A 72089-nucleotide genomic window follows, 5' to 3' on the forward strand; every position below is an offset into this window, starting at 1 on the left:
TTTATTCTGGAGTATTTTTCTAAACTATAGAGTGTCTTTCTGCTCCAACTAGGGCCCTCAGGATGAAATGGTGTATCTTGGTTGGCTGTATTATGTTTTGGCTTGGGAAAGAGCTCCTCCAGGTGGCTGAATTTGGTAGTGGTCACTCCAGCTCCAGAGTGTTTGAACATTTCTGAACAGAGCCTATCGTCTAATAAGGTTATTTTCAACGTATTTTCTTTGTTGTAACGGCATAGCTGATTCTCATATGGATTCACACCATTTTCGTCATGAAAGGCTCACAGTTGTATCCACCACAAGCATCCTCATCAAATGAGAAGACATTCAGACTGACTGGTATTATCATTCTTTGCTTATGGATCAAACTACAAAACAATGATGCAAAATGTAAATCTTGCTTCTGAGAGTCTGGATAGAGGGATCCAGAGTATCCAGGACAGTGCTTGAGAAAAAGGGATGCTGCACATTTTAGTCAATGGTAAAGAAGAAAAGCACTTTTGTAAAGCAACAGTAGATAAACTGTTTAAAGCTTTAGACACAGCATTTCAATAAAAAAAAGAAATCTTTAGAAACATTCATTAGCAGCATCTACACACGATTTGCACAATCTGTTTTTTGGATCTAATAGGTCAATCCAACACATCTGAAATATTTCTGCTAAGACCACACTAACAGGACCCTATTTATTTATGTTTGGTTGTTTCTACTGTTAGCATTGTCTATCACCTTTCCATAACAAATATAGAATATTTGAGAAAGGCTTCCAATGACAAATTATTTTCATCTGGAAACCACTCTTGGGGGATGTAAAGATTATCCCTACATGATTGATACACTGGAATACACTAATGAGAGGTCATGTTTTTCTCAATAAAGTGAAACCATCATCCTCTCTTTGCATTTGTAATTTTTGCTAAAAGCCTGTTTGGTAGAGAATCTTGCCTGTCACTATTTGCACAAACTGCCCTTACCCAGCAAATGTATTAGTGAGTTATTTTGAGGCTCTTCAGAGAGTTGTGAAAAAGTACACCTTTTGATGATTATGACTTAAGAATTCTGTACAGTTATTACTTCTATAAATAAAATCAAAGTGTATTAAACGTGTCAATTCTTTGCACTTGTTCTTCACAGATGTTCCACAAATGGCCTTCTAGTTGCTATTGTTTTACCACATGAACCCTAGCGTCCTATTCTGGGAGCGAACATTAACATTACGGTCGGCATCGGCACCGTTGGAGGTGCGACAGGCCAAGGCCTAGCAGGTACACCATCATCCTGTATGAAATAATAACATTGTGAGCTTGTATGACGCTTTATTAGCAAGACAGTCTTTTATTATATTATTCCTCATTTTGCTGGATTCCCCTGAAACCCCTTTACTGTTACACAGTAGCTGCCTTAGAATCTCTGCTGATGATGTCACAGGTAGTTAATCATATCGATCATATCTTAGATTTATTTTTTAATATTTTTTTTACACACACACACACACACACACACACACACACACGTTTGACCTTATTAACACTCATACTTGGTTTTCAGGGACACTTTCTTCAGCAAAGACTATGGACTTTGACTGTAGAAGGTAGAAGCAACATTATCAAGTGATGTAACCTGGTTGTGTCAATTGAAGTATTTTTCATAAGAATATGATAATATACAGGAAAACTGTCGAACAATGAAACGTGGAATTAAACATAATCCTCTGTTGCAGTGAAATGAAATGTTTTTGTTTTTTTTCCAAATTGATTTTTAGAAAACATGTTTTCTCTGCATTATGTCCCGCTCAATGTGACAAAATCTGCCCAAAAAATACATCTAGAGATAATGCTAATAAAATCTATTTTGATTTTATATTTTAAAATAAAGTAATATTTTTAGGCACACTTTCATTCCCTATCTAAATTCTACTAGGTTAAGTATTTCATGCTCACTTACATTTTCTGTGCCAGTGTGGCACAAGACATAATGTCAGGGGTTTATAAACCGAAGGTTCTAGGTTCAAAGCTCAAACTCAACAAACAACTGAAATCTAACTGGTGTGATTAAAAAAGCTGGATCAAATGCCTCAATAAGAAACTAAAACTGCCATGAAATCAAACCATGAAAAAAACACATTAACAGCTGTCAAATTAATAAACAATGGGGAAAAAGGAACTAAAGGGGAAAAAACACTAAATGCTTAACATAAATATGAAGTCGCAAAAAAAGACAAGCATTGTACAGCGTTATGTTTGACAAATCGCGACGCATTGTGAGCTTGTAGATCTGCTATTTTCAAAAGATTTTGATGCATTTTGAAAACTTGAAATGGGACTTCTGCACTTTACACACATACAGTACATTTTGATGCCAATACCTTTGAATTCCTGACTTTTACTTTAGGGTAGTGATACTTTTACTTAAGTAAAAAATGTGAGTACTTTTTCCACCACTGTTTCTTAGTTGTCTACTGTCTTGCATGCTCTTCAGCAGTGGTGGAAGAAGTAAACCCCAGCATCCCTATTCTGGGGGCGAACATTCGTCAAAAATAACAGAGTTACAAGCTCACAACGTGTCGACGTGTTGTGAGCTTGTAGATTAACTATTTTTAGTGAAGAGATTTGGTGTAGATGGGAAAAAGGCAAGCGGTCCAAGTAAAGTTGCAACTTTACAAAGAATAGAGGGTCTAAGTGGTGAAGTTAAAATATCAATACCACAATGTAGAGATATGCTTTGCATCTAAATTCTAAAAGGATAAGTATTTCCTTCCCATCTGAATGTTTCATGTCTCTGTGGCTCAAGAGATGTGTCACTGTTTATGAACCAAAGATTTTAAGGTTCAAAGCTCCTAAAGAACATTTTCACTGTCCATCCTAATTCTAAAAGGTGGGTTAAGTATTACGTCCTCCAATGCATTTTCCATGCCAGCGTAGCTCAAGAGATTAATCCAGGGTTCATAAACGTAAGATTTAGGATTCAAAGCTCCCATAGAACATCTTCATTGTCCATCTAAATCCTGAAAAGGTGGGTTAAGTATTATGTTCTCAGTGGCATCTTTCATGCCACCACGGCTTAAGAGAAAACTCTGGGGTTTATAAACCGAAGTTTTTTTTTCGTTTCGGTGGTGACACCATTGTGTCACCACCGAAACGAAGTTAAATCCGAAAAAATCACTAAGTGTGCAGGCCAAAATTGTTCCCCCAAAAACCTGTTAGGAGTACGTTTCAGGCAATTTAAAGTTGATTGGTAGTACTTTGTAGTGACTTTTTTTTTGGTCCCTAACATTCATCGAGCTCTGGACTTAGTACATTTTTTTTCGTTTCGGTAGTGACACCATTGTGCCACTACCGAAACGAAGTTAAATCCGAAAAAATCATTAAGTGTGGAGGCCAAAATTGTTCCCCCAAAAACCTGTTAGGAGTACGTTTCAGGCAATTTAAAGTTGATTGGTAGTACTTTGTAGTGACTTTTTTTTTGGTCCCTAACATTCATCGAGCTCTGGACTTAGTATTTTTTTTTTTCGTTTCGGTAAAAATGGTGTCACTACCGAAACGAAGTTAAATCCGAAAAAATCACTAAGTGTGGAGGCCAAAATTGTTCCCCCAAAAACCTGTTAGGAGTACGTTTCAGGCAATTTAAAGTTGATTGGTAGTACTTTGTAGTGACTTTTTTTTGGTCCCTAACATTCATCGAGCTCTGGACTTAGTAATTTTTTTTCGTTTCGGTAGTGACACCATTGTGTCACTACCGAAACGAAGTTAAATCCGAAAAAATCACTAAGTGTGGAGGCCAAAATTGTTCCCCCAAAAACCTGTTAGGAGTACGTTTCAGGCAATTTAAAGTTGATTGGTAGTACTTTGTAGTGACTTTTTTTTTGGTCCCTAACATTCATCGAGCTCTGGACTTAGTAAAAAAAAAATCGTTTCGGTAGTGACACCATTGTGTCACTACCGAAACGAAGTTAAATCCGAAAAAATCACTAAGTGTGGAGGCCAAAATTGTTCCCCCAAAAACCTGTTAGGAGTACGTTTCAGGCAATTTAAAGTTGATTGGTAGTACTTTGTAGTGACTTTTTTTTTGGTCCCTAACATTCATCGAGCTCTGGACTTTTGAATTTTTTTTTCGTTTTGGTAGTGACACCATTGTGCCACTACCGAAACGAAGTTAAATCCGAAAAAATCACTAAGTTTGGAGGCCAAAATTGTTGGAGCACATTTTCACTGTCCATCTAAATTCTATAAGGTGGTTTAACTATTACGTTTCCATTTAGATTGTCCAAACCTGTGTGGCTCAAGAGATAAATACAGGGTCTGAAAGCAGAAGATATGGGATTCAAGGCTCCTGAAGAACATTTTCTCTGTCCATCTAAATTCTAAAAGGTGGCTTAACTATTACGTTCTCTTTGTATCATATATACCTGTGTGGCTCAAGAGATAAATACAGGGTCTGAGAGCAGAAGGTTAGGGGTTCAAACCTCCTGAAGAACATTTTCACTGTCCATCTAAATTCTATGTGGTGGGTTAAGTATTACGTTCTCTTTGTGTCATATACTTGTGTGGCTCAAGAGATAAATTCAGGGTCTGAGAGTAGAAGGTTTGGGGTTCAAACCTCCTGAAGAACATTTTCACTGTCCATCTAAATTCTATATGGTGGGTTAAGTATGACGTTCCCAATTGTAGCTTACATGCCAGCGTGGCTTAAAAGATAAATATGTGGTTCACAATCCCAGGGTTCCTGGTTCAAAGCTCACTCAAAACAACTAAATAAAAACTGAAAGGGTAAAACAACTAAAATGAAACTGCAATCAATACAAAAACTGGTGATGGAAAAAAAAACACTAAACAATAAAAAAAACACTAAACAACAAAGAAAACTCAAACAACTTAATGTGAAAAAACAGAGCCCATAAAATCACAAAATAAAATAAAAAACACTTTGCATAATATGTACATTTCTTAAGATCCTCCCCCTGGGGGTGGGCTCCCTCCATGCTCCTCCCTCTCCTACCGGATTCTTAAGCTCCTCCCCCTGGAGGTGGGCTCCCTCCATGCTCCTCCCTCTCCTACCGGAGCTAAAAGAGGGCGTGAGGAGGGAGGCAGGCTACATCCATGCTTCTCGCCTTAAAAAGACCGAAAATTGAGATCTTCCCTGACCAAGATTCAAACCCACAACCTTCCGTGTGTGAAGCCTTTGCTTTTCACTTGCACCACCAGGCCTTTCACACTAATCAAGATTTAGAGGTCATATTTAAAGTTAAAACGAGAGGTGACGGGTCAAAAGATGAAAATCCACAGCAAACACCTCTACCCCTGACAGAATGACTGAATCTACTAGATACACCCTCTGATGATCAGGGAAAGGGTTCATTATGACACAACTGAGATTTAGGTTGTTTAAAACCATCTGTTAGAAAACGTGACTGAGTCTGAACCCAGATTTACACTTTCATTGAAAGCAAACAGAGAGATGTTTCTTAATGTCATAAAAAATGCATACCCTTTTTGTCATTTATAAATTCCTTAGTTTCAGATGATCAAAACTATAGCAGTTTTGGTGTTAAATCAAGTAGGCTGCATTGTTCTCACTTTGGACTGGACAAAAATATGTCTGTAAAGTGTTCAACTACCTCAAAACCTCAAACAACCTCAAACAGTGCTGTATTATGACCACAGATCCTCTTTGATTAGCTGAATTAAGTTTAAGAAAATACCACTTTGCACTTAAGACATGCTGCATATCAATCAAATCAATGATCAATTATAGGCCGAGCTCCATACTTCGTTTTGAGGTATTCTAGTGACCCAGGGATAACGAATTACGTAAATTGAATCCAACCACTTAAATGTAATATATTCATTGCAACAACCAACCAAGAGTGTTGCAAACGGCTGAGTTTGTAACAACATGAGGAAACTCACACAAACAAAGGTTTAAATGATTTTATTAAAACAAACTTAACCCCATGTGGGTAACCGGTGAGCCTCAGGGCTCAATACTAGTGTATTTTCTGTTTTGTGTTATTATGAGGAAAGCTCACAATGTGTCGCAGTGAGCTTGTCGCTCGGCTAAAGCTATACCCACAATACGGATACTGGGGTAGTTAACAGTGCTTAAAGGGCAAGACCACTTGGTAGACGTTTGGGTTGTGTGGTTACCTTGCCATGATGCATCTCCAAAGGTGGGCAAGAAATCTAAAATAATTGCTCCATTGATTATTAAAAATATGCTCCTCATTGAATTACATTGTATGCTGAAACAGTCTCAAAGTCACTTTTAGCACAATCGAACGCAAATAAAGTTGATTCACACACAATCTAGATCATCACCAAACCCAGTACCGTTTGTTTTTGAAATAAGGCTAACATCCTGTTGATTTTGCCATTTTTATTTTTTTTTAAACCCGGACTGGATCCGCGGATCTGGCTCTTCAAATAGTAAAATCAGCAGGAAGTTGACATTTTTATAAAAAAAAAAAAACGGTATTGGGTTTGGTGATGTTCTACATTGACTGAATCAGCTTTGTTTGTGTTCGTTTATGTGCTAAAAGAGTGACTTTGAGAGCTGTTTTACCGTACAATGTCAATGAGGAGCATATTTTGAATGATCAATTTCTATTCATTGGAGCAATTATTTTAGATTTCTTGTTCACCTTTGGAGTTACATCATGTCAAGGTAACTACACAACCCAAACCTCTACCAAAGTGGTCTTGTCCTTTAACAGCCAAAATCCAAAAGGCTGGTGTGCTCCCAGTGAGCTTCATGGTGAGAGAGAGGACACGAGTGAAGTCCAGCCACCTATTTTATAGAGGACAATCCAGGTGGGCCAGATCTCCACTGATGACACACTCTGCCCTCCAATCATTCTGAAACACATGGTTAGTAACCATGACAACCACAACAGTTACCCTGACAACCCCCAGGGTTGTCACAAGAATTAAATATAAAAATAGATAGCTGTGCTGTGAACAATTTAGGCTGACAACAAGAACAAAGTATTTTTAACGACAGGACTGTATGGCATTTTGTTTATACTAAAGTATTGTATGGCTTCATTTTTTATGACACAGTACCAGTTTAGTATGACTTTTCTCATATACTATTGTGTCAATGTAGGAACTGAATTAATAACAAGCTAAACTCCTTTTTGCATCAACTCCTCCAAGGAACAGGCCATATAATGTAGTTGGCAGGGCTTTATTGAAGAAAAGGTGACATTAAAAACAAACAATTAGACAAATAATCATACATTGATGATGATAATGAAGTGCACATTAGCATTCACACTGATTTACATTTCAACCTTAAAGTCACATCAGACAATGAGCATGAAGCTGTCACTTTCACAAACTGTAATAAAAGTTATCCTTGCCTGGGCTTACCTCTGTGCTGGAGGCTGACGACAGGGGAACAGGTTCTCCTGAGAGCAAGAAGCTGCGATGGAGAGATGAGTGAATGACATGGTCCAAGGAGTCTCATCTCCCATTTACTTCCGGTATCTGCATAGGAACCTTGGCATCTGAGCAATCTGGCTCCCACGGGTCTACTATCTTTTTTCGCCTTTATCATAAAGGCTGCTGGACAATATATAGAGGATGAAATGCATAATTTATTAAATAATATAAAGGTAATATCAAATACATTGTAAAACATGAGACATGACGCTTTATTAGCAAGTCTTTTATTATATTATTCCTCATTTTGCTGGTTTCCCCTGAAACCCCTTTACTGTTACAGAGTAGAAATGCCTTAGAATCTCTGTAGCTGATGATGTGGCCATAGCTGAATGGTTAGAGAGCCTGCCTGGCAAGCCCCATACTGTACATCCCAGGTTCGAATCCCAGGCCTCAGCAATGTGTGAAAGTGTCCCTGAACAAGACACTTGAAAGAACAGTTCACCCAAAAATGCTTATTTTCTATCAATTACACACTCCATGAAGCCTTGAATTCATGGGAGATTTTTTTTGTTTTTGACACATTCCTGAGCACAGACTCAAGACATATTGGTTGGATGCATGGCGCATATAATACGCATCGCATTGTAGATCAGTATTCGATAATTCCAATATTCACTATACACTCCTCATGTTTAAGCCTAACTGAATTATATATTTTTGGACGACTTGTGCATTTAATTTGTCGCCAATACTTTGCCACGCTTTCTCCCTGGATCCATTTATTGCGACCGTGTTTCCTTTCTTGCTTATTATACATTTTACTTATGATTCCGGGGAGACATCAAATTTCTCTTTTGGGTCTTGAGTCAAGACCCCGGCCGGCAAAAGAGAAATTTTCGGGAGCCGGGACCCAAGCCTCAAGACTCTTGAGCTAAAAAGTTTGTGAACCACTGCCATTTAGAACAGTGGTTTTCAACCTTTTTCATGCCAAGGACCCCTAAATTGATATACATTTGGCCGCGGACCCCCATCTGAAAATGTTTTGTGCCAGGGACCCCCAGAAGCAAAGATTTGAGTTAAAAATGTTCGCTTTAAAAATGCATATATATTTCAAAGATATGCACACATTTTCAAGATTTTTCAAAAATAGATCTACAAGCTCATAGCGCAGCACTCGGTGCCGCACTATGAGCTTGTAGATCTGCTATTTTTGAATAGCCAAAGCTAAGTGGTTAAAAATGATTGTGACGCTATCAGTGGCGTACCCACCGTAGAGTCTCGCCTCCCCTAGAAAATGAAGTAAAAGACTGACTGAAAAACAGGCAGTGAAAAAAATCCCAACAGAATAGTGGCCGTTGGACCATTAGCCCGCCTCCTCGTCCATAAGGCAGCTAATCATCACCGTATCCATTCAGCAGAGCGACCCTCACCTATATAGTGATGCAAATATCTTTGTCTTCATGGGGTACCAGGAGTGGGGGTCTGGGCCATCACCTGTACTCACCTGGCATAAAAGGGGCTCTGAGAGCAGCTTGAGCCATTCATTACTAAACTACAACATGAAGAGACCACCGCTGAAGAATTGATTGATTGATTATACATGCATATTGTTTTTATTAACGTTTTTCTCACTTGTTCACTCGTCTCAGTGGCTTAGCCCGTCACCTAATTCTTGACAGAATGATGGAGTACATGATCGGAGATCTGAACCATTGTTTATTTAATATTACAGATGATGCAATGTTGAACCCTGATGAACCATTTCTATGGTGGCCTGGAAGTGCCAAACATTTCACAATGCAAAAAATTACAATATATGGTCATTACAATATAATACAAGAAATATTGTTTTTTTTTATATACATTTAATGTCTAAAACTCACCAATGAAACCATTGTCTGAGTACCACAGACAGTATTGTTAGATTGATTCAAAGTCCAATTATTTTAGCAATCTGGTTCTCAAAGCAAGAAGGGATTATGGTTGGGAGTTTTTTTGTTTTGTTTACCATAGAGACATGGCAATGAGCAGCGTTATGAGTGTAAGCAGTGTGCAATCTAACTGATGTTGCCTCCTTTCAATGTTTTACATGTGATCTGTCCAAGTTTGGTCATTAAATTATATTCCTTCCACTGGGCAACACACTCCTCTGATACCTTTAGGTCCACCTAGGGAGAGAAGGAAAACAAACATCTAATTATCTATTCTATATACAGTATAATACTATATAAGGTAATAAAATAATATATTGTTAAGTATAAACCTACTATCCATCATATTACTACAGTACGCCAAATATATATATATATAAAATGTATACAACCACACTAGCAGTATAGTTAACTAACCTAACAGAACCAACTGCAAGCTAGAATAAAAATGGATCAGACAGCTCAACATCCACTACCTTTAAGCAAAAGTGTATTAACTACTGTTGTGGTAGATTTTGAAAATAATGTTTTGGATGCTTTCACTGGTTCTCACCTGTAGTTTCTCCCAAACCTTCTTCTTTGGGTTGAGCTTCTCATCTGGTTTCCCTGCCTCGTATCCTTCTATAAAGACCTGTTCTCCTGGCGATGAACCCTCTGGTGGGTCAAGCGGTTCCACTCTCCTGGGCTCCCCTTCACTACAGGCCAGCCAACCGGAAAGGAGAGAAGAAAAAAATATTGTTCAAGGATGAGCATATGTGTGTGTGTTTATGTTTATGTTTAACCCATTAAAACCGGGAGCGCATCTGTGTCATTTTAGATTTGAGCTACTGTATATACGGTAGCCTATATAGCACATTGATTCTCAAAGTTGGGGGGTACCAGGGGGTCCCCGGCAAAATTTGTTAATATAGTGTCACAATCATTTTAACCCATGTAACCATATTTTATACTTTGGCTATTCAAAAATAGCAGATATACAAGCTCATAGCACGGCACAAGCTATTTTTGTAAAAATCTTGAAAAGAATTTAAAGCGAACAGTTTAACTCAAATCTTTGCTTCTGGCGGTCCCTGGAACACAATATTTTAGGATGGGGGGGTCCACGGCCAAATACATATAATTTTGGGGGTCTTTGACATGAAAAAGTTGGAGCACCACAACATACGTTTTTTCAGGAAACTGTTAGGATTTAAACAACATTTATAGAATCGGCCTCAGGTCTTAATAATGGGTTAATAGGAAATCCACTTACACTGTGGAACATAGCAGCATGGCTTGAGACTCAATGCCTCGCATTTTCTGAGGTTTCAGATTGCAAAGCAGAAGCACCATTCTGTCCTGCAGTTCCTCCTGGGAAATGAAGGCCACCAGCCCGCTGACTACAGTCCTCGGCTCTGCCTCTCCCACGTCAATTTTCTCCAGGTACAGTGAATCAGCATCGGGATGCTGCAACATGGTGAGCAGAGAAAATCCATGAGAAAATGGGACGAGGGACATTATGTAGATCAATAAAGGTTGGGACCACTTAGCAATTCATCGATACAACTGTGAAATCGATAAGTAAAACTAGAAAAAGCGCTCCTCGGAGCACAGGTCTCCGCCAGGTCAGGTAGGTTTTGTGGCCTCCTGGTGGCGCTATAATAGACCAATGTGAAAAGGGTGGCATTTCTTCCTCGGCCTACGGGGAATGTGCGTGCACTCATGATTTGAGGCATTTTGTTGCAAAAATGTGTTTTGCTAAATTAAACCTGCTGGTGGCGCTATAACAGGGTAAGGTGAAAAGGGTGGCATTTCTTCCTCGGCCTATTGGGAATGTGCGTGCACATTTTCACAGAAAGCGCAAGCTGCATTCATGATTTGAGACATTTTGTTCAAAATGGACCAATCCTGCAAACTTTGGAAGCCAACCTTAGCCAATCAGGATGGAATATGACATATCAGATAGATCCGTCTTGATCACATGACTATAGAGATAATGTGTACCGATTTGCGTGATGTATGGATAAAATCTATAAGAGTAATATCCAAAAATGGGTTTTGCACAAATCGGCCTCCTGGTGGCGCTATAACCGGCCCATGTGAAAAATTTGGATCAGAGGTTCTGAATTGGCACCCAGGGAGTGTGTGTGCACAGTTTCGCAGCGACCGGGCCGACGGTGCCTGAGATTAGCCGCTCGCAGACAGATGGACACACGGACACACGGACGGACGGAGGGTAAAACATACTCTCTCACCATGCCTTTCGGCCTGGCGGAGACAATAACTTAGTGAATACATAACTATTAACAAACGAGTTCTCCAAACACTCTAATCCTGGTTTTCACTCGTAAATGTTAACATACATGCCTTACATGGCACAGTTTTTGACATTATTAATGATTTATCGATTCTTCAATATTGATAAATAATCACCCCAGTCCTAGTGGCACTGCCATTCAGGTGAGAGAATAAACTATTGAGCTAACACATATTTTAAACTAGAGGTGAAACCAGAAACAGTGCAAATTGTTAGAAAACTACTTTTTTGTGTGCGTTTTTGCCAACTGACTTAAATATTGCCCAATGGTGGTGGCAAAAGACCCACCATTATGCTATGTACTATGTTGAAGTCCTTACCTTCTCCACACTGATGATCTTGCCCACTCTGATGTCCAGCCGAGAGGGCAGAAGCTCATCATCTCCTCCTCCTCCTCCTCCTCCTCCTGCTTTAGCACCTTTCCCTGCTGCTGTCTCTGAACATCAAACAAAAGCAACATTTGGTGGTGAATCTGTATGTGTTAGCCGGCATGCTACAGTAGCAAGACATCCTTTTCAGGATAGTCAGTCAGGCTGCATGAAGGGAATATCAGACATCACGTTCAGCCAGGAAGGACATACTGTAGACTACAGTGTAGAGCATTTGGGTTTGAATGAATGAAGAGAGAAGTTAGCTGTTGGAGTGATATACTGACTTTTCTTTGAGGGGTCAGGGTAGGCTGTGTTGGTCAGTTGGCGGAGCTCAGGTGACTCAAACTTCTTCCTGATTGGGTCCATAAGTTTGTTGAGTGCAACCTCCACTGAGGCCTTCAAGTCGCCCGGGTGGATTGACTAAAATGTCAGTGGTAAAAGCATAATGCGACATGTGAAGGAGAATTTTGCAAAAAACATTAAAGTACAGTCTGATTTAACAGTCTATTGTTGCTAGAAGATGTGTGAGAACTCTTGTCAACATCCTGGCAATTGTTTACACCACTGGGATGGTGTAGACCAAAAGCATATTTAAAATAATAATAATGAACAAAAAAGTGTTAATGAACATTTTTATAGGCTAGCTAGTTAGATAGTTAACAGCTTGTTCAGATAGTTTATGCTGTTAACCAGGGGAACGGTTACAAACAGGAAGTTGACAATGGTTGGAACAATGAGGTGGCATTCAACAACTCAAATCCATGAGGGCTATAGTGTACCTCTGCTGCAAAGTCCTGCTCCACCTCCTCAAACACAGTGTAGACTTTGTCTCCGCCCCACTTGGGGTCTCTTTTGACACAAAAATCTGAAACGGAGCAGAAGGTCAATGATATATTTGTTTCACACTCTATGAAAGAATAGAAAACAGACAAACAGGAGAGGGAGAATACTGAAGAGAACAGAGAATGGCTGGTCCTCTACCTCCGCAGAGTGGGAAGAGGACGTGTTTGACGAAGGACAGCACTCCATTGTTCTCGATGTTGCCAGGCTCACAGAAAGCCTTCTTAAGCTTCTTCTTCACATCCTCCTTCTTGTCCAGAAGGTCAATCTTTGACTCCTGCAGCCATCAGTAGCAGACGGATAGTGAAGGAGATGATTAGCCAAGAGATAAGAAACATATATTTTCATCTTCATTCATTGTTTGAGAACTTCCAGCAAATATGAATTGTCCTTACTTCTTCTGATGAGCTCATTTTGGCTCCTGTCAGCCCTGGCACCATCGGATTCATCAGATGAGCGCGCTTGGCATAGCCCAGGGAGGGCAAGTACTGCACATAAATGACAAATAACACCACATGTTAGCACCTCACACCTGCATATCGTCGCTGTCAGGTGGAAACCTTGTAAGTCCAAAACCTTTACATCCATTTCAGGAAATGGAAAAAATAAGCTGTGTTTCAATGGATCCAATGTAGTTATTAATAAGTCACTTAATACTTAATACATATTGTCCGGTCAATATTTATAACACATTGTGCGATGCAGGTTTGCATTGCACACATTGTGTGCTTGTTGGTCGGCTATTTTCGCTACTTTAGCGCAAAGCTGTTGTGCGATGAAATAGGGAATTATATGGAGGAGATACAAGGTTTCTGCCTGCTGACTTAACATGAGATCAATTAGTAATTCTGCTGCAAAAGGCAGGCCAAACATGTCAAAGAGAGTAAGAAAGTAGAGTGTGTAGTAGGGTTGAAGATAATTTGAGAGGATATGAGAAACCTTCTCTGCCAGGGTGAAAATCTTCCTCTGGTCAACTCCTCCAAACTGAGCATCCACCTTCAGGTACTCCTCATCAAGAGCCTGAGGAGAAAGACAACGCACACATCCACTGAATGACCTGAATAACCCCAACAGGTGGAATGCAATTACGTGGTACAGTCGGAGGGAAAATAACTGCAGTTATGTCCCGAACCCACCAGATACACATCCGCACACGTGCTGTTTGGCGTGTGCAGGTTTGGCGCAGGTCTGTTCTCTTCAGCCTTTCAGAGCTCATTTGTCGCTCGCAGAAAGTAACCAATGTGAAAAGTTGACATTATCAGCCTTCACATAACTGACACCTTAGAGCAGCGTCTGTACACTTACTCTTGCCGTCTGGTGGGTTCTGTGCATTACAGAGGTCCTCAGCGGACCAGGGTTTGGGAATCACTGCATTTGCACGTATCAGTGACAGTGTAATTTGACTCGATGAGCTAAACCCATTTAGACCTGAGGCCGATTTTAAAAACGGCTTTTAAATCCTGACCTATGTTTTCTGAAAATGTTCAAATATTGATTCAAACATTTTTTTAAAATGATGTTGCTATGCATTGCATATAGCAACAAGAACCCCAAAAGGGGTTCCCGGCTTGAAAGGCATAGTTACGTAATGGGGTTCCAGGTCTAAATGGGTTAACGGCAGTGTATGAAGAACAACCATTGCTTTTAAATCTATCATTTATTTAGTGTGTGTTGTGACTTGCTAGTTACATCGTTTGAAACTGACATTTATTTTCATATGTAAAAAGGGCCTTTACCTGAAGTCCAGGGTACAGCAGACCACTCAGCAAAGGATGGTCCACCTGTTTGACAACCTCAGCTCCAGCCTTCTTCGCATCATGCTCAGTGACCATAGAGGACAAACGGTACACGTCCAGCGTGTACTCTCTGATAGAGAAGAGATAGACAACACCGTTTTTATTTTCATGTTTTCCTCCAGAATGTCTCTTAGAGGTGCTAGGGACGATGAATGACTTGAATTAAAACCATATGTATTCTTCTCTAGACCATTAAAGACACACAGCCTGTCGGCAATGTGAGCTAGCTTAGACATGGAGGAGCTTACCGGCTGAGCTGGAAGTCTGTTCCCTTGATAAACTTCAGTTTATCAAGCGGCACCCCGATGCTCTCCAGCATGGCTTTAATAATTTGTTCATAGTACTGCACCCGGAGCTCCAGCAGCTCCCAGGGAGCCTTCATGTTGTCCAGGAAGGCATGCAGGTCTGCAAACAAGATAGTCACCTGCAAAAAAAGAAGACATTGATGAAAACACAGTGAGTTGCTTCAAAACATCCAAACCACAATAAGGACAGATCAAGATCAAGCAATGCTTAATTCATACACCATTGTGCGACTGTGTCATATACCAAAATATAAATCAGGCTTAAAAAGGTCTACCCACCTCACACCCTGCCTTGAGGAAATCTGCGATCTTGGACATTGGCACAAAATAAGCGACATGGGGTTTGCCTGTAGTGGCTGTTCCCCAGTAGACCTTGAGTTCTCGTTCCTGGAGAACCTGCTTAATTTTGTCCTCACCAAGGAACTCCTGTAAAACAAACACACAACCAAATCCATCACTTAAGTGTTATAGAACAGTGGTTCTCAACCTGTGGGTCTGGACCCCCAGGGGGGGGTCACCAGATGACAGTGAAGTGATAATTTAAGGACTTTTAAGACATTTTTAATACCTCAAAAATTGCCAAATTGTCAAATAATATAAGAAATAGGCAAAGATTGTGAAAATAGCCGATCTACAAGTTATCTGCTCTTTTGAGTCTTTTCACAATATTTATCTGTGGAACCGAGCCAAACTAAATGTAACGCCTTATCTAATACAATTCCATGTGCTTGTCAGGGTGGGGGGGTCCCCAGTTCAAATATGATTATTTTGGGGGGTCCCCAGTTCACGCGGCCTGAAAAGGTTGAGAATAACCACTGTTATAGAACATGCCAGTGTCTTGCCATCCAAGTGATCCACTTACTCCCAAAGAGTTTGTCATCCAGAATGTTTGTATATTTTCATGTGTATTTGTACGTGTCTCACCTGTAGGTTCCTTGTTATGAGGTCGAACTTCTCCTCTGGACTTAGCTCTGCCATGACTCTCGATTATCCTAAATAGCTAAACACAGATGAAATCATCAAGCATTATCATCAGTGCCTGCATACTATTTGTATCTGGATCTGTGTGTTCAATAGATTTCTGACCTTTAATTGATTGACTGGATACTTTATTAGTCAGAAATGTAAACAGCAGACATTTAGGCTAAAAAGATAACACAAAAACGTCCTTGTCCCACGACTTGTTTCTACTGTGATCCTATGTATTCAATTCATCAACATAGCATAATAATAACCCAATAATAAATATCAACAACAACAAATACAAAAACTCTATATGTACACAATTTCGGCAGTGAATGACACCTCCTTTCTATGGGGAAAATGCGTTTACCTTGTGGTACCTAAATGAAATGATACTGCTTTGTGATAAATGGCATTTAGTCTCATGGTAAACAAAAACTGAAACAAAAAAAATCATCATCCCCTGGCTGCGGTTATTGCAGTATTATTGCAATATCGCGGTTATTGCAATAGCCCTTCCCATGAAACATATGGTAAATGATCCTTAGCTCTGGTCTATAGCGTTGGTCCAATGTTTTAGTTCCTCCACTGCGCCCTCTACAGATCTTGTCAATAGAAAGAATCCATTGATCAGATCTGTAGAGGGCGCAGTGGAGTAACTAAAACGTTTTTACCATCCAGAGAAATGTTTTCTTTTCTGGCCAAAAAGTGCATTTTAGACGTGAGGTGGGGGGCTCCGAGTGTTCCCACTAAGTAAAGTAGGCTTTCAACATCTTAAAACCGTCTTTGTTTTGGTGAGTAGCGAAAGTGTATGTTTTATTTTGACTGGAGACGAGAGGCTGCGCTACCGCCGGTGTGCAGGCAACGGCTCGAAAATAACATTGCGTTAACTACTTCTAACGCTATGGACCTCATCAGTTGTTTACGCTTATTTTACACTTTGTCGTACGACGGTGTCGCTTGCCGACACGAACTACAACAAGCTAAAAGACAACATGTTAACGTGTCAGCAAGCGACTCCCGTCGTACCAGGGAGTATAAATGATGATAGGCTTCACCAACAGTCCACATGCATGCTAACATGGATTAGCCGACACGTTGAAACTACTGAATGAACAAGCTAGCACACTTAGCCATGTGTATTGTGTAGCATTAGTACAGCTGTTAAGCCTAGCGTCGATATCTGTCATTCAGTAAGCTAGGTCATATGTTGGTCTGATGAAGAGCCATGAAACACCATTCACCTGCCAACTTACCGTAAAGATGGATTTCTCATACAACCTGTCATCAGTGTTGCATCAGCGCTGTGGCTCTGTGATCGACTGAGACAGGCGCTGCTGCACCCAGGCCAAATCAGTCGAGTTCAGAGGCTGAGGCTGCTACTCCGCGCCTGCGCCACTAGATGGCAGACGCACACTATTGTTGTTGTTGATTGATTGATGTACTTTATTTAGTAAGACATGAGAACAACAGTACATGGAAGTACAAATTCACAATACAAGGTCTACTAAACTGGAAGACTCATAAAAGCACAGAGCTTGTTTCAAATGAGTTCCCCATGCACACAAATCATGATGACATATAAGAGACAGACAGATATACACAACTACTATAGAATGTCATACAATCAGTTTACAGGTTACTGGTATGAAGAGTGAAAAATATGTACAAGAGGAGAAGGGGGGTAGGTTAGGTTAGGACTTAGACAGGGGCCATTTTCCAATTGCAGCCTCCTGAAGGTGTATCTTTAGGGCTGTTTTGAAAGAGAGTAGGGTTTTACACTCCTTTACTCCTTTTGGTAGGGCGTTCCACATTTTTGATGAATAGCATGAGAACGAGTTACTTCCCTTTGTTGAGCCAAAAAAGGGTTGGACAAGGTTTGTGGAGCTGCCTCTGGTATTGTGATCGTGGACATCATTAACATTTTGGAAGTATTTTGACAAATACAGGGGGATCCCAATGTTGTGATATATCTTGAAGACCAGGCCCATAGCAAGTTGCTGTACTCTGTCCGCAACCCTAAGCCATCCAATCCTATCAAAATGATCAGGGGTTAGATGGGTTTTGAAGTTGAGGCCAAGAAGTAGCCTTACAAGTTTGTTTTGGGATGTTTGGAGCCTTGTTTTTAAGGCCTTGGTGGTGTTGTGATACCATGAAGTACATGCATAATCGTAATGACCTTGTATGAGGGCCACTGCAAGAGTCTTCAGAGTCTTCTTACTGACTTTACGATCAATACTCCGCAAATAGCGTGTTTTTTTGTGGACCGTTTTGATCGTTTTTTCAGCATTTTTGTCACCAGAGAGGTCAGCCTCCAAGATAGAGCCCAGGTAGGTAATTTCGTTTTTTCTTTTGATGATATCATCACCCGCCTTTGTGCCTTTGGCTTTACCACAGGTTTGGTGGGCACTAGTAGGGACATCCACGCGCCTCCATGTAAAAGTGGCTAATTTGTCCAAAATGTTACAAATGGAACTAAACAACTCATACTGTAATATTAGTGCACAGGGAGGTGAAGCAAGCTGCTAAAACCCCAAAAACAAGAGTATTATCTCCAAAAAGGTGAGTTTTCTACAGGTGTTGTTAGTTTGGCTAATAAGTGCTTATACATTAAAGGAATTGATGACGCAGCATGTCATTTTCACGTTTATGTTACTTGGTAAAAAGCAACAACTATTCAGTATGAAGCATTGTTTGATGTGGAGTGAATATATGTGTGTTTTATTGAGGCCTATAGTCAGTACTGTAAAGTAACCGAGTACATGTACTCAAGTACTGTACTTTGAGTACAATTTTGAGGTTATTGTTGGGGTATTTTTTACTTTACTGGAGTGTTTCCAATTTTCAGTACTTTTACTTCTATTCCACTACATCTCAGAGACAAATATTGTACTTTTACTCCACTACAAGTATTTGAAAACTTGAGTTACTATAGTTACTTTGTAGATTTGGATTATTATTACAAAACATACATTAACCACTTTCAACCCTATGTACATTGCGGCCAATTGAAAATAGCAGACCTACAAGCTCACAATGCGTCGCGGTGCAACGCATTGTGAGCTTGTAGGTCGGCTATTTCATGCCTGCTCTTTATGACGTCACCGCGCCACCTGCTTTGCGGCGACTTCAAAGGGCCAGAGCGCGGCAATGGAGCAGCAGCCCCACACACACAACACACACAACACACACACACACACACACAACACACACACGCGCACGCACGCACACACACGCACACACACAGCAGCAAACACAAGACACGACCGAGTGTTTGTTGTTAAAACTAAGTTAAAAAGGTGAGTTTGGCTAATTAAGTGCTTAGAATACATTTCACTTTTATGTTACTTGTAAAAAGCAACAATGTAGCATATCGTCGGTGTCCAGCCGGGACCAGCTAACTCCATTTTCAGTTTTTTTTTTTTTTTTCATAAATCAATGCTATTGAACCCCCTTTACATCTGTGTAAAGTTTTTTTTTATAATAACCTATGAAAAGTATTAAAAAGCGCCTCTGACGAAAACTCCCAACTCCATTGGATCCTCAAACTGTCCGTCAAAAACAAACAACTCCCCCCTCCTCTCATGCTCTCCACTGCTGCATACTATATATACAGGGTTTTTGCCAATTGTCAAATATAAATACTACAGATTTAAAAAAACATAATTCAGACTTTGTTTTTGACCAACTGTCAGATATAAATTTGGACAGTTTTCACTGTGTCATTTCAGCGTGTCAGACTGCATTCATGCTTTACCCTCCACCTTTAGCAGAGACTTTAAGTGAACAGTCATTTGCTCTCGGCTCTGGTCACCGTTTTGCGGGGTGTTTTCACCAACCCAGTGACTGGAAGGTTTAGGCAACACACAACACACAACAGTGTAATAATAAAATGTTGATGGATAGGTAAATGCAACTGTGGTTGTTATTGTTAGTGCAGTAGGCTACAGATTTGATAGGCTACAGATTCTATTATTCATGAATGTATTTTTTTTATTGATATGCCATTTATTTATTGTTGGTGTGCCATGATTGCTTTCGTTAAATACATTTAGTATTGAGTATTGAGGCAGAATTGTTTGTTGTACTCAACTGTAGAAGAACAACAGTGGTAACAGTTAGATCCATGGATGTTACCAATGCATGTTAAACTAAAAGTTGTTTAAGTACAGTATTCAGCTTGATCTATACTTAGTATATGAGGATGGCGCACACCATAAATAGCTGATCTCCAAGCTCACAATGCGTTGTGATGTGTTGTGAGCTTTGAGATTCATTGTCAGCTGTTCTTATCAATGATGGACAAAACCTCCTAACTCCACTCAATGATGGACAAAACCTTTACTGGTGTATTTCCAATTTGCTACACAGAGACACATATTGTACTTTTACTCCACTACAATTATTTGAAAACTTTAGTTACTTGTTACTTTGTAGATTTAGATTATTACTAACCATATATTACAATTATTATTCTATGATTTTATATATATATATATATATATATATATATATATATATATATATATATATATATATATATATATATATATATATATATATATATATATATATATATTATTCATCCCTATACATTTGAAAACTTGTGAAACAGGACATTCTGCATAATGAGTACTATCTACTTTTGGTACTTAAAGTATATTTTGATGCCAATACCTTGTGGCGTGTGACACATACACACACACACACACACGCACGCACGCACGCACGCACGCACGCACGCACGCACACACGCACACACACACACACACACACACACATTTACATTACATTACAGTCATTTAGCAGACGCTTTTATCCGTTACTGTCCACCACAGTACTCATCAGTCTCTCATTGTCTCCACGGTGTGTCTTCATGTCTCTCTGTCCTCCAGGCAAGCTGTGGCGCCGGAGGTTGGCGGTCCAGGACCCTCAGGGGGACGGCAGGCCGTGCCCCTCCTCCCAGATGGAGCAGTGCAGAAACCCTGTCCCGTCAAACCCTGCTACCGATGGCGCTACGAAGCCTGGTACCTGTGCTGTGCTGCTCATAGGTCAGTCCCAAGTCCAACACTATAGTCTGACTCTATAGAATTCAGTGTAACGATAGTTCATGTAAACACAGAAGGCAGAATGTTGATATACTTCATTCACACTCCCCGGACCCCCCCCCCCCCCCCCCCCCCCATTCGCTAACAAGTTATACAGTCGTACTCCTTTAAGTCAGTACGTACAACCTCTTGTCATTCTCATTCGCTACAAGCTAATAGGCTCTATGCATAGCAGCCATATTGGAAAGAAATTGGGCCTCTCCTTACTTCCTTCACAGGTGTTACCAATGATATTAATGAAGGCTCTGTTCCATTCTGGTCAGGGTGCTGATATCGTGCATGTTGGCTCACTAGAAAGTAGAAACACTCCATTTTGGTTCCCAAATGGTAACTGTGAGAGTATACAAATGAAACCAAATTTTGGTTCCATTTGTACACTCTCAGAGTTATGGGGGTTCGTTAAAATAAGACAACCACTATGCCACACTAAATGGAACAGAGCCTTAATTAGTGTCATTGGTAACACCTATGAAGGAAGTAAAGAAGGGGCCCAATTCATTCCCAATATGGCTGCTGTGCATAGAGCCTATTTACTCACGCCCTGATACCCACAGTGCAACTCTGGCGGTTCATTTAAGCAGCCTCTGTTCTCTGTTCAGTCTATGTGCTTCGCTGTCTAAGCTGGGTGTACAGCTGTTCGTTTTCAAATTCCCTCCACCTACCCGGCCTCCTCCCCGTGGCTTTTAGTTCATATTGTTATAGGTTGATTCTGTGTTTGCACTGTGGTTCTATGATTCTGTGTATTGTACTGTCTTCTATGGATTGTACTATGATTGTGGTAGTTTCATTATGTATTGAAGGTTCAATGTTATGTAAAACTGTATTTTATGCTCTGCTCTGGGGGGTTTGTGATTGAAGATCTGTGACATTTTGCACAGGGAATCTTTTAATATCACATGAGCAGAGTCACACCGCCAAATCATTGCATATATGATAATGGTTAATATGGGAATGGTTTAATGAATGGTAAATGGTTCATTAACAGTCTAGTTATTTCTGAGCTTAAGTGTCTAAATGCAGTGGTTCTTAAACCTTTTCATGTCAAGGACCCCCAAATTGACACTTATTGGCCCCGCAGACCCCCATTTGAAAAGATATGCCAGGGACCCCCATAAGAGAAGATTGTTAGGGCTCTAGAAGTGATTCTCAACCATTTTAATTTCAAGGACCCCCCAGTTTGACATGCATTAGGGCTACGGAGTGTACGGCATTTCTATCTCCGGGATCCCAAATTATATTGTAAAATCAATGTTGATTTAACTCTGAGAGTTTACAAATGGAAACAAATGGACCCTTATGGGTCCATTTGGTTCCATTTGTACACTCTCAGAGTTACAGAACCATAAGGGTCCATTTGGTTCCATTTGTACACTCTCAGAGTTACAGAACCATAAGGGTCCATTTGGTTCCATTTGTACACTCAGAGTTACAGAACCGTAAGGGTCCATTTTGGTTCCTAACTATCCATCATTTAGCTGGGTACCCCCTGGAACTCCCTCAAGGACCCCTGGGGGTCCCCGGACCCCACTTTGAGAACCAATGCTATAGACCAGTGGCTTTATAACCTTTTTTTAAATTCAAGGACCCCCAGTTTGATGTGCATGAGCGTAAAAATGTACCCTCACAGGGTCTTTTGCAGTTAACACATTAAGACCGGGAACGCATCTGTGTCATTTTTACATTTCTTTGGCTATTCAAAAATAGCAGGTCTACAAGCTCAGCACAGGCACAGAGTGCCATGCTATCTGCAATGTTTTTGAAAAATCGTGAAAATGTGTGCAAATCTTTGAATACGTATATCTTTATCTATTTTGCTATGCATGTATTTGGCCGCAGACCCCCATCTGAAAATATTTTGTTCCAGGGACCCCCAGAAGCACAGATCGAATGTTATTGTTGCAAATCTTTGAATATATATATTTTTAAAGCAAACCTTTTTAACTCAAATCTTTGCTTCTGGGGGATTCTACGAAATTCTACAAAAATCCTCAAAAAAACATGTTGCTATAATATCAGTGGTTTTCATGTCAAGGACCACAAAATGATATGTATTTGGCCGTGGACCCACAGAAGCATTTGCAAAAATGTTCAAGATTTTTTTAAACGGCACATCTACAAGCTCATAGTGCCGCGCTATGAGCTTGTACTGTAGATCTGCTATTTTTGAATAGCCAAAACAATCTAAAATGACAGAGACACGTTCCCGGATTGAATGGGTTGACAGTGTCCTGAGTTCCTGATATGTTGTTTTTTCTTAAGTGTAGCTTTCATTTTATTCTGTAATTTTGACATGAAAAAGTTTGAGAACCACTGATTTAGAAACATACGTTTTAAAAAGGTTAGGTTTAGGCATAGTTTTACTGAGGTTAGGGTTATGGTTAAGGTTAGGTTTAGGCATAGTTTTACTGAGGTTAGGGTTAGTTATTGATGGGAGAGGTTTAAAAAGGCAAATTAAATCCTCTTGTGCACTGGCCTATCTATCACTTCCCAAAAACTGTCCCAACTGGAGAGATGTGTAATGATTTATTTTGACCACCAGAGGGGGTCCTCCTAAATTGTGATCATCTCAGGGGTTCATGAACTATAATGGAATAAACTTACCAGTGACCTTTGTGAGGCATTTTCACTGGGGGCTGTGCATGGCAGGGGCGTCCAACCACCCTGAGTCCCACCTTAGTTGGACCGCTTACCCACACTCATCCACAGTCTCATTGTTAAAGGGTACAGGACTTGGACTCAAGGAAGGATTAAGAAATTGAACTAAAATGCTCAGCGAGGTATAGCGGAGCAAGCCCGTTTTGAGATTTAAAAGCAAATAAAAGGACCTTAAAATTAATTCTAAAATCGACAGGGAGCCAGTGAAGTGAGGCCAGGACAGGACTGATGTGCTCACGTCTTTTTGTGCCAGTGAGAAGGCGAGCCGCGGCATTTTGGACCAGCTGTAGGCGCCTGACTCACAACTCGATTATTGCAATTCCCTCTACACCTGCTCTAAGCCGGTGTAGAGGGAATTGCAATAATCGCGTCGTGAGGAAATGAAGGCATCAATGGCTATTTCTAGTTGTTGTCGGGGAAGATAGGCCTTAACCTTGGTGAGGAGTCGGAGTTGGAAGAAACTAGCTTAGATATGCCAGGGACCCCCATAAGAGAAGATCTTTAGGGCTCTAGAAGTGATTCTCAACCATTTTAATTTCAAGGACCCCCCCAGTTTGACATGCATTAGGCTACGGACCCCCATTTAACAGCATGTCTATCTCGGGGATCCCAATTTATATTGTAAAATCAATGTTGATTTAACTCTGAGAGTGTACAAATGGAACCAAATGGACCCTTATGGGTCCATTTGGTTCCATTTGCACACTCTCAGAGTTACAGAACCATAAGGGTCCATTTGGTTCCTAACTATCCATCATTTAGCCCACTGTCCACTGTTGTGTGTTACTGACTTTGTGGACACAGGTCTGAGCCCACAGTTTACGGTCTATCAGGGCTTGGTCTTCTGTGTTGGGCCATAAGTGTACAAAAGTGTTGTGTGCATGTTATGTTGTAAGCTATAGATAATGTATAATATATGATATATAATGACCTAGTATGTAATAATAATCCAATAATCGTACAATTAGTTTACAATGGTATACCTATGATAATAGTATAATATAATGTTATTATGTTATGTTATTTGGGACCCCCCCAAAATAATCATATTTGAACTGAGGACCCCCCAAAATCATATTTGAACAGGGGACCCCCCCCAAAATAATCATATTTGAACTGGGGACCCCCCAAATAATCACATTTTAACTGGGGACCCCCCCAAATAATCATATTTGAACTGGGGACCCCCCCCCCAATCATATTTGAGCCGGGAACCCCCCCAATAATAATATTTGAACTGGGGACCCCCAAAATAATATTTGAACGGGGGACCCCCCCAAAACAATCATATTTGAACTGGGGACCCTCCAACATAATCATATTTGAATTTTGCTTTTTAGTTTGACATTTGTTCAGTTTGACTGAACAAATGTCAGCAGATCTACAAGCTCACAACACTTGAACCCTAGTATCCCTTTTCTGAGGAGAACTTTGGCCAAAAATAGCAAATCTACAAGCTCGCACAAGCTTGTAGATCGGCTATTTTTGGCAAAGAGGTATAATTGTAGAGGGGAAAAAAGCAGACCACGTAAACAAAAAATGTTGAATCTGAAACACAATTTTATACGATATACTGTAGAGGGGTCCCTGCTTCATCTCTCTCTCAGCTAGGGGGTCCTTGGCCTGAAAACGTTGAAGACACCTGCATTAGGCTGTGTATACACTACACGTATATCTGGCTCTCGGTCACTTGAATTAATATTTGTTTCTTTGTTTCTTTCTTTCTCAGAGTGGAGACACAGACTGTGCTGAGACTGTTCTTGTGCCCTAAGACGAGACGCCGCTGGAAGGCTCAACCCGAGGATGCCCTTAGAGATGGAGATCTCGCTCTATCCATGGATTCGCCCGCATGGGGGGGATTCGCCCGCATGGGGGGGATTCGTCCGCGCTGTTGACCCTGGTCTTCGGTGGACCTCCACTGTGGTTGTTCGCTGAGTGATCAGTATTCTGGTCACCTCACGGCGGTCTCCTCTGGTGGTCTCCGCCAAAGACCTGGGTCCGCCGGGGGTTTTCTCTGAAGACACCTCAAAGTAGGAAAAATGTTTCCTTTACCTTTGCTGGATGCTGCAGCTCATGCTGCAGTTTGTTGGATGTGGCGTATGCTGCTGGTGGCGTATGTGTGATTGTGTCGTATGTGTGCTGATGTGGTTAAAGATGTTGCTATGCAGCTTTTTTTTCCCAGGTTGTGGAATCGGAACGCCGACGTTGAATCTATGACTATGTTGGTTGGTGTAGTTATTGTTTACATGTTGAATCTACGAAGTAGTTCTTTTCAGGTTGTAGTACGACTATGTTGGTAGTGTTGTGGCTGTTATTTTGTGTGTGTGTGTGTGTTTGTGTGTGTGAGAGAGAGAATTTGCAGTCAATGTGTTTTTAGACATAAGCCTCTGTAAATCCAGGCCTGGACCTGGTCATTTCAAAAGGTCTTTTTGAAAGGACGGGACGCGACGGGACGCGTTGGGGGGGGGGGGGGGGGGGGACTAATTTCTAACCAATGGAGCAACTATTTTTGATTGCTCGCCCACCGTTGGAGTTGCATCATGGCAAGGTAACTATACAATCCAAAATCAGAATGTGCTACTTATCCTATTATTTTATGAACAATCTAATGAGCATTTTTCTTTTCTTTCTTTCTTGACCCCGATCTTCAACACCAAGGAAGGCCAACACCAGAGCAACATCTAAGCAAAAGACTTGGCTTTTACATACTCTATTCAAAGAGTAACAAAGATAACAAAAGTAACAAAAGTTTCAAAACAAAAACGAAATATCAGTTTTAAAACACTGATGTAACGAAATTGAATGCATTGGATAATTCAAAAGGAGAGACTGTCCAAGAACAGATACAGGAAACATGTCAGGTTTCACTTAATAGAATTTGTTTCTATGTTTCACCATACTATGTGGCTATTTGACCACAGAATATGGGTCCATATTTACACACCGATGCACCTTCGATGCTTCACCATACCATACTCTGTGGCTAATTGGTCACAGAATATGGTTCTAGCTCCACACACATATTTTCATACAAACACATACACACCAAAGCAAATACACCCATATCATGGCTACACACTTATACACATACATACACTCACACTCACACGTATCCATGTCAAAAAAGAAGCACATTACACATACACATTACTAATATTCTGTCCATATACATACGATTCATGTCCAAAGCTGGTGCCAAGTTCGGTAAGTATACAAATTAATGCACCCATTACTCCTCAATAATAATGCATTAATCCCTGTATTAAGTCAACTTTGGCTACTGTACATTGGATTTTTTATCTTTTTAGCGGTGCCAACCGCTCTATACGTGGCTTTGACTCGGTGTCTGTGTGTCTGTCTGTGTGTCTGTCTGTGTGTCTGTCTGTGTGTTTGTGTGTATGAGCCCGGGATGAGCACGGCAAAGAAGCAACACATACAAACACACGCACACACACACACACACACACACACACACGGACTTGGAGATTGCCTATGCCATCTCTCCTCTCATTTGCCACACGTGCCACCGGTTATCAAAGAGGGGTCCAGGGACCCCCAGGGACGTCCGACTGTATGAGCACGGGATGAGCACGGGATTTTAAACAGCTATAACTCCAGTTTGCAGCATGCCACCAAGTCCAAATTTGGTATGTGGACTTAGACCACCAATACGGGCCGAGCATTAATTGCTCAAGCCCCGCCCCCTCTGTCTTCCCATTGGCTGGCCTTTAAACAGCCATAACTCAAGTTCGCAGCATGCTACGGAGTACAAATTTTGGACATGGACTAAAACCACCAATAGGGACAAACTGTAATTACTTAAGCCCCGCCCCCTCTGTCTGCCCATTGGCTGGGCTTTAAACAGCCATTATTCCAGTTTGCAGCATGCTACCAAGTACAAATTTGGTAAGTGGACTCAAACCACCAATAGGGACGAACTGAAATTAGTTAAGCCCCGCCCCAAAGGCACCGCTTCCTTCACACAGGGTGTGATTTTTACTAACTGTTGGAATACTTTATCATAATGTTTTATATTTGTTTAATTTTATTTTTAGTTTAACTTATTTTTGAACATCTTTTTAAATGTAGTGGCTGTTTTGCACATTTTTAGTTCTTTATCTAAGTTATTCCATAAATTATCCCCCTTTACCGATATACACCTGCCTTTTGTGGTTCCCTACTGGTTCCCTACACCGATGAACGAACGCATCATCACGGCAAGGCTGTACACCACACATGCCAAAGTGACCATCGTGTATGTCTATGCCCTTATCGAAGTAGCCCCAGAGGAAGACAAGGACATCTTTTACGCCCAGCTCCAAAAAAACAACACAAGTGGCAGCCGAGATGAGAAGGTACAATCTGGAACTCCTGGGAATCAGTGAGGCAAGGTGGACCGGTTCCGGTCAGAAAAGGTTAGCCACAGGGGAGATGTTGTTGTTGTTCTCGGGCCACGAGGGAGACAACGTACCCCACAGCCAGGGAGTGGCCCTGATGTTGGCCAAGTCTGCACAGAGGGCTCTCATTGGATGGGAGGCTCATGGCCCACGGATCATCACAGCCTGTTTTCGAACAGAAAAGTGGAGGATAAATATGGACATCATCCAGTGCTGCTGTACCTACCTGTACCTATCCCATAACCCTGGAGGGTCGTTGGGGCACCACAGACCTGATGACCAGCTCTATCCCTCTCTGTCCTCAGCAGCTCTCATTGCCTCACTGAGTTTCATGTGAGTCCATTCTCCGATTGTCTTCCCTTCTTTTCTTCCGTCTCCCTCGTCTCCTTCCACCTTGTTCGGTGCCTTGCAGGATGGTCTTTGCGAGGCCTGAGGATCTGGTGATGTGTCCGTACCACCTCAGTTTTCACTTTGACAGTGGTAAGCAGGTCATCATGTGGGCCGATGGCTTGGCTGATCCTTTGCCGGACTTCCTCGTTAGTGACATGTTGGGTGTAGGAGATACCCTTGAGTCTTCTGTAGCATCTCATCTCCGTGTTCTGTATTCTCTTCTGTAGCTCTGCTGTAAGGGTCCAAGTTTCGCAAGCATATAGAAAGATTGAGATCACAAGTGAGCGCAGTAGTCTCACCTTTGATGCCAGACTGATGTTTTTGTCTTTCCACATAGGCTTGAGTTTTGCCAGGGCAGCAGTTGTTTAGGCAATTCTGGCAAGGACTTCCCGTTTGGATCCTTCATCGGACAGGATTGCGCCGAGGTATTTGAAGCTAGACACCGTGTCCAGTGCCTGTCCATTGACTTTGATGTCTGAGCAGATGCCATTGTTGTTGTTGGTCATCTTTTTTAGCGGTGCCAACCGCTCTACACTTGGCTTTGACACCGTGTCTGTGTGTCTGTGTGTCTGTCTGTGTGTCTGTGTGTCTGTGTGTCCGTATGAGCCCGGGATGAGCACGGCAAAGAAGCAACACATACAAACACACGCACACGCACACACACACACACACACACACACACGGACTTGGAGATTGCCTATGCCATCTCTCCTCTCATTGGCCACACGTGCCACCGGTTATCAAAGAGGGGTCCAGGGACCCCCAGGGACGTCCGCCCGTATGAGCACGGGATGAGCACGGGATTTTAAACAGCTATAACTCCAGTTTGCAGCATGCCACCAAGTCCAAATTTGGTATGTGGACTTAGACCACCAATACGGGACCAGCATGAATTGCTCAAGCCCCGCCCCCTCTGTCTTCCCATTGGCTGGCCTTTAAACAGCCATAACTCAAGTTCGCAGCATGCTACGGAGTACAAATTTTGTACATGGACTAAAACCACCAATAGGGACGAACTGTAATTACTTAAGCCCCGCCCCCTCTGTCTGCCCATTGGCTGGCCTTTAAACAGCTATCATTCCAGTTTGCAGCATGCTACCAAGTACAAATGTGGTAAGTGGACTCAGACCACCAATAGGGACGAACTGAAATGAGTTACGCCCCGCCCCAAAGGCACCGCTTCCTTCACACAGGGTGTGATTTTTTTTTTCCAGCGTGGATTTCCATTCCATAGGCTCGGGAGGATTCTTACGTTGAATATTTGTTCTGTGGTGCTCCACCCTGCCCTAAATCCAGCCTGTTCTTCAGCTAACAGTTCAGCTTGAGGTTTTAACCTATTTAGTATTATTTTCAGTAGAACATTGCTGGGATGGCTAATAAGACTGATGGTACGGTAGTTTTGGCACAGTTGGAGATTGCCTTTTTTCGGAAGTGTGATGATGAGTGACTGGGTCCATGATTACGTCCTGGGTACGACGTTAAACTGCCTCCAACCTGGAGAGGGGTGGGCACCAGGTTTAATTGCCCAAGACACACCACATGATGACAACTACATCCAGTGCTATGCCCCAACAAATGAGAGCAATGAGGATGTCAATGAGGAGTTCTGCCACAGACTGCTGTCAATCATCCAGGCCAAGGCGAAACATAATCATCACCATGGGCGACTTCAAAGAAAAGATCGGCAGCGACAACCGGGGTTATGAGGAGATAATGGAGCTGCAAGCTCGGGGGAAATTAATGAAAATGGGATTCATCAACCTGTGTGCCACAAGCAACCTTGTCATCGGCGGGAGTTTCCTCCATCACAGAAGGATACACAAGGCAACCTGGGTATCACCAGACCTGATGACACCTAAACTAATCGACCATGTGTGCATTGGAAAAAGGTTCAGAAGATCTCTTCAAGATGTGCGCGTCAGAAGAGGAGCAGATGTTGCTTCGTACCACCATCTCCTGGTCGCCCGCATACTGAAGAGAAACTGGACTGGGGAAACCAATAATCACCAGAGGTACAACACCATACCTCTCAAGGAAAGAAGCGGGCTAGAAGTGTTTGAGATCACACTCGCCAACAAATTCCAGGTCCTACAAGAGCAGAGAGAGAGACCATTGAAGGGAAGTGGCAGAGTATAAAAACAGCAGTGACATCAACATGCCACGAAGTATTAGGCAACAAGAAGCTGTCATAGCCTGAACTACCAGGGCCTGTGTTGTGTCTTGTGTACTCTTGTGTGTGTCTGTCACAGGGCCTGTAGGTTGGGGAATTGGGGTGCAATCAGGTGCACCCCAATTCTCAAAATTCCAGATGCGGAAGGACAGAGACTTAGATGCATTTTGAGGAGCTGTTGAACAGACCAGCTCCACTCAATCAACAGACCAGCTCCACTCCACTTGAACAGACCAGCTCCACTCCACTCTGAAACTGGTGCGATTGGTCTCAATAGAGACATTCAGGGTGCTTCTTGAGGACACACTACATAGTGACTGCACCTGTTTCATGTAAAACTGTTTATTTGCATCTGATTTTTAAATCTCTGTGTTGTTATCTATGTCCTCACTGTATTGTCTGATTCACCGATTGCGATTATTTTAATGTTGTTTTATGCTTCTTCTTTTCTTTTTTGCTTTATTGTTAAATTAGTTGTGACATTGTAATGTGATTCAAATGTTTGTTATCAGGGCGTCCTTGAAAAAGAGAGCTTGCTCTCAATGGGTTTCCCTGAATAAATAAAGGAAAAAGAAAGAAAGAATCCAGCGGACATCCAGCCAGCTTAAAGTGACCTGCAGATTGCCTGTGATGTCCCTTCCAAGGAGGAGCTCCACAAGGCCATTAAACCACTGAGAAATGGGAAGGCTGCAGGGCCAGACAACATTCCGGCAGAAGCACTGAGAGCTGATGATGAGACAAGCTTTGGAACGCTATACCCTCTATTTTGAGACATCTGGGAGAGAGAGGAAGTTCCATCAGAGTGGAAGGAGGGTTGCCTCATCAAGCTCCCAAAGAAAGGAGATCTAGCTTCCTGTTTCAACTACAGGGGAATAACACTGCTGTCTATACCAGGGAAGACCTTCAACAGATTGCTTTTATTTGGGTTGAAAGATGCTGTTGACCCACACCTCAAGGCCATCAAGCTGGTTTCCTTAAGAATAGATCCTGCACAGACCAGATTGCAACGTTGTGGGTCATTCTGGAACAGTCGTTGGAGTGGAACTCACCTATGTCAATTTTATTATATTTAATTTTATATGAAAAGGCGTTTGACAGTGTGGATAGGCAGACCATCTGAAAACTACTGAGACACTCAGTAGGGGTGCCTGAGAAGATCACTGACATCATCAGGAACTGCTATGAAGGGATGACCTGCAGGGTGGTACAGGGGCAGCAACTCGCCAATGCCCTCCATGTGAGGACAGGAGTGAGGCAAGGCTGCCTATTGTCACGTTTTCTGTTCCTGCTGGCCATTGACTGGGTCATGAAGACATCTCAAAAGAAATGGCATCCAGTGGACACCTTGGACACAGATACTTCTTAATAGTGTCACACAGGGTCTTCATGTTCCCATGTTGTGTTGCTCCCACTGCCAGAGCCATCCAGCGCCTCTATATAGCTCCTCTTATCTGCCCTTATACTTCTCCTGACTGTTCTGTTTGCTTCCGAGTACTCTACTTGGGCTTTTGCTTTTCTGGCCCGTGTGTGACTGTTATTCCTAGCTGCCTTCCTCTGTTTCCTCTCCTCTAGCCTTTTCAGGGTCTCTGCTGTCATCCATTCCTTGTGGCTATGCTTTGTCACAGCCCCTGTAGCCTGGCCTACCATGCAGGGCCTGTGTTGTGTGTTGTGTCTTGTGTACTCTTGTCTGTGTCCCCCACAGGGCCTGTAGGTTGGGGAATTGGGGTGCAATCAGGTGCATTGGGAGCACCTGGCCACTGTTCCCAATGCACCTGATTGCACCCCAATTCCCCAACCTACAGGCCCTGTGACGGACACAGACAAGAGTACACAAGACACAACACAGGCCCTGGTAGGCCAGGCAAAGGTTTGAGAACCACTCTTTAAACTCTGCTTCCAAAAACTGAGTGCCCTACATTGGAAAAAACGTTGTACAAATGACCTTTAGTATATTGTGATAATTTGTATTAGTCATGCTTGATGAGTATCTGGCCGATTGCTTGAATTATGACTTCATCCCGATAATAGCTCCGATAATATATAATATTTTCTATTGTCAGCTGTGATTCTCTCGGTTAGACACTGTTGTGTGGAGAACTATTAGCACTCTCTCTGTTAGTATACTATCTCTGAATGAGATCCATTCAACTGGTCTCTTCTCTGCTGAAGACTTTTAACTTGACTTCAGTTCTATAAGCTCTAGTTTCAAAACTATTCACTCACTCTTATTAACCAATATATCACCAATATATCATTATTTTGCTATGATTCCCTGATTTCATTTGACATGAAAAAATGTTAGATCAGTGGTTCTCAAACCTTTTCATGTCAAGGTCCCCCAAAATGATATGTATTTGGACGTGGAGCCCCATCTCAAATATTTTGTTCCAGGGACCCCCAGAGGCAAATATTAGTTAAATTAGTTAAAAATGTTGTCTTAAAAAATATATATATTCCAAGGTTTGCACAAATGTTCACAATTTAAAAAAAAATCGTAAACATTCTGCTATTTTTGAATAGCCAAAGTATAAAAGGTTAAAATTATTGTGACGCTATATTAGCACATTTTGCTGGGGACCCCCCCGGACCCCACTTTGAGAACCAATGTGTTAGATGACTGTCTCCCAGTCCCAGTCAAATTTGGTCACATGGTTCGCCGCCGTCTCTCTCTCTCTCTCTCTCTCTCTCTCTCTCTCTCTCTCTCTCTCTCTCTCTCTCTCTCTCTCTCTCTCTCTCTCGAAAGCGATTGAATGGACGGACTTGACGTGGCTAGCGTATTCAAGTGTGTTGCAGATTAAACATTTTCATAGATAGTTTTGTTGACTATCATCAGTGTTGGGTACATCAATGTTTTTGTTTTGTTTATTTCAGACATTTAACCACTTAAACCCTCAATACTAAGTCAACTTGACCTCTGGCTCTGTACTTGGTTTGCTCCTTTTTCCTTTGACACCAAACCTCTTTGTTGAAAATAGCCAATCTACAAGCTCATAACGCCACACAGCGCGAGGCGTTGTGAGCGTGTAGATCTGCTATTTTCGGCTAACGTTCCTCTCAGAATAGGGATGTTATAGGGTTGAAGTGGTTAATGTAAAAAAAACTAAATATTTAGAAACAAAGATTTGGCGGCCCCCCTGTAGTAACACTGAGGACCCCCTGTTGAAGACCCCTGCTATAGGCCCTAGTATTTAAAGAAGTTACATTTTGAGAATACGAACTGGACATAGACCATAGGAAATAGCTCTATTAAATTTAACCTACAGTTCAGGAATAAATCATGAGCCAGGGACTAAACCAAAGTGGCATCAGTTTGCCTACCAGCAGATAGGGTTGGATGGTATTAGCACAGCTAAATCAACAAACCCACATCAAGATTGTGAAGTTGATCAAGGTCAGGTGTTCAAATACATACAGTGTTGTGAGCAGTGCGTCTTTGACTGATACGCAAACTGATAAGATCCAAAGTATGGTGAGACCTTATAAGGAGATGTTTTAGCACGAAGGTTATGGGACAATTTGCCCTATTTTTAGGGCAGCTATTCATTTCTTTGGCCTATTGTTTTTGAGCACGGGTACAATCAAAGACTTCACAGGTTTACTTCTGTAAACCTGTGATGTGACAATAAAAAGACCATTTCCACAGGTCATGGATTTGATTTACCAGTGTTTAAAATGCAAATGCTGTCTCTTAACCATCCAAGATAATCCTGATATCACTAACTGTTAAACTTGTCACTTTATCAACTGACTCAGCTTTCTGTGAGGCTTAATCAACAGCAGTGTCAAATCTACAACAAAAACAGTTAAGTCATTGACAAAGAAGAATCTTTAGCAACATTCATGTTGTACAAATTACTGACCCTGGCACACTCTCATTATGACCTCTTGTAGTCCAATATCAGCTGATCTTAATAATTTAATAAAAAATGTTGTACTCCTGGGAGTGTTTTTTGTCACTGTGTATGTACATATGTGAAATTCGTCCTCTGCATTTACCCATCCTATAACTACTAGGATCAGTGAGCAGCCATTCTACGGCACTCTGGGAGCAATCAGGGTTTAAGAGTCTTACTCATGGACACACATCGATACATTGCTGGCCTGGCCTGGAAACAAACCTGTGACAACGGCCTCTGGCTGCCCAGGCGGGCTCACTAACCACTCAGCTATCTTATTATGATGTTGAAAAACAGGTTGTTTTTTTACCTTTCGCTAACTAAGGGCACGGTCACACCGCACTTTTATTTTACCTCTGGGGCGGAATCTGCCAATGCTTTGTCAATGCAAATGTGTGGATTCATGGTCAAAACATCGCAAGACCATGAATCCATGCATTTGTGCGGTGTGGCCGTGCCCTAACCCTGTACAGCCAGTGGTGAAAAAAGTACTTCAGTATTTCAAATGGCCAAAGTGGTTGATTGATTGAATATTTGTATAGACAGAAATGCAAAACAGCACAAGTACAGTCAAACGCTTGGTCTAAAAAGTTCTTGCGGTCTTGTTTCCACTGGGGTCCTATGTATTCAATTAATCAGTTAATGTATGTTTTGTGATAATAAAAATCTACAAAGTAGCTAAAGTTTTCAAATAATTGTAATGGAATAAATTTGCCTCTGAAATGTGAAATGTACTGGAGTAGAAGTAAAAGTACAGAAAATTGGAAATTCTGCAGTAAAGTAAAAGTACCTCAAAATTGTACTTAAGTACAGTACTTGAGTAAATGTACTTAGTTACTTTACACCGTTACAGCGTTTCTCTTGCTCTACCCATTCATTCAGTCTGCACTGCCATGTATATATAGCACATAACAGTTCATACATAAAGCACTTTTATTATAAGTTTTATTCTTATTGCAGTTTTACATTATATTAGAATTGTGTCTGCTTTGTGCTTTCAAAATAAAATAGAAATACCCTCTACTTGTCTTTCACATAGGAGTAATATGTTTTAGTTCATGCGTTTCAAAATATAAAAACATTGGCCAAATATGCACATGAAAGTACTTTGAATATGCCATTTTCATTTATGGGCATTGGAATTCCATACAGTCTGTACACAATATAAACAAGGTATGACGAACTTAAATTAATGAATTCTGACAAGTCACATTATTATGAATCAGTATTTATTAACAATATCTTAACATTTCTTTCCATTTAATCTCAAACATCTTTTTTTCTTAAATAACTACAGTACATCAACGAACAGAAGTTCATTTCACTTGCTGCCACAAATATCAAAGATATTTACACACTGTACAATATTTACATTATGCACAGGAGGCATGTATACACAAGACTTGTGCGCTTTTCACAGATTGATTAAAGCTCACACATTTTGGCCACAGCCTCAAGAGACGGGAGGGAAGTTGTCCAACAGTTTCTTAAAACAATAACGACCGAGATATAAAAAATGGCACCATTCTTACAGAGGGAAAAGCCTAATTTATAATATGTATGTTTATTAGCAGGAAAGATATGTTCTTTTTCGGCAAAGGTTACCATCATGCCTAATTTATGCTTCGTCACACAACGGCATCGCGTGATATACACGCTCATTATGTGTCGCGGATGCGACACGTTGAGCTTGGATATTTTTGGCGTGCAACGTCACCATGCGACTAAGTATAAATCGTACTTAAGTACGACAAAGAATGAATTAGGCTTTAGTGGGTAGAAATGTCACTGTGCTCTCAGAGGATGGCATGTAGATGGCACATGTCTACTAAGGGCCAAAGCGCCCTCAGGAGGGAAATAAACATTGAGGAAAAGAGGCAAATAGAAAAATGTTCCCGATAACCCGGTCGTCAGCATCAACATATGTTGAAGATGTAACAGTATGTATAACATATGACTGCACATGTTCCATATCCAAGATATGAAACCCTCTTTTTTCCCTATGAGATGAATTCAGAGGATTATAAAGTAATCTAGCCATTCCTTTAACTGTACATTGATTTTGAAACGTTGACACACACATACAAAACGCATGAGACAATACAAAATTCACATCCCCAACCTCCTGGGGTTTTTTTCTTCTCCAAAATTATGTGCTTCCCTTTTTTTTATAATGCAGATGGAGGGGGGGAGGGTGGGGCTAGCTTCGATCAAGGACATGCATTTAAAAGGCTCATGAATTTGACCATTTAAAACGTTTTCTCTAAGGCTCCTCACATTAATACATATATCACGTTATCTCTCCCCCCTACTTCATTCAAAACTTGTCATTCGGAATAAACTTGGATGCCTTGAACAGGTTAGATACTGTGGAAAACGTGGCCATCCTGCAAACGTGAACTCAAAAACACTAAAATCGACACTAATAAATACTTAAATAATATCTCTAGAATAGTACCAGTTGCACTTATGGATTCGTTCAATAAAGTCAATATAAAAGACAGTAATCCGTGTCTGGTCTTCAGTAGCTGTGTTATAAATAAATGTAAATGTTATTGTTGTGTCATTTTGTCAACTACTTGACTGTGCAAACTAACTGCTGTCCTATCTTAGTGGTTTCAATACAATGTTAGGGAAATTAAAACTAGTGAGCACAGCTTCTACACAGTGCAACCACTTATTTAAAGACCAGATAGTTTACCATCTCTTTTGAGCAAAGTCAGTAAGATGGGGACAGGGACAGGCCAGTTGGTTACAGTAAACTGGATGTGCGCACAAATTGGAAAACAAAAGTACAAAGTAATATTTTGAGCTTGTTCTAGAGAAGGGGAACGGAATTGTAATGCTGGATGGGTACCAGCCAAAATAAGTTTGTAGATTGGTTCCATTTAACCAACATTAGAAGGCCATTTTGAGTATCAGATGGTCCACAATGATACAAATGCCAAATATAACAAACACTTTAGAAATTGGATAGAAATACTTATAGACTACAATAGACTTTAAAACATGTCTATCAAAATGTATCAGAATTTGTGAAATTTGTAAAACAAAAAGAAAAAAAAAGAAAGAAAATATATGTAATGAAATTAAGGCATCATTACCATTGTTCAAGTTTCTCATGTAGGCCCTAATACATCTCATGGAGTATAAAGTTCTTTTAGTGCAGTGCTCAAGGTTGTGAATTTCCAACATTACTTGTGATATGGTGTATATATATATATGTCTATTGGGATAGAAACTCATGAGTTCTAAATAGAACCAACGTTGGCAGTGCCCACAAAATGCATCCATGCATCACATTTCAAGATCTTGTGCAACTTTAACAAAAAAGAAAAAAAAGGCCAATTTCAAAGACATTTGTAGAACTACCAACTAGTACAAGTTCAATGTACAAAGAACGCGTTTTTTGAAAGTTGGCCTAATTGGCAATGAACGTAGATACGGTGGCGTTAGACCTTGTCACAGTTGAAGAGGGTCAGATACTTATTCCAGGAAGGCGATGGCCAGGCTGTTGCCATGACATTGCGTCATTAAAGAAAGATTTGAAGACATTTAGGAGCAGCAATGTAATTGGACAAGGCAGTGTCACTACGATTGGACAGGCCCATGTCCATTGGTCCCGCCCAGTGCAAATGGCAGTGAGTCACCCGATTGGTCCATGGGTTTTCTAAAAAGGTTCTAGGCCATGTTGGCCAGCTCTGTCGAGTCCGTTTCAGAATCTGCTTCGCTGTCCCTGCAAGAACACAAACGTTTCTTTACTCTGGGTTCCTCTAAACAGACAAGTAAACACATGCAAGAAGCAACAAACTGTAAAGCCTCATTCACACTTGATTGCATATGCCAATTTCTTTGAATTAAATTTTCTTTTTTTAAATGCGACACTGGCGGGCAAATACATATAACAAATCAAGCAGACATTGACATTAGCCTTACCGCATTTCCTGGAGCAGTTTGCGGTTGCCTTGCCTCGTTTCCTCATCAATTGGATAAGAGTAGAATATAGCCAAGCCAATCAGAATGAGGACGATGGGCGCGGCCGAGACCAGCACTTTTAGGGTTATATCGACCGCCTCTGGTTGTGAACAGCCTCGAGTAATGTAGCCTGCAAAACTACAGATATGATAGGAAACCTGTTAATACACAAGCTATAAATTGGGGGGGAAATTATATTACATCATCATAATTTAAACAAAGCATCCAGAGGAGGGGTTGAATATCAAAACATTATCCAAAAATAGTGTACAACAGGGGTCTCCTGTCCTGATAGCAGACCATCACATGACAGATCTAAAGGCCATCATTCTACAGTAACTCTAAACATGTGATGCACACACACTATCCTATTACTTTACTGTACTCAATGAGATGAATGGGTAAATTAACAACTTTGAAGTGGGATTTGGCTTAGTGCTGAGTGTCAGACTTCAGTTGGTTAATGACAAGACCTCCCGACTTGTTTTGAAGGATTAATGGTGTAGATTTTGGGTGACTGTGTGTGCGTAATCGTGAAAAGTAGCAAAAAGTAAAAATAAGTCACAAAAGTGGCCAAAATTGAAGATCTACAAGCTCACAATGTGATGAACACATTGAGCTTGTAGATCTGCCATTTTTGCGCAACAGTCATATGAAGTATGAAATAGGGCATTAATTTATGAAAAAACATCAAATATGGACATATGGAGTTACAAGATTTCGGCCCGACTTACTCTAAGCTCAGTGTAGAAACGCCCAACGAAACTCCAGATGCAAATTTGGTAAAGAAGACGTAGAATGAGTAGAAGATGGCCTCATGGCCGGTGGAGTCAGGGTTGGCCACCTTGAAGTCATCGACCACATCGGGAAGCATAGACCTACAAGTACAGAGAGACGCGATTAGTAAGACCAGTAACACCATAACCAAATCTAGAGCTTGAACAAGTGGAGTCAGTGTGTGTGCGTGCGTGCGTGTGTGTGACTGACCATGGCAACAGGAAGGCTGCGGCCACGCTCACTCCAGCAGCAAAGGAGACGACGTACGTGACGTACAAGTTGCTCTTTACACACACCACCAGAATCATGAAGGGGATAACAGACTAGAGGGAGAGAGAGAGAGAAACATGTCAGTCATTGAAACCAAGTTACTTCCCAAAAAGCTACAGGTTTATTACAGACACCAGATTGCTTGAAGTTACCGTAATGTCACTCTTCAAAAATAAATAGACTACTAGAACACCTACAGTACTATGTTAACACACACCGAGTGGCTGGCAGGGTAATAACATAACTGCAGCCTTACCGTAGTTCCAATATAAACAGCTGTCTTCTTCCCAAACCGAGTCAGGAACCACTGCCAGAAGGGGATGGTCAGGGTAGCCGAGAGCTGGAGGGGAAATGAAAATATATAATTGTTTAACTAGTTATCCAACCATTTTGTTGACAAAGACAGTGACAGAACAGCACTTAGTGGTTGTGGCAAGGGTTTCACGGAAGGTTTTATTTTTTTGCAAGTGAACTCCAGGTTATTGTTATATGGTAAGATACTACTAAAAAAAATCACGGAGGGAAATTCAGGTGTCACCGGAGCAACAGCAACAGGACTGACCCATTACGTACGATCCAATCAATCAAAAAACATTGTTATAAAATGTATTTCATACGTCTACCTACAATGGATATTTGAACGAAAAGCCATATAGCACCAATAAATACAGGAATTATGCAACCAACCAAGTCAAGAGAAGCAATAACACAAGTATCCCCCAAAGGGATTAGCTGTCATTTGGGGCTTAACAACACTTCCAAAAAATGCTTCCAATTGTGTTGATGGAATGAAGAATATGTGACCTCTCACAACAGAACAGACGGCAGACAATATAGAGGTGTATAGCCCTTCCCAAAACAAATCTTGGTTCAATACAATGCAAAGTTCCACAGAGATCATCCTCTCAATGACCTTAGTTAGGAGTCAGGTGCCCTTTGACCCCCCTGATGGCCCAGCTAATGATAACAGTCCTCTGGTGCCACACTAGCTTTCCACATTTGACGGTGAACTGTGGAGCATATTTAGTTTGTCGCTTACCTCGTATTCTAGTTTCTCTGAAGCACTAAATTGTTTTGTTTGCAGTCTACTTACGTGACTATTTACTGTGTTTGTTGACAAGGGTTCATGCCATTTAGACTGATTTCACACTAGATAAGAGTATCTGTTAAATTCCTTGCGCTTTTGAATAATTACCATCGTTGTCATTACCATCAGCAACCTTGAGTTGCCAGGCTTCTCCTCTGTCCATAGTTGGCCACTTTTTTCCCTCTACAACACCAACTTTCTTCACTGAAAATAGCCGATCCACAAGCTCACAACGTGCACAATGTTAAAGCAAACACCTCACTAATCTTCCGACAGTCACACACAATTCAGCAAGCCCCAAGAAAAGGTCACCCCCTGGCTAGCAACGTGCCTTGGAACGTTGTGCCGTGGAACGTCGTCTTCCCAAAGTGCCTCAAAGCAACAAACAGAAACACATGGTCCTTTTGTTTGTTTGCATCTGATGAGCTCCCTTACCGCCCCTTGGACAATGTTTCATTGTCACAGGGTGTACACCCTGTGCTGTTCCTGTGGCCTGGTATTTATCCACCCTCTGCAGTTCCTGTGGACTACCTATTGAGTTACAGTATCTGCGATTATCTAATGTGCTGGAAAAATAACGCCTACCGTGCCTCTGGTTTAATCAGACTTTTCCCATGGTATACATAACTATAAACACCATGAGGGCTGTTCAGAAGTCAGCTTGATGTCTCTCTTTAACGTTTAAGATGTTCAGTTCAGTTCAGTCCAGTCACTGGCATGAGATCGAGAGATCTCAGGAAAAGGAGAAACCAGTCGAATCATTAAATAAATTAAAACTTCCATCTCTGAAAAGTCACCCTCTTTGGCTGTGTAATCCTTTCCATAAAGTAAAGGATCAGTGCTTCAAATCTGTTCAACCTCGCTGACCCGAAGACAGTTTCTCACCCTGTAAAGTTCAGTTTGGTAGCTCGCAGCTGACCGCTAATTGAACTTAATACCTTCCAGGAACCTGAACGCTTAAGATCGATTGATCTTTTGATATTAAGGCATTCTCTCCCCCCTACTTGTCCACATATAAAAAGAGGGACAGTGAAAGTATATCAAATAGAACAAAAGGACAGAGAATGTAAAATGCTAATTCCCACAGCTGAGCAGCACAACAGCTCCGCTGTGTCTCTGGTGTCGGTGGGAATGGGCTGGCATTTAGACCTGCCAGTCAGAGTGGTCACACATCACAGTAGCCAGGAGCCACTGGCTCTCACTGGGCAGTGACTGGCCTGAGAGAATTTATGTTTTCCTTTGTGTATGCTAAGATAATGCTTCTGTTTTTCCTCGGGTCGATCAAGGTTACATACTGTATGCTGACACAGACTTGGTCAGTACTGTGGGAAACCGCGCACTTATCCATTTTGTCTGAACTGAAAATGTCATCGGTGTGTGTGTGTGTGTGTGTGTGTGCTCACCATGATGACCAGTAGAATGTTCTGGAAGTCATTTCTGAAGCCTAGTGTATAGCTGCAGAACAGGGCGAAGTTCCCCTCTAGGAGCTGTATAGAAGAAGCACACAGACGTGTTCAGTAAATTGCACAACACACACACATACATCTCAACTTGCAGGCGCCAAACATGCTGCGGCTGAGAGAGCAGAAACTGTCAATACGCTCCAAATATTTTACACGAGAAGTGGCTTAGCCCATAAACCATAAAAACAAACATACTTTACATATACACACATACTCAGCAGCCGTTTCCATATCCACAGAGCAAAATCTGGCAAGCTGCCTCACAAAGCTATATGAAACTCTTTTGAGTAGAGGCCCAAAGGACCAGGTATGGCCAGCGAAAGACATACACTGTAAAATTCTCAGTGCTGAACTTGAACTTGTGAAAGTGGACCAATATTACTGTGTATTGAGTGTGGTCACAGTGAAGCTGTGCTATCAAACAGTAAGCATGAATGCATCAGTTATCTCTGTGTGTGTGAGTGTGCATGCGTGCGTACGTGCGCTCACCATGAAAGCTAATGATGTGAAGAGGAAGCCCATAACCAGTTTGGCATACGGTCCATGTCCCATCACCATCCTTATTCCCTGGAAGAAACCCATGGGCTCTGACCGGGGACGACTCTGGGATTCTGGGAGGAGAGGGAAGGAAAGAGAAAAAGGTAAATGATCAATTATATGAATTTCTTTTTCAAAATGTTTCAGTTTCTTTTAAAAATCTTCTAAAAATAGCAGATCTACAAAGCTCACACTGTGTCGCAATGCATTGTGTTTTCTTTCACTCATTCATATATACTTATAATCTATCCCTGAAAGCATTCAGTAAATTTCACATTGTATGCAGCTGCAATACAGTCATCCTATGATGAACAAATGAGGCCTGTTTGTCTCGAAGTCCCTTCGCTCGCCATGGGACTTTATTTTGACTGTGAAGCTGTTATGCTTCTAGACTAAAGTGTAAGTTAAGGGATGAGTGTCTTACCTTTTTTCTCTCTCACTCCGAAGAAGAGAATGATGGCACACAGAACGTAGATGGCACAGATGGCACCCGAGGAGATCATATAGGCAATTTTCTACAAGGAGAAGCAAGGTCAGAGTCCAGAGTTAATTGATCGTTTATACATTAGACACCTACTTTATAGACTTTACCCTCCTTTTATGTGAAATGTGTCCTCTGCATTTAAACCATCCTAAGAATTAGGAGCAGTGGGGAAGCGCCTTTAATACAGCACCCAGGGAGCATTTAGGGGTTAAGTGTCTTGCTCAAGGACACTGTGGAGATGACACATAGACTGGGCAAGCTGGGGGGGACACTGGCGACCTTTTGATTACTAAATGGCCTCTCTACCTACAGTACTCAGCTATGGCTGCCCCTTTCATCACCATGTGCTGGTGTCATTCTCATGTTTCATGATTACTAGAAACACAAGTGAGTCACCAGTGGAAGTTTATATTTGGATGAAGTGCTGTGTGCGTGCGTGTGTGTGTGTGCGTGCGTGTGTGTACCGTGTGCTCCAGGGAGATTGGAGAGGCGGTAGTATTGACGGGGGAGGTAGAATTGTTGTCAGATTTTTCCATGACATCACCAGGTACAGGGAGACACGGTGCATTGGCCATGCCCACTATCTGCCCCTGGACGGCTGTACCAATCACAGTGCCCAGAACCTCCACAGTCATCCCTGATGTGAGGAGAGAGAAGGGAGGAAAAGGGGGGGGGGGGTTATGCTGGTGGATGTGATTCATACAGTGACCTCACACGACACATGACAGGAAGTTACTTGGAACTTTAAACAATCGCCCTTTGATGTTTGGACATCCTTTATCGCTTTACCCGTGCGGAAAGGTTTCCTGTGTTGTGGGTTAGTTTCATCATCACACTTACTGTAAGCGGTGGCCGAGTCCCTCTCCTTCTGCTCTGAGCTGATGAACATGGTGAGGGCGGAGTAAGGCACATGGAAGCACTGGAGAACAAAAGGAGAAGATTGAGATAACAATTTTAAAGATTTGAAAATGTTTTTTTTGACTCCTGCAGAGTCAACATTGTGCAGAATGGGAGTCAACATTGATTTTGCACAGGATAAGTAAAGGTGTAACTGCATGCACGCAAGGGTGTTTGTGTGTGGGGTGGAGTGTGTGTGTGTGTGTGTGTGTGTGTGTGTGTGTGTGTGTGTGTGTGTGTGTGTGTGTGTCTTACTCACAGTTTGTAAGGTCTGGAAGAGGCAGTAGAACACCAGGTACCAGATGACCTTGCCGTCCTCAAAAGGGGGAACATACCATATGAGGAAATATGTCAGCACAGCGAGTGGCGTGGACAGCACAATCCTATAAGAGACACAACAACGCAGTGAGTGATCAAGAACGTGACGCTACTCAAGCGCGTAATGCCAGCACACAGTGACCACACTGTGTGAAGAGAGAGGCCGATCATCATTACATAATGATGTTGTCCCCGTAATCAACTCTAGTGTTCCTCTCCGTCATTCACTTTGAGCCAAATGGCCTCAACTCTGCAGTGCTCGCAGCAGCCAAGCCACACTTGAGTGAACCAGCTTGTAGTGGCGCAGTTATGTCATGTTGTTGTTGTTGTTGTTATCATTGGTAAGAGAGAAAAGGGGATACAAACATTATTCTTGGAACTGTTACACACATGCATGTTTATGTGTTAGATTGAGGTTGAAGTAGGTGTCCCTTAGTGTCAGGATCACATAAAGACATCCTGGTCTTTCACCTTAAAGCACAATTACATTTTGGTAGAGACTGGAGTTTTGTAGTTAGTTACCTTGCCATGATCTAAAACCAAATATTTGTGAGCTATTAGATATATGTATGCGCCCATTGACTTACATTTCATGGAGAAACATGTCTCAATGTTACAATGTTACACTGATAATAAAAATGTCAACTTGTTGATTTGACTGGGGACTGAGTTTTGTAATTTTATACATTGGCAGAATCTGCTTCACATTGATTTGTGTATAAGTATGACTTTAAAACCTGTTTTTCCGGTAGTTCAGCATATTATGGCTTATCAAGGATTACCAAAGTGTAATTGTGCCAAGCAAGAACTTGCTTATAAGCATATCACTTATCTTTCTTCCCTGAGGTAATAAGTGATTGATGGCTAGATGCTACGCCTTAAATTGGTTCAGGAGAGGCAGTTAAGTTCAGTGTATGTACAGCATGTTTAGGAGCTATGCCAAGAACTCAAAAGGATACACAATGTTGATATGAGTTCGAGCATGCTGTTCTACCGTTCTAATCATTTCATCACACTCTCTCCACCTACTTTAACTAAAATCACAGCAGTCACTTCCTTCCTTACAAAGATTCTTCCTGTGGCCTGAGCTGTACGAGCCAATCAGATGAAAGCATGCATGTGGGTCACTGGGTGTGTAATTGGTACCACACATGCGGGAAGTACAGTGTAATTCCTCAAACAGAAGTTGCATGGGTTATAACCTATTTGTCAAGAGGATATGACAAAATTGCCATTACATACAGTATCATGTCTAGGGCTGTCACAATCACAAATTTAAGTTGACGATTGATTGCGATTAGCGATTTGATCGTGTTTTTGGCATTGAACATTGGAACATATGAATAAAAACGTAATTTCTGTTTGCCTTTTAGGCTTTGTAATCAAAGGTTGCACAGGGCAGATATGACATATACTGTAACTGAAATATACAAAATAATTACAGACATATTTAATTATTTTATACTTCAAAAAAATGAAATAACATTTTTGCAGAAACAGCTGACATACAAGTTTACAATGCGTCATGAATTGACGCGTTGTAAGCTTGTTGATCTTCCATTTCTGCTATTTTTGGAAAACGTTTTAAAATGTATGAACATTTTTCATAATAATTAATAATTGCGATTAGGCCTAATCATATCCTGATAAGGAAATAAAGACACGGGACACTACAACCTGTACCTTGATCCCTCATGACGTAGATGAACAGTCATGGCTCTGGTATGTTATGAATAATGTACTAATAATAAACCAGGATAGCCAGACCAGTGCGTTGGTAAGAAAATGGTAGAACAGACAATCTTGGCTGTGCAGCATGATTTCACCAATACAAAATATGTTTCCCTGATTCTCCCAAGTATCCCATCCCTTTAGGGCGCGCTCCCACCGCACTTTTATTTTACCTCTGGGGTAGAATCTGCCAATGCTTTGTCAATGCAAATGCGTGGATTCACGCAAGAGCAGATTTTTCCGCTTATCGCGCAGACCTTGCGTTTATCCGCTCTACACGAAGAAGCATAAAACTGCTGGAGGCAGGAGCTGATTTCCCCCCTCTGTCCAATCGGGTGAGTCGAAGGCGGACCGTCCCAAGACTCAGGAAGCAACATGGTGCTCTCAGTGGACCAACTGGTTGTAGCCATAGATATATATCTATGGTTGTAGCTGTTGCATCTCACCCAGTACTTTATGATTTGTGCACTTGGGGTTCGTACATCTACATACACATTCAGATTTAAAATATAAAGTGCTTACCCCATGGCCACGGATTTTACAATCATGTACGGGCCCTCAAAAGTACCCGTATCTTCCGTATTGTTCAATAAAAAGCATTTTAATCCGATTGGTGGCCATTTTATAACGTACCAACAGTGCAATACACCTCTTAACCGCTAGGGTCGCGCAGTTGAAAGCATACGGAGAAAATGACCACTGATTGGATTAAAATGCTTTTTATTGAACAATACGGAAGATACGGATACTTATGAGGGTCCGTACATGATTGTAACATCCGTGGCCATGGGGTAAGTACTTTATATTTTAAATCTGAATGTGTATGTAGATGTACGAACCCCAAGTGTGAAAATGCAAAGACATTTTTTGTCTAGTGGCTAGTGTCTAGTGGCGGTGCGGGCTATACTACGGGGACGGTCTTGAATGTGAGTGACAGGTGCGTCACAGCGTTTTTCTAGAATCCGCTGGCTGCAAAAAACTGTGGCCGCGCACAACCTGCGTTTAACAGCGGCCAGACAACTTTTGGTGAGAGCGCGCCCTTAGACCACATTCTAATGCCATTCTAACACCAGTTGCATATGGGAAAAAATGTAATGGGGGGAATGTTCAGCACATCTGCAAATTTGAGCTTTAGGATACTTTCAGAAAACCATCATTAAAACCATGCAGCGCTTTTTAATTTTTTGAAAAATTGTATAACAATAAAATAAAAAAGGTTGATTGAAAGAATTTGACCATTTTTGAATATGTGCCTAAAATGGAGACGCCAGGGTTAATGTGGTTTAAATCAACCAATCATAAAGCCTGAAACTTCATCATACGACAGTGCCATGTGCTGAAAATAGCTAATCAACAAGCTGAGCTACGATATCTATTTTTGGCAGCCTTAAGATGTATACTTTACTTTCACCTGTGAGTAAGATTACAGGTTCGAGTGAGTACAATGGGAGGCATGGTGTGAGTCAAAGCTCCGTAATGCATGTGAAACTGACACAGGTGAGGGAGTGCCCTGGGGGTAAGAGCTTCAAAGCCAACCCTTATCAAGAGAGCGGTGACCAGTAGCTAAGATTATTCCTCTCTGTGCCACCGTGTGCAAATACATTTTGTGTAGAGGGAAAAAAGGAGAGGGTCTATTATAAAACCCCGGGGGACACCAGTCAAAGAAGTATATAGGGATTAAGAGCATATAACATCATGTTGTGAAATGGATCTAGAGATCATCTATATTTGATACTGGCAGCTTAGTTCCTGTATCAACAACATTTCATAAAAATTATGATCCCGTCCTAAATTGGAACAAATTGCAGACGATCTAAAGCAGGCTGCTAGGCATGGGACTTGGGACGTTATGCTTTAGACTATATAACCAGTGTCAGACACCATAATGTCATTCCTAGCATCACATTTCTGTTCTAAAATAGCAGTGCTGACAAGGAGTTTGGTTTACTTTTTTCCTAGTCAGTAAACCCCTCAAGTGACAGCCAGTTCAAAATTATGAGATCTGAGGTGTTAGAAGAAATGGCTATCATTAAATAGTGTAATTAAACACTGATTATCTATTTTATGGGCCAATTCTGATAACATCACAGACAGTTTGTCTCATGTCTGCGTTGACCTAATCTCGCATGACAGATGTATGTTTGTATGTATGTATAATTAAATATATATATATATATATATATATATATATATATATATATATATATATATATATATATATATATATATATTTATTTATTTTTCATTATTATTATATTTTTTTTGCCGATGGGTTCCCAGATTGGCATTGACCAAGTTGCACTGTGTATGTACAGACATGTGAGCACACATAATCAATTTGGAAAATTGCTATAGCCAGGTCACCTTTGGTGGTAAAAGCTATATATTATATTACAGTTCAGAAAAGAGAGAAAATAATAAAACATTTAAAATGTTTTAATTGGATAAATAGTCTTGATGCATGGTGAATAGAAAAGGGTAGGTATTTGGCCATTTCATCAAAATATTTGTTTAAGAAATCATATTAATGTTAAAAACATTTTATAGGCATTTACATGCAAAAACGGCCTAATTCTAGCCAAAAACTACCAACAGGAAACCTGCAACCCATCATTTCAGTCTATGCCGGTAAAATCGACTGCTATAGTACATTTCATTCACTTGCTCCCTCTCACTACTTGAACTGTAGTAACCCCTTGGATTCCTCACACATTCTATAAAGTCTACAAGGGCCCTTGCTGCTGAAAGCTGCAACACCATTGGCTGAGCCAGGTGGTGTGTTGTGGGCTGGACCAATGAAAAGCCAACCGGAGCTTGTCTCATCACCCCTCCCCCCGCCCGCCCACCACACACAGCTTCAGAAGACAGAGGAACTCCTAACTGCATTCTATCCTACTCCTCCCTGCCCAAGGCGCAGCTCTGAGCTCAAACACGCATGCATTTCTCAACATAAACGTCAACAGCACAAACTCACATGCAAATCTCAACACACGGGAAATGTCATCCGTTTGTTTCTCCAGTGGGACTGATCAAATCCACGAAGGGACTGAACTCACTGCTGGCTCTCTCATCATTTCCTCCTCCACCAACTCCTACTCTCTTTCTAAAGAAAAACAGCCAGATTGTAATCAAGAAATTTTGTCTGCATGACCCACTTTCATATCTTGATGTGGTCTTAAGATAGTGATGACATCTCTTCTACTTAACCCTCTCTCAAGTTGCTACTTGTTGCAGACGCAGTTATCCGTAACATCATTACGCATGCATCATATTAATTATTATTTATTTGACAAAACCTGCAAGTCCTGTAATTAAAAATGGCCTGTAGTACTTCATACATCAGGTCTAAAAGGGAGCAAAAGCGTGGGTATTTATGTGCAAATGAACACAATGACTTCACGGGAAGATCTTGTGTTCCCGTGTGACCTGCCTTAATAATCCAGGTGTGTGCTAAATGCCCCCCGGGGAGACAACACAAACAGACAACGGATTGTGCCAGAAGCCGACCTGCTGGCACCTGGGTCGGGTCCCTCTGCACCCCAATCAAGGTGACTCTGAAGGGAACATTCCACAAGTGTCTTGGGATATTAACAGGAAGGCTGTCACACCCCCTGCGAGTAAACGGATGCCTCCACTGAACATTTTGATCTTTGGAGGACCTTCTCTCCTGGTAACAGATTATTTAACAGCAGATACCTTATCTCAATTTGGGGGGCTTGGCATCTGTACCCAACATCAACGCAAACAAACATAGTAGATAGTATAGAAAAGCACAGATATAGACCTAGAGTTTGACTTTCCCCAGAACATTCTTCAACTGCCCCTTTTGGTGTCCCTGTCCCTCTAGCTTTCCTACCTCAGGTTTCCAATTAGATCAAGCAGCTTCTAAAGGCTTCAGTGTATATAGGGAACACTGCTAGCCACTTACATAATCAACAGCCCTCACTCCCACCCTGTGCCTAACCGTTCTCACATAGAGGGTCATTGACACCCTAAACATGGAACAAGAGAAGTTTAGCGAACATGTTTGACGATTCAGGACTCGGGGATATAGAATATGCATGCCACTACAGTCCAAAGGATAAATCCATAGTCAGTACTGACAGGCACAGACATGGCGGACATGCCATCCAACTAAGGTCACTAGCAGTGGCCTGAAATGGCTGTGGCAGCGTTATATATAATCACCCCACTCTCTCTCCACCACAGAGACACAATCACTACACAGTTGCAGGAAAAGAAAGGGACATCGCTCCAGGCAATGCAACCCTGAAACAATGGATTTCGTAGAAAGGGCTCAAACTGAACTGACTAAGTTTAAAAAAGAAAAAGGTCAAATGAGATAAAACCTAACAATTATGCATTCAGTAATTATCCAGACCAAACAATGAGGGTTATCCTTTTCATGTATTTAGTCCATTTAAAACTAACCATTATGCATTCAGTAATTATCCAGGCCAAACAATGAGGGTTATCTTTTTCATATATTTAGTCTATTTAAAACGGCGTCTTCCCATATACAGAGAAAAAGTCACACTCCTTTGCAAAATATTCTCTCTCAAAAAACGAAGGGCAGAAAAGTGGTGTGTATGCTTGCTGTGAAAACTAGACCTTCTAGCAGGCTGGGGTTATATTTATCAACACCACGTCAAGAGGCCATGCTGTGGGAATGTGCAAGACCTCCAACCACTCATGCATGTTTTCTATATTAAAAAGTTAAGACGCACAAATAGCCAATTGTAAAGGGATTTTCTTCACATTCAGGTTTTAGTGTTAAATCTTGGACCAGCGTACGGAAAGCATATTTTCATTAGGATATTTTATGGTTTGCAGAGCTGCAGTAAAGTCTTTATGGTGTGTGTGTGTGTGTGTGTGTGTGTGTGTGTGTGTGTGTGTGTGTGTGTGTGTGTGTGTGTGTGTGAGAGAAAGTGGTTGAGTGAGGAAGATAAAGAGTGAGGTAGGGTATTATGGATGTGTGGGCAATGAGGAAGTGGTATGACAATAAAAGCATCAGCATGAACTATAGTAACCCATCAGGGGCTGACGTTGGAATTTCAAATGCAGTCACGGCACGAGACCCCACCCCCACACATTCAGTGGACACTGGCACGTCAGCTGAGAACACCCCATATGAGCTCTGACTCACCAAGCTCAACCATATGCAGTCCCCTCCGGGATTTACAGAGGGAAGAGTGAATAATGAGCATCTCCTCACTATCTTTAGATGCGATTTTACCTTCCCATCAATGAAACCCTTTTCAACATTTCAACACTACTACAATACAAAAATGTATGACTAACATATACAGTGAGTATATCCCAATTTAAAAAAAACATTTAAACCAAAGCATATTCACTTGAAGCTATTTGGGGGTCCGTGACACAAGTTTCCAAACCCCTGTAATAGGGCACCCAGTTGGGGGTTTGTTGTGTACCTACCAGGGCAGCATGCGTCCGAACCGCGTCCATGGGGTGCGGGAGACCAGGAAGCCCACTGTGGGATCTGTTATTGCATCCCACGCTCGGCCCACGAACAGGATAATGGAAGCATAGAAGGGGTCCAACTGTGATAGCAGAAGATGTAAAGAGCATTGTATTTTAGTGAAAATGATCTTTTTCCCTGTGTGTGTGTGTGTGTGTGTGTGTGTGTTTGTGCATTTGTCACGTGAATGGGTGAATGTGAACATTGTAAAGCGCATTTGAGTAGTCGGAAAGATTAGATAAAGTGCAATATATATGTTATCCATTTACCACTTGTCTGCTTATTTTCATTTACATTTATTGTCTGGCACTCCTTAAATAGTGTCCGATTGTAATGTCAGTGGTTTAGGAATTTAAGTTATTCTTCTGACGCGTTCTCTCCGAGTAATAGATTGTCATAACTGCATGGAGGTACACCCAATTTCCTGTATAGGAAAATTCCTGAAACAAAACCAGTCAAACCTGTTGCTATATAAAACAACTGGCCACTCCTGACATCTCATTTAAAAATAATTACTGACCGACGACAACTCATGCTTGCATGCCTTCCACAACCTATATCTGGGAGAGCTCAAAGCCATGTTGGTGTTGGCGGTGTGGTGTTTTATATCCTTGACGTTTCTCTGATAAACATGTAGCATGTTTTTCTTTTATGAAGTCTGATGAATCAAATCATGCCTTAATATTTGGCCCATTTATAATTCTGTATCTTGTAACATTCAGAATGTACGCATACATTCAATATCCAATTTGTACACTCTGTAACTAGACTCAGCAGTCTCTGCTGCTTGTGTTCTGCACGTCCTCTGCCTACTGTGATGAACAGACCCAGTGAAAGCCTGTGCAGCGATGAATGCGAGACCTCTGCACTGTACAGTCTGCTCCATGCTGTGTCACCCAATTGACTCTTAATCACCGATCTGAGCGGTCAGACAAAGCTAACCCCTGGGAAGCCGTCAACTTACAACGCCGTCTTAGTGTTGACTGCCAGATCAGCGCCAAAGCCCATTAAAGGCAGACCCACCAAATCATCCTACTAAACACCCCCCCCCAACCTCCTATCCCTGCAGACTTTTTCAGCATAAGCTCCTGTAAGCCTGCTGGGTGTTACAGTTGAGCCCTGTCATGGAGTTAATGAGCGACACAATAAAAGGAACCTGTTCTGCCTCATCGTTTTTTCAACGACAATGGCCTTATTGTGTAGAGGTGCTACAGAGAGTGCGTGTGTGTGTAGGGAGGCAAAAAGTTCCATGTCCGGCCTTGTGCCTATCCGAATGCCATACATATTGAGGGCCATTAAGGGCAAAAGGGTGGCCAAAGCTAAAGTTTTATTTTGTTACACACCTTTGTCGTTCGCCGATAAATAACAGATTTTCAAGTGATAAATGCAAAGACCTTGTTATCTAAAATTCAGGTTCCCATTATGAAAGAACTAACATGGAAAGTTATGGTTACAGAAGTGCACAAAATGGTTGGAGTATACCGACTCACCTGAGCCACATCCAGTAGGTAGATCTGCAGGAAGAAGCCCAGGGCACATCCGGTGATCTGGTAAGGCGCTCCACCAATGGCATAGCACAGTTTATTGCAGATTGACAATCTGTTCCTCGTCTCTTGCTGAGAAAGAATGAAAAATGAAAAATGGAAAATAAATGAATGAGAATCATACAGGTGAGCCTTCTGGAAGCTAGGGCTAGAAGAAACAAGAAAACAGAAATGTATTAAAGAACAAGCACGCAAGCTGTGATGAGCCCTCGGTTTGCACTTGTGCTTGAAAACTTTGGACAGACAAGCTAACCGACCAACAGAGTGGCTTATACTAGTAACTGCAAGGTCACAGCTAAAAAGCTAGACATTATACTGTATGTGCCTGCTTAGCTTGTATAATAACCTATAGATGCCTAATAAATGGGCTTGACTTGGAAGTCATAAGGCAGCTTTATCCAAATGTAGGTTAATACGGAATGTTTCAAATGCCCCAAGTATTTCTAGCAGTTTAGAGGCATTTCTAGGCTTAGACTTTGCTATAATGATCCTCGGAGTAGCTTAATCAGCACAGTTGACTGTTGCAAGCTCATCCAAAACAAGCTGTACAATACATTATCTAATTATTTGTCCCTGGTTGTTTCAGGTTCGATATCTTGAAGATATCCTACTTCACATGTTCAGTTTGAATTCAAAACCACTTCCCCTCTTCTTCAAACAATTATTTCTCACTTAAGCATTTCCACTTCCGCTTTTTATGCACAATATATGACCTAAATCCCTGGAACCAGTGACTGAGTAGTCTAGTTGGCAAGAAGGCATTGTGTAGTTTTTTCAGCACAAACAAGAGGCTACTACTGGGAAACCAGCAGTAGCAAACCAGACAGCCACGCATTTTGAAATCAGTGACCTGCTTAACACTGCAAACCTAATTTTCTCCCCTAAGATGAGACGTTTTGCAACAGCAGTGCCAATCTCCGAACCATTTGTGCAAAGCCTAGGTTACAACACACACACAAAATAAAAATAAATCCTCAAGAGAGCCTGGGATGGGTGAGGAATGAGGATGCCCTCTCACCAGGGATACACACACCTCTGAAGGCAGGATGACAGCCGCTTGGCTCTTACTTTAACTGGCTCACCACCTAGAGGGATGCCTGCCAGTGTAAACCAGGACTCCAACCACTGGCTCTGTGGCCAACAGCCAGTCCAGGGCCATGTAAACACACCCTCTCCTCCGTCCAATCAAAAGACCTCCCCGTGTTTGGTGCCGTCTAATCTGTGCCCATGCCGACTGGAATGAACATCAATAGATTGCTGCTGTTGAATGACGGACTGGCAACTGTAATCAAGTCTCAGAGAAAGGTGGGGCTGCTATGTGACCATTAAAACTTTAGATAACTGAGCCCGCTATGTATTGTATACTGTATGATGCCCTTGTCCACTAGTCACATATTGACATTCTTGTGAAGGTCATGAACACCTACTCTAGGCACAGTGGGCTAGAGCCATAATTTGACAACACCTTTTCTTAGATTGGCTGAGCATAAAAACACCCTTGTGACCACACATGTGAATGAACCTCCTGAGTTATGTCTTATATCTTGTTGATAAACACTGAACTTCTGTTTAGGTGACAAAAACGCTCTGACCAATAGGGGACCTTGACAACTGGTCACTACAGTGAAAGTTTCAAATTGCAGAAACAATGCACAAGAGCCTATGGCCACACAATCTGGTGATTCAAACCAAGTGTCAATGGTATTCAACGCAACAGAATCAAACAGAAACAAACAAACAGAATGGACATTGTTCGGAGTTTATATGTGAAAATGGCTTTACATTACAACTGTACTGCATATAAACTTGATCCCAAGCATGCATATTATTCCCCCTATACAGACTATCCAAAGCAGCAGGCATATTTAACCTAAAGCTAAAATAGGAGTGCAAAGTGTGTCGTGAGCAGTTGGACAAGTATAACCCATAAATTGCAATTAATCCCTAAATAAATGGATCTCCTACTTGCAAAATTTCCATGTAGCATCAAGTGTCACTCATGATGCAACCCCCGCAAGTCAAGATTGTGTGACCATGCCATGTGGGAACATGTGTCATGAATGCCACCTAAGACTTGTCAACACCTTTCCTTAATGCGATAAGCTGAAAATACACGTTCTTACATAGGCCTAAGACATTCCTTCAATGGTAGTAGATCAGGACACATTGGACACTAGTTGCATGTCCACTTCCAAAACTAAGATGCTCAAAACACAGGGAGCTTTCTGTATACAGGCACTAAAGAAATTAAGAAACAAATCACATGCATATACAGTGTAGGCAGCTTTATCACATCCTCTGATATTAGAAATGATTGGGGTGGTATTAAAACTGGGAAAGTATCTGTGTCATTTTAGATTTTAACCACTTTAACCACTTATACTTGGCAGATATACAAGCTCATAGCACGTCACAAACACGCTATTAGCTTGTAGATCTGCTATTTTTTTTTTATCTAGAAAAAATGTGCCAATCTTTGAAGATATATTTTTTAAAGCAAACATTTTAACTCAAATCTTAGTTCTGGGGGTCACTGCAACAAAATATTTTGAGATGGGGGGGTCCGTTGACATGAACCACTGATATAGCAACATAGGTTTTTCAGAAAACTGTTAGGATTTAGAAGACATTTTTAGAATTGGGTCCTCAGGTCTTAATAGATTAAAGATTAGATAGTACATGATGCTTGGAATACAGTGGACTGATTAGATTACTCCAGAATAGAAAGTGAGCTTTTTCACTTAAAGTGAAACCTCAAAAAGCAAGTTTCATTTGAAACTCAAATGAGATATGATATGAATTAATAGGGAACCTCCACTAGTGACTGAAGGACACGTAGCCTTGCTGCTGGTAGCTGACTGTCTGCTGCAGCTGCTCAGACACAGCCTAAAGAGAGACAAGCCTAGAATTGGCAGCATTGGTGACTGACTATCTCTCTCAAACATCATAATGATCAAAAAACATTTTTAAAAATATATTTTTTAAATATATTAAAAAACTAAAAACAAATTAACAAAAAAGGTACATTGCAGTTCAAGTCATACTTATTGACTGATAATAATATAGCCTATATAAAATTCAAACTACCGGGTAGTTGCTAGGGCAGGTCAGTAAGGGACGGGCGTGCTTATGAATGTTCTGATTAATTGGCCGGTTATGTTTAATTCCCTTTAAACAAAGAAAGGCGCGGGTGGTGGCGATTTATGAATGCATTATCAAGGAGGTCGCGTGTCGAGTGAGTCGCGCACAATAAACGTGTTCTTTCATACATACATTTACAGGATGAAATCATAATTTTATGAAACAATCTTTCTAAAGCTGCTGTTGATTTGCTTGGCCTATAATAAAGCCACCTTCAACAAACTATAATTATTGTAAGAAATCAATGAATGAACTTACCTTCCCAGCCAGCTTGATGCCATCTGAGCTGTCCGCCGGTTTATTCAATAAACTCGTGTTCGAATATTGCTCGGCTCCTTCTCCTTTGGCCATAATAATAATAGGCTAATAATAACCACGTTTGACTTCAAGGTTTTCTTATTCACGAAATATACGAAGATCTGCACTTTCACAGATATTTTACGGTCAGGATCAATTTGAATTGAATGATGATGCCAGTGTGTGCCGGGGAGGATGTAGTAATTTAGTACTCGTGGTCCCCGCCCCCTTTTCAACGAGCCATTCACCCCATACTTCACCACGCCCACACCCCCACCAGGCAGGGGATTACACATTGGTGTGAAGTAACTAAGTACATTTACTCAAGTACTAATTTTGAGGTATTCTTTTTTACTTTACTGGGGCATTTCCAATTTCCATTACTTTTACTTCTACTTCACTACACCTCAGAGGCAAACATTATACTTTTACGCCACAACAGTTATTTCAAATAACTGCTGTGGAGTAAAAGTAATGTTTGCCTAAAGTGTTTGACTAAAGTTTTCAAATAACTTATTTGAAAACTTTAGTTACTAGTTACTTTGTAGATTTTGATTATTATTAGGCTCCAAAACATACATTAACCACTTCAGCCTTATTTACACTTTGGCCATTTGAAAATAGCCGATCTACAAGCTCACAATGGGTCGAGACGCATTGTGAGCTTGTAGATCTATTTTTAAAAGATTTATAAATTTGAAAAGTTGAGAAATGGGACATTCTGCATAATGAGTAGGCTACTCTCTACTTTCGGTACTTTAAGTACATTTTGATAACGGTACTTCTGTACTTTTGTACATTTCTAATTCAGGACTTTTACTTGTAGCAGAGTATTTCTACATTGCAGTATTGATACTTTTACTTAAGTGAAAAATGTGAGTACTTTTTCCACCACTAGATTTAAATCTACTGTACATCCCATAGCCTGGAGGGACTGTGTGTGGTGCTATGATTAGCTAGATGGTTGTCCGGGAAACCCCTGGTGAGGGTAATATAAATAAATCTTGCTGCCTTGCTCAAGAGCCAACTTAAAAAGGGATGTGAATTTAATATGCCCTTGATTCACTTTCTCCACCTAGATTTGCCTCAATATGTGGAGTCAAATCTTGCATTTTCTATTTACATACACATGCCCATTTAATCTTACAAGTTTGGGCTAATGTGGCTCCAATTGAAAATGGCCACCCTACTATGTGATGATACTCCAATATGCTTCAAAGTCACTATTTTAGGACTTTTCAATTTGAAACCTTTTATAGAGATAATTGTCAAATATGCAAAGATTTGTCAGTTTCTTGTGTATGATATAGAGAAAACAGTAACTCTTTTCAAGCAGGTTTCTGGAGTCTGTGTGCATGCTTTATGTTTTTTTGTGGCTGAAGTTTAGCCATTTACTTCTTTATTTGCTAAGCGTGAGAGGCTAATGTACGTTCCCTTTTTAGCTGAGCACACATACCATGAAGCCTACAGTAGACATACATCCTGAGGTACACCATCGGCAGTCTGAATACTCATCTGTGTGTTACAGTGAGGGTCCCACAGATTGCCAGAGGCTTATGGATACACACATACATTTGTAATTTTCCCATAATATTTACTGTATATACAAACACACATGCTCTCACATGCACACACATGTATGGAAATACACATACGTGCATAATTATACAAACACACACACACACTTGTATACAAACACACACCCCTCACACATTTGCAATCTCTTAACCCCCCATGCATCATGACCATCTGAGCAGCCATCAGCGGGGTGAAGCTGAAACTGAATTTCCCCAGTGGGATCATTAATGGTCTACCATAACAATGTAGATCATTTTTTAAAGCATTTCCTTGGAGCAGGACTGTCCTCATCACCTTATTCAACATCCGATATTTGAACCCTCACCCTGCCAATAGTGTCATTTAGTAATCTGACCACACACACGTGGTGTGTAGCTGTGATCATACACACGCAGATCGATGTATGTCAACAGTAGATTAGATAAGATTTGCCAAACGGGGCTCGTGCTGTTGTCCAATGTCATGTCTGTACATGGACGTGTACAAAAGTTCAGATGCATCTGTTACAGTAAAGACCTGATAGTGTCAACAAGAGCCCAGTGTTTACTTTGACGGCAAAGTTTGATTTAGTTTTAGCCGTAGTCTTTTGAATAAACGTTCATTACGTTTTAGTGATATTTTAGTCCGAAATGTTTTAGTCTAGTTTTAGTTGATTAAATATCATAAGATTTTAGTCAACTAAAATGTAACAGGTTTAGTTTGAGTGTAATGCATTGTTTTAAATTATTCTCCAACATGCATTCTTCTTTTTAGTACATATTTGTTTCAATTTGAGGACAGTTTCAATTTGAGTTCTTCTTTTTAGTACATATTTGTTTAAATTTGAGGACGTATTTGTTTCACTTTGAGGACAGTTTCACTTTGAGGACAGTTAAACTACACTCATTCAGCGTGTCAATCAATCTTTTGATTCACAAACTAAGATAAACAACTCTGGGTTCTTTATCTTAAGCTTGCATTGTATTTCAAGTTTAGCGTAACATGCCAGCTTACCTGATAAAATAACAAACTTGTGTGCTTACCTTTGAAATTGGGAATGACTTGTGTTCTGTGAATGTTTTAGTTCTACTGGATCTCTTCTCCACTAGTCCCTCCCTAACATTTTAGTATATTAGTTAGTTTTAGTTTTAGTCATCATAGCTTAGTTTTTAGTTTTTATTTCGCTTTCGTCTGTGAAAAAAGGTAGTCGACGAACATTTCTAATCATAGTTTTAGACAAAATTAACACCAGTAGATGATTTATACTTTGTTATACAACGGTGTAGCACACTGAAAATCACAGATCTACAAGCCCACAACCCGTCACAGATGCATAAAATAAGGCATAAGCAATCATGTGCTTTATTTCACTATGTTCAGCTATTTAACCTTTATGCTCAATTCTGCATAAGCTTTACTGTTGTATGAAGATGATTGTTGTGATATTTGCTGTGAGGAAAAAGATGTCCAAGATAGAGGCTAACGGCCTGGACAGCTGGCGTACAGGTCGAGGCACCTATAGGCTCTAAAGTAGCCTGACAGTGTGTCGCGGGTTTGAGTCCCGATCCCGGCGGCCTTTGCTGCGTGTCATCCCCCTTCTCTCTCCCCATTTCCTGTTAACCTATTATCCTATTCTATCAATAAATGCATAAAAGCCACCAAAACATCTAGATAAGATAGAGGCTAATGAGATTCAATTCATCTGCTGGTGATTATTCATTAAACACCTGTGTTGCATTACAAATAAATGCTGATTTTAGTGGAGAGTCTTTGCCAGGGGGCAAGACAAAGTTTTGTTGGTGTTGTGGAAAAACACGCCCATGCCGACAAACATGCACCCACAAGCCCCCAGAACAGGCTGGCTGAGTGTGTGTGTGTGTGTGTGTGTGTGTGTGTGTGTGTGACGTGTGTGTGTGTGTGTGTGCGTGCGTGCGTGCGTGCGTGCGTGCGTGCGTGCGTGCGTGCGTGCGTGCGTGCGTGTGTGCGCGCGCGTGTGTGTGTTTGTGTGTGCATGTGATGGGCGTGTGCCTAGGGGCCATAACGCACATCCTAAAGTGCAGATCATCAGGCCATTTCTCAGAAATGATTCCCGACACAAATGAAAGTGAAAGTATGCAGCTGTCGGCCTTATTACTACCCAATACAATGTCCAGTATTCATCATTACACAACCTCCAACCTTCTTATATTCTTTCTTTCACTCTTGTCTTTCTCACTCTCTCACGCACCTATGTTGGCAATGCCAACTCTGCCATCAACATTCCTCAGCCCGTTGTAACCTGCAGCATAGAAAGCTTCTCATTCTTTGAAAACTACTTAATTATGTGATGTGTGTGTGTGTGTGTGTGTGCCAATACAATACTAATATCAGCTGGAGGGGAAAGGGGTGTTGTCACGATGTTTGGATCAGCTGGAGGGGAAAGGGGTGTTGTCATGATGTTTGGATAATGAGAAGGTGGCATATAGAGCTGGTGTGCATTGATGTAATCCTTTCAGGATACAGTAACCTTTGGTTGTTTGTTTGTTTCTTTCTTCCTTTCTTTCTTTCGTTCTTTCGTTCTTATATATTCGTTCTTGTTTTCTTTCTTTATCTCTGTTTATCTTTCTCTCTCACACACATACACGGTCTAATCCACACAGTTGATTCAAAGGTTCAAAATTCATTATCATTATTAAGATTGGTGCCCTGTGCTGCGGCAGCCCTTCCATTAAGCCGGCACTGTCTCAGCCAACCAGTTGCAGTTGACATCCCTGTCTGTCCAGACTCATAAAGCATAATGTTGTGGAAGACTTTGAAGGAGTTTAATTAACTGGTTTTGTGAGGTCAGTGGCCTTGACCTTTGACCACCTACCTCAAAGAAGTTCATCCTTGAGTCCCAGAGGACATTTGTGCCAAATGTAATGACGTTTCCTCAAGGCGTTCCTGAGATATTGCATTCATGAGAATGGGATGGAAATGAAGTCACAGGGACTGTGACCTTTGACCACCTACAGTACTGCATGTCTAATCCGTTCATCCTTGAGTCCGAGTGAATGTTTGTGCCAAATGTCTTGAGGCGTTTCTGAGATCACAAGGTTGGCACACTTTCACAAGGTTGGGACGGATGGACGGATAATCCAAAAACATAATGTCCACCGGCGAAGGCATAAAAGAATAGAGTTGCGGGTGTGTTTGGGTGGATGCCAGCGCAGCACCCAGCACCAGAACATCCATTGTTTTTTGTTTGGTGAACATCTAAACTAAGTGGGTGCTTGAAGTTATCTACTAAAATCTGACCACTCAGAGCTGGCCTCATTCGATGAATAGAAACCCAACTCCTGTGCACGTGATTTCAACAAGACAAAGACCACATACTGTAATTGTCATCCTGAGAGACCTAACCTAATCCAACCCAACACTTTCCCATGGCTCATCTTACCCCTCCCATCTTGTTCAGCCTCATTCTATTCTAACCATTGAAAATGCACCACAGGGATGCTTCCCTATAGTAGTTGGTGTGATACTATAATTTAAGGCATATAATTATAATTCTAAAGCTTCGGGCTGCTATGCGGCCCTCACACCTACGCCGATACGACTGATATGCCCATATATGGAGATCTCTGTTGTCATCAGTATAGGCCCGTATATGGGCATGCCCCCTTTGTGCCCATATACGGAGCTGGCTGATGTGACTGTGACTGATGCCATGACGACACATTGACACACTCTATATTTGGGAGTAGCTGCATTGGGAACTCCTTATATGGTTATAGCTGAGTCATGGTGACATGAGTGTGACGACGTAGTGACATGAGGGTAGTGTCAGAGCTCCGCCCGTCTGCCCGACCGCCCGTCTGCCCATCCGCCCGTCCGCCCGTCTGTCCGCCCGTCCATCCGCCCGTCCGCCCGCCAACCGGCCCATCCTCCCTTTAGCCAATTTTTATATAGGATGTCTTTCCTTTTGCTCCACAATTGAATCGTTAAGCTAATTCACCTCATGTGTACAGTCCCTGTCACTGCCAACCCCAACTGTTGCTCAGGGAAGGTTATGGACAACCATGTGTCTGGTTTGAGACACATGGATCGAGTCACCAGCCACTTTGTTTTCACCTGCCAGTGAGTGGTTTCACAGGGAGGGCGTAACACCTGCAGAGGAACATGCTATCCCTCCCAGTTCCGATCCTTGCTGAACAGGGAACAACCTGTAGGAGTTTTTATTGCTGAGACAAAGAACACAAATCCCTGCTGGCTTCCCAACCACGAACACGGCCAGTTGCGTTTGTTGGAAGCTGGAGGCACCATGGAGCAATCAAACCCAGTCTCCACTCTCCACGGTGGTGGGAACGTTGCACTACTGTACCACTGTGCCACCCAGATGCCCTGCAGATTGTCATGCTGAGGTAATATTTGTAATGTTTGTCTAGTACGGGTATGATATTTGTCTAATGTGAAGGAAAACTGAGTTCACTTCAGGATAAATACACATGGGCAAAGCTTTATCATAAAATAAACCCACAACAAACACTGGCCTCTGTGTTGTTTGTGAGTGCAAATCTTTTGCAATATTTACCCTTTTTTTTTATAAATAAAATCCAATCTGTATGGTAGAATATGTTAATACAGTATAACTTATACAATTGGGGTGGTTGTATTTTGTCTCCCTGCTCTTCTATTGAGACATTTAGATTCCTGCTTATAGGTGAGACATGACATTTGACACGATCGTGTTTCTGGTTTGACACAAATTTTGACCTGAAGGTCATATTCAATGTATCCCCTGAGCAAGCAGGCAAGCTCTATTAGCTCAATGGTAAAAATGTCAGCACTTGCGCAGGAGAGCCGGGTTCAAATCCGAGGCAGAAGAGGAAAGTTACATAGTGCAGCTTTAAGCCCCTTTGCTGAAGTCATATTATAAATTATATTGCCACATATTATACTATGCGACAATGTACTTGTGCACGCTCGCGCGCGAGTGTGTGTGCACTGAACAAGTGCCAAACCTCCTGACTGTGTGTGTTTGTTGCTAAACAGATCATGTGTCAGCGTGTCAAGGCAGAATGCTATGTGGTGAATGCGGACACTGTCCAGTTGGTCAAGTCTTATGTGCGTCATGACAACAGAGAAATAGCCACAGGGGGGGTGGAAACTCATGAGGGAGGCTTGAACAGAACAGTTGGATGGGGAAGGGGAGTTGTCATGTGTTTTGAATTGTGTAGAATAGTTTGGATATTCTATCCTGAACTGCATGAGATTCAGAGAAGGTGTCATTAGATGAGCTGGTGTGCAAGGTGCACTCCTTTCAAGAACAAGTTCGCACGCACGCACGCACGCACGCACGCACGCACGCACACACGCACACACACACACACACACACACACACACACACACACACACACACAAGTGAATGTGAACAGTTGGATGGGGAAGGGGAGTTGTCATGTGTTTTGAATTGTGTAGATGTTTGGATATTCTATCCTGAACTGCATGAGATTCAGAGAAGGTCATTAGACGAGCTGGTGTGCAAGGTGCACTCCTTTCAAGAACAAGCTAAGCATTGTTTGTTTGTGTGTTTGTTGTTTCTATTTATTTCTTATTGTCTCTTTCTCATTTATTTATTTTCTTTTTGTTTCTTTCTCATTTTCTTATTTTTTCTTATATTCTTTCTTTCACTCTTGTCTTTCTCACTCTCTCACGCACCTATGTTGGCAATGCCAACTCTGCCATCAACATTCCTCAGTCCGTTGTAACCTGCAGCATAGAAAGCTTCCCATTCTTTGAAAACCACTTAACACATTAGCTGCCAAAGACGTATATATACGTCTTTTAATAATCAGCTGTTGTCCGCCAAAGACGTATATATACGTCTTTGGAAAAAAGGAAAAAAAAAAAAAAAGATTTTTTTTTTTTTTTTTTTGCATTTTTTTATAATTTCAACCCTTGTCGAATTATGAACAGATTAGGAGCTAAAAATGTTCGAAGATTTGCTGCTCCATTCACTTCAATGTTAAAATTCAAACGGACAAACAATTCACTTTGTTTTTTGGTTTAAAACTACTGCTTTTGAGCTATATTGAAACATCAAACAACACATGTCAACGAGGTCAAAATGACCTCGTTGACATTTGTGAAACCACACCTGAATCTCATCTGTGATTAGAAACCATCTGGGGATCAATCATACTGGAGGAAAAAAATCTGTGGCTACGCGAACAGGTACCAAAATCATGGCAAAACCCTGGCAGAGGCTACAGACTTTTCTGAAAAAACTCTGGCAGGCAATGTAATTATGTGATGTGTGTGTGTGTGCCAATACAATACTAATATCAGCTGGAGGGGAAAGGGGTGTTGTCACGATGTTTGGATCAGCTGGAGGGGAAAGGGGTGTTGTCATGATGTTTGGATAATGAGAAGGTGGCATATAGATGAGCTGGTGTGCATTGATGTAATCCTTTCAGGATACAGTAACCTTTGGTTGTTTGTTCGTTTCTTTCTTCCTTCCTTTCTTTCTTTCGTTCTTTCGTTCTTATATTTTCCTTCTTGTTTTCTTTCTTTATCTCTGTTTATCTTTCTCTCTCACACACATACACGGTCTAATCCACACACACATACAAGAACAGCAGCACCTGTTGTACGAATACAGATGTTACTGGGCAATGCCAACCTGCAGGCAACATAACTCAACTAGTTGTAACCTGCAACATAGAAACCTTCTCCCACACCGAATTTGAAAACGACTTCCTTGCTTGTGGGTGTGTATTTAGGCTACAGTATGTATGTCTACACCAGAGGTTCTCAAACTTTTGGGCTCAGTGCACCCCTATACATAATGTGTTCACGACACCACTAAATTACAATGTCACTTTTCACTCTATCACCTTATATCTATGGAATCTTTTACTATTTGACATTTAGCATAACAGTATGATAGGCTCTACTACCACATATGTCAAATTTACACGCACAGTTGAAAGCATACGTTTAGGGGGTATGCATATACATTTTTTTGTGTATAGATATGTTGCTAGGAAAACTTGATAGAATATCGGTTCTTTGTACTTGACACAGGTGTCATCACCATGGCAGCTTGTGATGGACATTTTCATTAATATTTAATTTTTGCCACGGACATGCAAAATAATCATCTTACCAAAAACACAGTGGCCTAGCCCTAAATGTATACTAATGGACTCCTAATGTGTCATAGGGTCTATTCCAATGTGCTGCACATTTTAAAACAATATTATGTCTGCATTAACTACTGAGCCTCTTAACGACCAAAAAATAAAATCCTAATTATTTTGGATAATAATAATTGCGTCTCATCAGTACAGAGTGCTGCCATCGCAAAAGGGCCACTTAGCTGCAAAGGTAAGTGGGTGTATTATACATCATGACTAATATAGAGATTGCTGGCTTTTCAAAAGACAGTGTTACTTGAGGACAGAACTAGATCAAGTTCTACCAGCTAAACCATTGGTTTGGTTTGGCAAGGTAGCTAGTAGTTCCATTAAGGTGTTTGGGTTTTGGGTATTCTCTGTTGATGAGAGGCATGCACATGTAACACTGGAAAAAGACACACCCTACAAGCTACATGTGCACTTAATTTGATTTGATGTTAAATGCTAAATGCTTCTCACGGAAACGTCAAGGATAAAATGCCAATGGAACACTGGAACGAGGAAACTTGAGAGACAAGAGGCAAAGGTTTGAATGGATGTTTTGACATTTTCGGGGAATCTTGTTGTCTTGTTGTCCTCACATGATGCAATCATGTACGGGTACAACATGCAATACCAAAAATCTCATGCATCATATTAATGAGCATGTCATCCTGACACTTTATGAGTCACCAAAATGATTCAAACAAATTTTTTAAGATTCAATTGTGTATTTTAGAATACGTTTTTACATTATAACGAAAAAAATAATAATATAAATATTTTTCTTTCTTTTAAAAAAAGGAAAAAAAGAGTGCCACTGACATAGATAAGTCTTGCCACAGACTTGTTTGTCCATGTACGGATATGTTGATGACCCCTGACTTGACATGTAAACTGATCTTTTAGAATTTTGTATTAATCTTATTAAGTGATATTGGCAAATTTAACATTTACGCGTCACGTGTTGTTGCTTGTAGCTTGTAGATTGGCCTTAGATAGGGCTTAAGTAGACTTGTAGATAAGACTAATTATGTAGTTAAGTTGGTTGGACTAGAGTAAAAGCAGCTGGGGTACTTTTACCATGGCATGGTTTATAAACACACACCAGGGAAGGCAGATGAAAGCATGAACAAATGCTGTGCAAAGCCGCATGACCATCCCATGATGGAGCATTTCTATTCTGAATGGGTGCCTTCTGGATGACTGCACTGCACTGTCAATCACAGGGAGGTGAAGTGGTCACTGAATGTTTGATTGAACATTGAAATGATACATTCACGTTGGGCGGCAGTGTCTGAGGTAGAGCGTCCATCTTGGAATTATGAGGCTCCCGATTTGATCCCCAGCTCCTCTTGGCTGCGCGTCAAAGTGTCCTTTATCAAAGTGTCCTTGAGCAAGACACGTAACCCCAAACTGCTCCTGATGACTATGTTGGTGCCTTGCATGGTTTCTTCTGCTGTCGATGCACGTTGCAAAGCTCTTTGAAGCAATTCACTATATAAAATGCACCACACCATTTTACATACTCTATATCTTATGGCTACTTCACTTTGTGACCTTGTTTAGAACAGTGATATAAAGTTTATTATTGTTATTGTTTTGTTTGAACACAACCCACCAAATTGCATCAATGTGCTCTTGGCTTACCCTGTACTTTACATACCCGGACTGAATAATTTGTCTTTGTCCTCAGTGACCTCACTGAAGTCATCAAACACTTAGCCTACTGATAGGATATCGAGACATATCAGCAATATAACTGGTCAAAGGAAAGTCCCTTCCCTGTCATCTGTCAACGTAACTTGACCCTGCACCTGTCTAAAACAGTCATTCAGACACAATGCCCTAGATTCAGTCTTACTGCTTATCTCTGTTATGTCTGACTCATACACACACATAAACACACGCACACACACATATATATATATATATATATGTATATGTATATATATATATATATATATATATATATATATATATATATATATATATATATATATATATGTGTATTCATATAAATATACACATACATACATATATATATAGATACAGGCACAGGTACAGTATGCATACAGACAGGCATAAAAACATTCATACACACTTTTACGTACACATCATGCACCCCCAATCAAACACATAGAAAATGGTGTGTGGGGGGGTGGGGGAAGAGAAAGAGAGAGGGAGAGAGGGAGGGAAAGGAAGATGGAGGGTGGGGGAGAGAGAGAGAGGGGGGAGGGAGAGGAAGAAGAAGGGAGGGGGGAGAGAGAGAGAGAGAGAGAGAGAGAGAGAGAGAGAGAGAGAGAGAGAGAGTTTGGCATTTGGATACATTGAGACCGCTCAGCTCAGCTTCAAAGTCCATGTCTTCTTGTCAATGTGGCAGACTGTTGAAATTGACCCATGGTCAGGATAAACTGATCCTGGTGATCATCATCCATTTGACCCAGACTGATTATGTCATTGATTGATTTTGATTGAATACTTTATAAACAGTTTGCAAATAGAACTGTGGTACGATTATACAATGGTGCTAAAAGGATAACACAAAAAGCCCTGAGGGCTTATTCCCATTGTGGTCCTTCCTGTGTATTCAATTCATAGAGAAAGAGTCACTGTGTTTAACATTAGATGATTTTATTTACAATAGTCTCCTGACTGAATAGTAAGGAACATTTTCATCTCTGACAGGCCGAAGGCAAAAGGGAGAGTATGTCTTCGCCTCTGTTTGTTTGTTTGTTGTTGTTGGGGTATTTGTCACTGTACATTTTCGTACAAATTAGTTCTCTGCATTTACCCATCCTGTTTGTTTGTCTGTGACTAATCTAGCAAATCGCGGGAGCACCAAATGTCTTGTGCATGCTGCCAGAGGCCAACTACCTCCATGCATTTTTCTATCCTGATATGTTTTCTATTTTTTGAAATATTTAACAATAACATAGGATGCATAGCAAGTGCTACCATAATTTCAAATGCAAGTCAATACAAAGCAGTCGAATCGGGCTGAAGCCTTGCCCAGATATGGAGTCATACTATCATGCTCCCTGGCAGAGATACAGTATGTGCTCCAGCTCCACTGAGCAGATGAACCTCTCTGGTTTTAGGAATTTCTGCTTCAATGAGACAGAACAGGTTGTAAGGACAAGAACGTGAGATCTAACATTCTTTGATTGATTGAATACTTTATTGACCACTTTTTAAAGGTACAGGCAGTACAATGAGTTCACGAGTCAAGAACTATACCGTTGAGAAGGTATTTGAATTAATAAGAATGGACGAGGGGAAGCGACGTAGGTTCCAGGAGGGTTGCTGACCCAGCAGTCTTTAGCGAAGAGGTCGTTTCCATCGTCGGCACAGCTTTGTGGACGGTGACCCCCGAAAAGATAACATTAGAGCAACTACTAGACTAGGATTATGTCTGTAGGACGAAAGGGAGCAAGCGTATCAATGTTTTGGGGGGTTGAAAGTGGAGTTGCTGCGGTGGATCATCTGAGGAAGCTGTAGGAGGCTAGTAGAAACAGATTTGTGGGTGGAAATGAATCATTTGGCTGTCGTAGCCAGGGGTGAGAAAAGTGGTTGAATGTGGAGATGGCTAGTAGAAATGGATACGAGGGTGGAAATTGATCAATTGGCTGTCGTAGCCAGAAATTGATGGTGTTGACGTATGGATGGGGTGAACATGAGTTTAGTGAAAATGTATTCCACTGAGGTTAACTTGGATGGTGGATGAACGGATGGAAATAGCTGGGGTGACAGTGGCTAATGCTGGCGGAAAGGGTAATAAGGTCTGGAGAAGGGATGGTTGTATTGAGGTGGAATGGTCTCCATGCTGTCCAGTAGGACGAAACGGTGGGGTTGGCTATGCCTTGGATGGAGGGCCTCCGCGTGGGTATCAGCATTTTAAGGCTACTTTGCAAAAAGTAGGCGTCCTGCCAGAAGACCCCCCAAAAAGTGCCAATTATGTGGTCTAGAACTGGTTATGAGACTAAGAATATTTCGGTTGGCAATACAGATCAAGCATAGGCTGTGGACTAGCTGATTCTTCTGGGGCAGGAGCAGACATCTGGTGGGTGTGGAGCAGGCACTCTCAGGGCAGCCATTGTGGTGTCCCTGTCGTGTGAGAGTGCTGGAATTGCGCTGCCGTGTGAGAGTGCTGGAATTGAGGGAAGTGGAGCAGGCACTCTCAGGGCGGCCATTGTGGTGTCGTTGTCGTGTAACAGTACTGGAATTGAGGGGGACTGGAGCAGGCACTCTCTGTGACTCTTCATGCTGGGTGCAAAATCTCCCTCCACTGACCTTTCAGTGCCATGTGATTACACTGCAGCTAATGGGGGTGAGGTGGAGAATTGACTCTTCTGCAATGCCATCTTGTCTTGATGACGTGGCGGTTTTGATGCTGCTTAAGTGCCGCTTATGTTTTATGACCAGTTGCGACTCTCGCCTATGATTATGATGGCACCGTGATTTATTCATCAGAGCCTGCTCACAAAAGCCTACACAGAGGAAGGTGTTGGGCTGTTATGTAAGGCGTACATCCAGATTTGGGGGTGCTCCTATTGTGTGTGTCAGCCACCCGGGAGACCCATGGGTGGCACACAGGACTCCAACAGCACCCCTCCGAGTCCTTGAGGTCGGTGCCTCAGCAGATGACAGCCACTTAGGCCGGCATTTTCCCAGGCAGACACGTGACGTGAGCGCGAGCCACAGAGACTCCCTGATTAAAGATTAGGGACAATGGAGGGAGAGAGAGACAGGAACTGTGTGCGTGCAAAGTTTCACAGCAATTGGACACTGCGTTCATGATTTGAGGCATTTTGTTCAAAACGAGCCACTCTCGCAAACTTTAGATGCCAATCTTAGCCAATCAGGATGTGAAAAATCTGAGACATTTGACTTGATCACATAATGTGTACCGATTTGCGTGATGTTTGGACAAAATCTGTAGGAGTAATATAAAAAAAATGTTTTGCAAAGATCTGCCTCCTGGTGGCACTATAAAAGGCTGATGTGAAAAATGCAAGGCAGAGGTTTTTCTTTGGCTTCTAGGGAGTTTGGGTGTAAAGTCTCACCCGCACAGATCGGTCCAGTTATAGGTAAAACGCGAGTCGGACTGTTATAGCGCCACCATGAGGCTGATTTGAAAGATGTAGTGTGGCATTACTCCCTTGGCCTAGTGGGAATGTGCGTGCAAAGTTTCACGGCAATCCCATGCTGCGTTCATGATTTGAGGCATTTTGTTCAAAATGGACCACTCTTGCAAACTTTGGAAGCCAATCTTAGCCAATCAGGATGGAATATGAAAAATCGGACCGATCTGTCTTGATCACATGACTATATAGATAGTGTGTACCGATTTGTGTTATTTTTGGTCAAACTCTGCTGGAGTAATATCAAACCATGTGTTTTGCAAAAATCTGCCTCCTGGTGGCGCTATAACTTGCCAATGTGAACATTTCAGGGAGTGTGTGCGCACAGTTTCACATCGATCGGAGATTAGCCGTCCACAGACGGACGGACACACAGACACACGGAGGGACGGACATTTGGCAAAACATAGTCATGGCCACACCTTCGGCCTGGTGGAGACAATAACTACTGGTACACAATAATATAGAAAATCTATCTATACGGATCAAATTCATGATAAATGCAATATTGCATATGCTTAATGTACACAGTATACAGTCAATATACATGTACAGTGTCAGTCAACATGTAGGAGCCAAGATGTTATGTGATGTGGCTGGCAAGTGGTAGAGCTACTGGGAGGTCCAGTGAGGACATTTAAAAAAGGAACAACGTTCGTCTGTTACCATCTAACAAGATGTAAGAGCAAGGTTCAACACTGAGCCAGAAGTGACTTGAAAAGGTCAAGAAATGCCAAAATGTCAGTATACTGCAGCAGCAGGGAGACATGATTGGAGTAGAAAAATGTTCTCTACAGGAAGGGGCGAGGTACAGTGATAAGCCATACAGCTGAATGAGAAAGCATCAGGCAAGCTTTGGTGTCATAAAAGTAGATAGAACAATACTGATAAAAGAGGAGACATCACCTGGAGCCGTAGCGATATATCAAACACATCACGAGGTGTGTTTGTAATGTCATCTCAGGTCCAGGCCGCATGCAGGGACTATCGTGATGAGATGCAGAGTGCAGACATCTAAGAAGCTCTAGGGAGGTGCAGGGTTCTGTCCACGGGGAAAGAGAACTGTAGATGGGTGAGAGAGAAAGGAAGACAATGTAAATATTACACACGCACGCACGCACGCACGCACGCACGCACGCACGCACGCACGCACGCACGCACGCACGCACCCACCCACACACACACACACACACACACACACACACACACACACACACACACACACTCCGCAGGTGTACCGCAGCCACAGGAGACGACGAGGCAGTGTCAACACCATATAAGCATCCTGCATCCTGCACATGTGTTTTTGCAACGCTCCAATTTCCCCTCTCAATTCAGGCCTCAGTGTGTGTGTGTGTGTGTGTGTGTGTGTGTGTGTGTGTGTCCGTCTGTGGACAGCTAATCTCCACCACCGTTGGACCGATCAGCGTGAAACTGTGCATGTACGCTCCCTGGACACACATTTTTGGCTATTACTCCTACAAAAATGTTCCAAACATCACGCAATTTGGTACACATTATCTCTATAATCATGTGATTAAGAGAGATCTGTCCGATTTTTCATATTCCATCCTGATTGGCTAACATTGGCTTCCAAAGTTTGCAAGAGGGGCCCGTTTTGAACAAAATTCCTCAAATCATGAACGATGCGCCCAATTGCCGTGAAACTTTGCACGCACATTTACACTACGCCAAGGATGAAATGCCACCCTACATCTTTCAAATCGGCCTCATGGTGGCGCTATAAC

General features: G+C 41.5%; 3 protein-coding genes across 4 annotated transcripts in view; 1 reads left to right on the top strand and 2 right to left on the bottom strand.

The window, feature by feature from the left end:
* The window catches only part of nhsl3 (NHS like 3), a 45027-nt gene extending 43933 nt beyond the window's left edge, over positions 1 to 1094 (top strand). For both annotated transcript variants that reach the window (XM_084080921.1, XM_084080922.1), the window contains one exon: positions 1 to 1094. This exon is cut by the window's left edge and continues 279 nt beyond it. The gene's annotated coding sequence lies outside the window, so the exon portion shown is untranslated.
* A 7983-nt stretch (positions 1095 to 9077) lies between these two features.
* Positions 9078 to 17219, bottom strand: yars1 (tyrosyl-tRNA synthetase 1). Its single transcript, XM_084081411.1, has 14 exons — positions 17138 to 17219; positions 15843 to 15918; positions 15198 to 15344; positions 14862 to 15037; positions 14554 to 14683; positions 13757 to 13837; positions 13213 to 13305; positions 12959 to 13094; positions 12757 to 12842; positions 12262 to 12397; positions 11927 to 12042; positions 10563 to 10756; positions 9864 to 10005; positions 9078 to 9547 (listed from the first exon to the last, which is right to left on the bottom strand). The coding sequence occupies exons 2-14, from the start codon at positions 15894 to 15896 to the stop codon at positions 9437 to 9439; spliced, it is 1602 nt and encodes a 533-aa protein (XP_083937537.1). The 5' UTR covers positions 15897 to 15918; positions 17138 to 17219; the 3' UTR covers positions 9078 to 9436.
* Positions 17220 to 35709: 18490 nt separating this feature from the next.
* Positions 35710 to 56663, bottom strand: mfsd2ab (MFSD2 lysolipid transporter A, lysophospholipid b). Its single transcript, XM_084080947.1, has 14 exons — positions 56462 to 56663; positions 53009 to 53134; positions 51476 to 51600; positions 44247 to 44370; positions 43931 to 44009; positions 43555 to 43727; positions 43031 to 43121; positions 42559 to 42680; positions 42010 to 42093; positions 39776 to 39859; positions 39460 to 39572; positions 39207 to 39350; positions 38434 to 38610; positions 35710 to 38233 (listed from the first exon to the last, which is right to left on the bottom strand). Exons 1-14 carry the CDS (start codon positions 56552 to 56554, stop codon positions 38179 to 38181), a joined length of 1590 nt encoding a protein of 529 aa, XP_083937073.1. The 5' UTR covers positions 56555 to 56663; the 3' UTR covers positions 35710 to 38178.
* Between the last annotated feature and the right edge of the window lie 15426 nt (positions 56664 to 72089).

Source organism: Gymnoscopelus microlampas, assembly GCF_963454915.1.
Source record: "Gymnoscopelus microlampas genome assembly, chromosome: 15".
Lineage (NCBI taxonomy): Eukaryota > Metazoa > Chordata > Actinopteri > Myctophiformes > Myctophidae > Gymnoscopelus > Gymnoscopelus microlampas.

What these genes read in the sequence shown, in the direction of transcription:
- mfsd2ab (XM_084080947.1), bottom strand. Translation starts at nt 56,554, where the DNA reads ATGGCCAAAGGAGAAGGAGCCGAGCAATATTCGAACACGAGTTTATTG. An exon ending in GGACTCGGCCACCGCTTACA is followed by an intron (nt 43,728 to 43,930) that starts GTAAGTGTGATG and finishes TCCTCACATCAG; the next exon opens with GGATGACTGTGGAGGTTCTG. An exon ending in AAACTGCTCCAGGAAATGCG is followed by an intron (nt 38,234 to 38,433) that starts GTAAGGCTAATG and finishes GTGTTCTTGCAG; the next exon opens with GGACAGCGAAGCAGATTCTG.
- yars1 (XM_084081411.1), bottom strand. Translation starts at nt 15,896, where the DNA reads ATGGCAGAGCTAAGTCCAGAGGAGAAGTTCGACCTCATAACAAGGAAC. An exon ending in TTTTCACCCTGGCAGAGAAG is followed by an intron (nt 13,306 to 13,756) that starts GTTTCTCATATC and finishes ATTTATGTGCAG; the next exon opens with TACTTGCCCTCCCTGGGCTA. An exon ending in AGGTTTGGGAGAAACTACAG is followed by an intron (nt 9,548 to 9,863) that starts GTGAGAACCAGT and finishes TTCTCTCCCTAG; the next exon opens with GTGGACCTAAAGGTATCAGA.